Genomic DNA, 70,476 nt, shown 5'->3' with positions numbered 1-70,476 from the left:
TGTGAGATGTTTGCTTTACGTGTATAAAACAAGCTGATGCTGGCTCTCGCCATTACTGTTATCTTGCCTTTTCCAGCACCTAGTTCTCCTCAATAAAATCCTAGCTTTGTAACTAAGTATGGGATCCGTTTGAAGTTCTTGAGTTCTGACAATTTGTGAGTTTCCTGCATTGTGCAGGGGGTTGGACTAGATGACCCTAAAGGTCCCTTCCAACTCTATGGGCGTTTTCGCACTGACCTTCAAGTGGCGCGACCACCCTCTTCACACCGGAGGATCTGCGCAGATTTCACACAAGAAGCGCCGGAGCACCCAAAAGAGCCGGCGACTTCCGTCGCAAAAGCCGCTCAAACGTTTTCCTGCTTCTTGGCGGTTTCCATTTGAGCGGGTTTCGCGACGGAAGTCGCCGGCTCTTTTGGGTGCTCCGGCGCTTCTTGTGCGAAATCCGCGCAGCTCCTCCAGTGTGAAGAGGGTGGTCGCGCCACTTGAAGGTCAGTGCGAAAACGCCCAGTGATTCTATGAAAGGAGCAGGAGGTCATTTAGGTTAAGTCACACTAGGGGTGGAATTCTAGCAAGAGCTCCTTTGCATATTAGGCCACATACCCCTGATGTAGCCAATCCTCCAAGAGCTTACAAAAAAGAGCCTTGTCAGCTCTTGGAGGATTGGCTACATCAAGGTGTGTGGCCTAATATGCAAAGGAGCTCCTGCTAGAATTCCACCTTGAGTCACACACACTTGTCAGTGAGCAGTAAAATCCTAAAATTTTACCCCAGGAAGTCCGAGAAAGGTGTATGCTAATCTATGGGCTAACAAGGCACATGGAATCCTTAATTCACTTTGCCATTTGGTCAAGCTGTCACAAAGGACTAAGTCTTAACGCATTCCTTGAATAGGAATGCTGAGGGTCTAGTGCAAGAGTACAGCAAGCAAACAAGCAATGCATTTTTAAAATTCTTTTATTAGAATTTATCCCTCTAACTCTTTGTCTATTCATTTACCAAATCACCAATTATCTGTGCTTTCTATGTTTTATGCGTATATTCTTTTGTATTGCTTAGGGGCTAAGGCCAATATACTCTTAAGTTAAGAATACATAGAATATAAAAGTTAGCACAGAAACAACAATCAAAACAGATCAAAATAAAATTAATTGGGCCATTCGTGCAAGCTGCAAAGTAACCTTGTACTGTAATGTGCGAGCCACTGCCTTCAGCACGGGTTCCAAAGCTAAAAGGAAGCGGCCAGTGGAAGGTGAACGAAACACAGAACTGAACCTGGGACCTGTGTAGCCGCCGCACCTGCCAGACTTCGGCCTGCTACCCAGAGGAGGAATCCTATACAAGCGTGGTGCTGTCTGCGTCTTTCAAGCAAAGGAGAACGGAGACAGTGGACTGTAAAGAACTGGTACCTTACAAGAGTGATGTGAAATAACATTCTGATTTTGAAAGTGCTACCTTACAAGAGTGGTGTGAAATAACTTTTTTGATTTTTCTGTGGGCATTTAATGAATCTTGGTTTGTGATGATGATCATATAATTGCATCATTAAGAAAGAAATTGCTTAGGCATTTATTTGCAACATAAAAATGCAGTGGTTTATTTCTAGTGTTTTCTAATCCCCAGGTGGGGGCAGGGGATCCCCCGGTTTGGAGGCCCTCCCCCCCGCTTCAGGGTCATCAGAAAGCGGGGGGAGGCGAGGAAAATGTCTTCTGGGAACTCAGTATTCCCTATGGAGACTTATTCCCATAGGAAATAATGGAGAATAGATCCGCGAGTATCTGGGGCTTGGAGGGAGCTGTTTTTTGAGGTAGAGGCACCATATTTTCAGCATGGCGTCCAGTGCCTCTCCCCAAAATACCGCCCCCCCCCAAGTTGCAAAACGATTGGGCCAGGGGGACCAATTCTATGAGCACCAAACGAAGGTGCCTCTATCCTTCATTATTTCCTATGGAAGGACAGGCGTTTAAAAGGTGTGCAGTCCCTTTAAATGTGATGGTCAGAACTCCCTTTGGAGTTCAATGATGCTTGTCACATCCTTGCTCCTGGCTCCACCCCCAAAGTTCCCAGATATTTCTTGAATTGGACTTGGCAACCTTGTTGGAGGTTCTAGCCGGGGAACTCAGCTATCGTGGACCCATGACCAAAGAACGGTACACTCCTTCTATCTGGGATGGCCGTCCTCTTCCATTCAGCAGGCAGCTTTGGGAGGGGCCCACACGGAGCGGTGCGGGAGGGAGGGGGGGGGACACCCACCTAGCCATTCAGAACAGCCGAATCAATCCTGGCAATTGATGGGGTGTTGAAAGATGGCACGATCAAATCACCTTCAAATGTGGGTTAACATCAGCTAGAAGAAAAGGAGTATTTTCTGCCACAGAACCTGGATCATGGCTGGCTCAGGTGGCCCCAGGAAAAGTTGGATCCAGATTCCAGACAGAGAAGGCAGGATGAAAGATAGTGAGGCAAGTCCTACAATTATAGGGCTTCCACAGGGACATGGGCATTTCATTTAATTTTAATGATTAGATTTATATCCTGCCATATCCCACAAGCGGGCTCATATGAACCTATGAAGCTGCCTTCTACTGAATCAGACCCTTGGTCCATCAATGTCAGTATTGTCTACTCAGACTAGCAGCGGCTCTTCAGGGTCTCCAGCGGAGGTTTTTCACACCTACTTGCCTGGACCCTTTTGAGTTGGAGATGCCGGGGATTGAACCTGGGACCTTCTGCTTATCAAGCAGATGCTCTTCCACTGAGCCACCGTCCCTCCCTAGAACATATGAAGCTGCCTTGTACTGAATCAGACCCTGGGCCCATCAAAGTCAGTACTGTCTACTCAGACTGGCAGTGGCTCTCCAGGGTCTCAGCTGAGGTTCTTCACATTTACTTGCCTGGACCCTTTTGAGTTGGAGATGCCGTGGATTGAACCTGGGACCTCCTGCTTACCAAGCAGATGCTCTACCACTAAGCCACAGCCCCATTCATGGCTCTCCAGGGTCTCAAGCTGAGGTTTTTCATGCCATCTTGCCTGGACCCTTTTGAGTTGGAGATGCCGGGGATTGAACCTGGGACCTTCTGCTTACCAAGCAGATGCTCTACCACTGAGCCACCATCCCTCCCTAGAACATATGAAGCTGCCTTCTACTGAATCAGACCCTTGGTCCATCAAAGTCAGTACTGTCTACTCAGACTGGCAGTGGCTCTCCAGGGTCTCAAGCTGAGGTTTTTCACACCTACTTGCCTGGACCCTTTTTAGTTGGAGATGCCGGGGACTGAACCTGGGACCTTCTGTTTACCAAGCAGATGCTCTACCACTGAGCCCCCGTCCCTCCCCTATGCTCATTTTGAGCAATCCAAATCTTGTATAAATTTGTAGCTGGAAACAGGGTCACAAGGTTAAGAGCCCCGTGGCGCAAAGTGGTAAATCTGCAGTACTGCAGTTGGAGCCCTCTGCTCACGACCTGAGTTCGATCCCGGCGAAAGCTGGTTCAGGTAGCCGGCTCCAGGTTGACTCAGCCTTCCATCCTTCCGAGGAGAAAATATATGCTTCGGAGGATATTGTACAATACTCTGTGGCATTGTACCCTGATAGTAAGGTGCCTCCCCTCCCCTAATGCTACCCTCGAGGGTTGCCGATCTTCAGCCGGTAGCTGGAGAGATTCCGCTATCACCAGGCAACAGAGATCAGTTCCCCTGGAGAAAATGGTGGCTTTGGAAGGGGGACTCTTCCCCTCATTGAAGTCCCTCCCCTCCCCAAGCCCCGCCCTCCTCACGCTCCGCCTCCAAAAACATCCGGGTCTTTCGCAACCCAGAGCTGGCAACTCTAGCCAGAAACCCAGTCAGGTGATCTCAGGGAGAAAACATGGGCTGTAGCAGTTCAGCCTGAGGAGCAGCGGAGCTGGGTCTGCACAGGGAGGAATTCTGGTTGGAGCACCTTGCAGTTCTTGATGACCACGTGATATCCACGAGTGTGCGAACCAGCCTTGGAGGAGGAAACTAGTTGGTTTTATCCCCCGCACTTCACTACCCAAATGAGTCTCAGAGCAACTTGCAATTACCTTCCCTTCCTCTCCCCCCCGCCGACACCCTGTGAGGTGGGTGGGGCAGAGAGAGCTCTGAAAGAACCGTGACTGGCCCAAGGTCACCCAGCTGACTGCATGTGAAGGACATGGAAGGACAAATAATGGAAGTTTAGGGCAGAGAGCTTGTCCCATCCATCTTTTATTCTGTTCCAGGGAAAAGTGGGCCCAAAAGGAGGAGAAGGTCCGAAGAACCGTCAAGCAAGTCCTGAAGTGCGACGTGACCCAGCCCAACCCTCTGGCCCCGCTCTCTCTCCCTCCAGCCGACTGCCTGCTCTCCACCTTCTGCCTAGATGTGGCTTGCAAAGACCTGCCCACCTTCCGCAACGCCCTGAAGAACATCAGCTCCCTTGTGAAACCTGGAGGGCATCTCATCTTTTTGGTCAGCCTGGAAGGAACGTTCTACATGGTTGGCCAGCGCCAGTTCTCCCGCCTTTACCTGGACCAGGAATCCGTAGAAGAAGCTGTGAAGGAGGCTGGCTTTGATATTGAGTGGCTGGAAGCGACCAAGTTAAGCCTCCCAGGGGCATTAACTGATGCCAAGGGGGCCTGTTTTCTGGTGGCAAGGAAACACTGAAGGGCATCTGATTAGTGGCATCTGGTTAATGGCACAGGGCCTTAGCCAGGATTCTCCATGTAGTGGGGCACACATAGCCGTGCAGAAATTAGGTATTATTATCCCACCCTCCCTCCAAACCCAGTCACCAGCCAGTTAAACCATGCTTAAAAATGTGAGCCTCTAAAGAGCCCAGCTGGGGGGGGGTGGATTTGCTCCCCACAGATCTAGTCAGTCGTGTGCTCTTTGGGAAGATGCTCAAGAGGTTCTGTTGTCTCTTCCGCCTGGTCTGCAGCACAGCCAAGACTGGGGGGGGGGGGGGGGGAGAGCAGAGCTGCCAATTCTTTCTAAGGATGAGGGAGGGAGAAAAGGAAACCCCCTCAATCAGACCAATGACCCATCCAGTCCAACACTCTGTGTCACACAGTGGCAAAAAAAAACCCCAAGTGCCATCAGGAGGTCCATCAGTGAGACCAGGACACTAGAAGCCCTCCCACTGTGCCCCCCTCCCAAGCACCAAGAATACAGAACATCACTGCCTCAGACAGAGAGTTCCAACAATATGCTGTGCCTAATAGCCACTGATGGACTTCTGCTCCATATTTTTATCCAATCCCCTCTTGAAGCTGGCTATGCTTGTAGCTGCCACCCCCTCCTGTGGCAGTGAATGCCACATGTTAATCACCCTTTGGGTGAAGAAGGACTTCCTTTGATCCGTTCCAACCCGACTGCTCAGCAATTTCATTGAGTGCCCACGAGTTTTTGTATTGTGAGAAAGGGCGAAAAGGACTTCTTTCTCTATCTTCTCTATCCCATGCATAATTTTGCAAACTTCTATCAAGTCACCGCGCAGTTGACGTTTCTCCAAGCTAAAGAGCTTTCTTCTTCTTCTCCCCGCCCCTCCTCTGGCCCACTCCTGTTCCTCTTTCTACACAGCACAGTTAGTGTCCCAGCATTGGGGTCACATTGCACACAACCTTTTTGGGGTCCAAGCAGTGCAGCCGGGACCCTGGGTGTATCAATAGATTCTAGGTGACCTAGACTGGTTTTTTAATGTCTTAATGTTTTAATGTTAATTCAATGTTTTATTACTGTACTGTTTATTTTGAATGCTGTTAGCCGCCCTGAGTCTGCCGTGGCGGGGGAGGGCGGGATACAAATAAAATTTTACTTTACTTTACTTACTTCCATATTTGTACATTGAACAAGACATATCTTCAATATCGGTATTAGTAAAACTGCCCATATATTGTGCATTTGGATAATTATAACAAAGCTTATTTAATACATGTTGCTCCATTTCCCCCATACCCCTTTTTCCCTTCTGTACCCCTATCGAAAATTTAAAATAAAAATCTAGTAGACAAAGAACGGACTAGAAGCTCTGTGGGGAGTAAGCCTGCCCTGCCGCCAATCCAGGCTCTTTGTAGTAGTTCCCAACCTTTTTGGCACCAAGGACTGGTTTTGTGGAAGGCAATGTTTTGACAGACCAGTGGGGGTGGGAGTGCTGGGGGTTTTGCTGCCTAGTCTGCCCTCCTGCCCACACCCCATAGCTGCCCCCCATGGGGGTCTTTAAATGAGTAGGTGAAGGTCTCTGCCTAACTCTGCGGCCCGGTTGCTAACAGGCCATGGACTGGTACTGGGTTGGGGACCCCAGCTTTAGAGGCTGGCAGCAATTTCTTTCCCAAACATTTTTAAGCATGGGTTAACTGGCTGGTGGCTGGGTTTGGAAGGAGGGGGATTTAATAATTCCTAATTTCTGCATGGCTACGTGCTCCACTAAATAAAAAAAATCCTGGCTACAGCCCGGTTTCCCAGACATTTACCAGATGCCCTTCAATGTTTCCGTGCCACCAGAACACAGGCCCCCTTAACATCAGACAAAGCCCATGTGAAGCTTAACCTGATCACTTCCAGCCACTCAATATCGAAGCCAGCTGCTTTCACAGCTTCTTCTACGGTTTCCTGATCCAGGTAAAGGCGGGAGAACTTGCGTTGGCCAACCATGTAGAATGTTGTTTCCAGGGTGAGAAATAAGACTAAATGCCCTCCAGGTTTCACAAGGGAGCTGATGTTCTTCAGAGCAGAACAGTAGGTGGGCAGGTCTTTGCAAGCCGTTTCTAGGCACAAGGTGGAGAGCAGACAGTCGGCTGGAGGGAGAGAGAGCGGGGCCAAAGGGTTGGGCTGGGTCACATCGCACTTCAGGAATTGCTTGACGGTTCTTCGGACCTTCTCCTCTTTTTCGGCCCACTTTTCCCTGGAACCAAATAAAAGATGAATGAGACAAACTCTCCACCCTAAATATCCATTAGATGTACTTCCATGTCCTTGACTTTCATTAGAGGTCCTTGAGAGCCAGTGTAGTGTAGTGGCTAAGAGCGGAAGATTCTATTCTGGAGAACTGGGTTTGATTCCCACCCCCCTCCTCCTCCACATGCAGCCAGCTGGGTGACCTTGGATCAGTCACAAGTTCTCTCAGAGCTCTCTCAGCCCCACCTACCTCACAAGGTGACTGTTGTGGAGAGAGCAAGGGAAGGAGACTGTCAACAGCTCTGAGACTCCAAGCGAAGGGCAGGGTACAAGTCCAATGTATTTATTTATTTTATTGGACTTTATTGGTTCCTCCTATTCCTTCTCTCCTCCTCCTCTAGGGCAAGCTCACACAGCCATGGATATCACATGATCAACAAGAACGGCAAGATCCTCCAACCAGAACTCCTCTCTGTGCCGTGTGGTAGGTGGGGATGAGAGCTCTGACAGAAATGGCTCTTTCCTAGGGTTGCCAAGTCTAACTCAGATAATATCTGGGGACTTTGGGGCTGGGGCTGGGAGACTTTCCCTAAAGTAAATAAAATACAGCAGTGCAGTTCCTCTGAATACAGTCTTCATTTCCTCACCCAAGCAGCTGCAAGTCATCTCTCGCTCTCTCTCTCTCTCTCTCACACACACACACAGCAGCAAAAATAAAACAGTTTGCACTCCCACACTTGTGTGGTCTCACTATGGCAATTTACTCATGAGTTGCTAAACTCATAATAACAAAGGGAAACCAAAGGTTCAAGTTTACCTTTACTATGCAAATGACCTCTGAAAAGATTGTGCAACAAACAGAAGGTCTGGGCTGCTTTCACAGCCACTGGGAGCAGCCATGTTGTTCTGACTGCTCACCCCACCCCCATTTAGCCTGGGTCCTACATATTTAAAGACACAGGCACACCATCCAAAAAGGAAGCCTTTCCAAGTAGAATCTAAAGCCTCTCAAAGTGGAAGGCACATGGGGGCTGTGGGGGCGGGGCTTCCCGCCACTGGCCAGCTGACTGGGAGTGAGAAGGAGCCTGTGAAAGCAAGAGAACCCCTGCTGGGACCTGGGGATTGGCAAGCCTACTCTTTCCAGAGTTAAAGTGCTAAGTCTCTACCATTGCACAGATTCCCAAAATAGTAGTAAACATCAATTTCTATTACAGACAAAGCTTATGGAGGACAAACATCATTTACACAATTACAAAATCAATTACAATCGTTGCAATCATTGCCCAGTTTTTGTTTATGTTTCCATTATTACAGGATTCCCCAAATTTTTTGACCACACAAGTGTGGGAGTGCAAACTGTTTTATTTTTGCTGCTGATATCCTCCCTTTCTGCCCTCTTAAGGGACAGCAAGCCAACTAGGAAAAGATGCATGATAAAACCAGATTTTTAAACCATTAGAATCAACCCCACATATATCATTAAAGCAAAGTAAAAACAGAGTTAAAAACACCGAACGCCACTTAAATATTCCTCAGGAAGGGGAGATCACTGAGGCAACAGCAAACGCAACAAAGATAGTCTCTCTGCCAGCAGATGACACCAAAAGAAGGGGACAGATTAATCTGCCTGGGGAGAAGAGAGTGGCAGAGCTTTGGGGCCACGAGGGTGGAGGCCCTGAGTACTGCCAGCACTATCATTTGGCCAACTAGACAGCCGCCTGGAGCGCAGAGAGGCTTGCTGGAATCCCATTTTATCGTTTCCACTGTCACAGCCTCACTTTGGTCATCCAGTCTCAGCTGTAGCAAGCTGGTTTTGATCATGCAATTCTCCGCCTCCCCCCTTTTTAATAGTTTGTGTTCTGTATGGTGGACCCATTTTAGATAACTTGAACCCCCGGAAAAGGACTGAGACAAGGAAAGGAAAGGAAAGGAAAGGAAAGGAAAGGAAAGGAAAGGAAAGGAAAGGAAAGGAAAGGAAAGGAAAGGAAAGGAAAGGAAAGGAAAGGAAAGGAAAGGAAAGGAAAGGTCCCCTGTGCAAGCACCAGTCATTTCCAACTCTGGGGTGATGTTGCTTTCACAACACAGAGTGTTGGACTGGATGGGCCATTGGCCTGATCCAACATGGCTTCTCTTGTGTTCTTATGTCCATTTGGGGGTGGAGCCTGGGGTGTGTGGCATTTGGGGAGGAGAGGGACTTAACAGGGAATAATGCCATACAGTCTACCTTGCAAAGCAGCCAGCTTTCTCTAGGACGATTGATTTCTATAATCTGGAGATCAATTTCAATTCTGAGGGTTGCAGCCCTAAAGCCCCACCTACGTACCTGTCCCCTTCCAGCTCGCAAACATATTTCACCAGTGGGCTCCAGTCAAAAGCTCCCGGCTCCTTCCTCAGCCACCGCAGCATCTCCTCCCGGTTCTGGTTGGTATAATCTGTGGCGATGATCTCTCGGAAGGACTCGCAGGCGGAGAGGAGCTGGTAGATGGTGGCCCCACTTCCGATATCAATCAGGGTGTCTCCTTTAAGGCCACCTGCATTAAATCACTAATGTCAGATTTGTGTCCATACCAAACGATCCATTGTATACAGCCAGGCTCTACGCTACAGCTGCATTTGCTCCAGTCCCGCTGACAAAGATTCTCACCTGGGGGATCAACAACAAACCTTTTTGGAACGAAAGTACCCACCTGATGAAGTCAGGACACAGATTAACAAAGCCAGAATGATACCCAGAGAAAACCTGTTACAAGACAGACCCAAAAGAGTTAACAGAACACCACTTGTGGTCAACCACAACTCTCAGCGTAAAACAGTTCAACGTATCATCAGCAACTTACAACCTCTATTGGACAGTGACAGCTCTCTTTCAAAAGTACTGGGGGTAAGCCTTTTCTTGCACACAGACAGCCCACTAATTTCAAACAACTCCTCACCCACAACAATATAGCATCTCATCTGAGCATGGATACCAGTACCAGAGCTTGCAATAAACCCAAGTGCCAACTTTGCTGCCACATACACCCAGACAACACAACACTGGCCCTAACAGCATTAACTACACGATCTCAGGCTCATTCACTTGTTCATCTTCCAACATTATATATGCCATTAAATGCCAACAATGCCTTTCAGTTCTCTACATAGGGCAAACAGGACAAACCCTACACCAAAGGAGAAATGGACACAAATCTGACATCAGGAATCACAGAACTGAGAAATCTGTGGGAGAACACTTTAACCTTCCAAAGCATTCAATGGGTGACTTCAAGGTAGCTGTTTTACTGCAAGGGAACTTCAAGAACAGAATGGAGAGAGAAATTGCTGAATTACAAATTATTATGAAACTTGGAACAAACACCTCTCCAGGACTGAACAGGGACATTGGTTTTTTTATCGCACTCCCTGTAAGCCGCCCTGAGCCTGCCCCGTGGGGAGGGCGGGATATAAATAAAATTTTATTATTATTATTATTATTATTATTATTATTATTATTATTATTATTATTACATATGCTAAACCCACTCTCACTCACAATACTTGATCCCCTCATCTGATGAAGTGTGCTTAAGAGAGTGCACAAAAGCTTACGTTCTGAATAAAAATTGGTTGGTCTTAAAGGTGAAACTTGACTCCTGCTTTGTTCTACTGCTTTCAGACCAACACGGCTGCCCACTTGGATCTTTTACCTTTATGATATTTACCCTTCATGCCAGGAAAAGCTTCACTTGCCCACTTCCAGACACAGCAAAGGGGCAGAACGCTCGCCTCGACATTAGCAGGGCGCCATGTCTGGGATGCAGAAGATCACCTGGCTCTAAATGGCCCAGGGTCCGAGGTCAGCAATGAATTTGCAAACGCCATGCATCATGAACTGGAGCAGTCCAACGAATTGGGAGATTTGTTTCCCAGGTTGCCAGCTGCACCAGGGCTCTAAGAGAAACAAAAGTTCTCAAAACTTACCTGAGTGAAAAACCTTGTGGAGAGTGTTCACACCAAACGCAAACATGGGACTTTTGTATCCACTCTCGGGATCAAAGGAATGGTACATTTCCAGGTGCTCTTTTGGGACAAAATGCTGAGCATAATAGTCTTTCTCAGTGAAGGCTACTTCCATAATACCTGTCTGCCTGCAAAATCCTTCGCGGTCAGGATTCTGTGCTTTTCTCTCTCCTGCCTCAGCAGATCTCATCATCAAACCAAAGGCTTTTCTCTCCTCAAGTTGTGCTCTCGTTGTCACCCCTAAAGTCCCACCTTCTCAATTTTTAACTACATTTAATTCTAAAAGAACAGGGAAGACAGCCCTGTCTCTATAAAGCTGGATAGCTCCAGCACTCTCCTATAGATGCAAGAGCTGTGTCAGAGGGGGCGGTTCACTGACACTGTGTCAGAGGGGGCGGTTCAGGTTGCTGGGGCCCTGGAATCCCATTTTATCGTTTCCACTGTCATAGCCTCACTTTGGTCATCCAGTCTCAGCTGTAGCAAGCTGTTTTTGATCATGCAATTCTCCGCCCCCCCCCTTTTTTAATAGTTTGTGTTCTGTATGGTGGACCCATTTTAGATAACTTGAACCCCCGGAAAAGGACTGAGACAAGGAAAGGAAAGGTCCCCTGTGCAAGCACCAGTCGTTTCCCAACGTTTTCACGGCAGACTTTTTACGGGGTGGTTTGCCATTGCTTCCCCCAGTCTTTTACACTTTCCCCCCAGCAAGCTGGGTCCTCATTTGACCGACCTCGGAAGGATGGAAGGCTGAGTCAACCTCGGGCCGGCTACCTGAACCAGCTTTTGCTGGGATAGAATTCAGGTCGTGAGCAGAGAGTTCAGATCACAGTACTGCGGTACTGCTGCTTTACCACTCTGCACCACGGGGACTGAGACAAATGATGCAATAATTACATAAATGTCCAGCCCAAGGGAGACTCACAGGAACTCGTGTGGTCAAGAAGCCATAAATGTAAAAACCAAGGGGCGGATGCCGACTGATGCTTCATAACTCTCTGTTCAGCTCATAGATATATTTCACCACCACGGTCCAATAAAAAGTTCCCAGTTCCTTCTTCAGCCACCGCTATATTTCCTCCCAGCTCTGGTTGCTATAATCTGTGGAAGTGATTTCTTGGAAGAACTCACAGGCAGAGGGGGGTCCAGTTTCAGTTCTGCATCACATATTTGATCACACAAACTGACACACACACAAACACACACCCCTGAGCTTATGGTCTTTGTGTGTCTCTCTATGGATACCTAGATTAATCTCAAGGTTTTCAGTGTTGCCATCTCAGTATGTTGTGGGCCTGTTAACTGAGCATTCTTTTGGAATTAAAAAGAAACGTGGGGATAAATTGATCCTACTTTTCCAAATAGTGTGTCCTTTTCCCCCAAGAAGTGATGCACATTTTTAAGGGAGCTAGAAAAGAGCAGAAAAAAAGGGAAACAGAAAAGGTACATGCATGCATGTACATGATTCCAAACAACCTGGGCGATTTCTCAGAAAATCACTGGGAGTTTTGCTGCCTACGTCAGAGAGTGGGGTAGCTTCTACATGTAGGGAGTGATTCCCTGTTGTGTACATTAGCTCTGCTCATGACAAGGCCTTCAGAATGGGAAAAAAACACATCCAAAACACAATCAAAAGAGTTTCTAGTTCAATAGTAAGAAGAACTTCCTGACCGTGAGAGCGGTTCCTCAGTGGAACAGGCTTCATCCTCGGGAGATGGTGGGCTGTCCTTTCTTGGAGGTTTCCAAAACAGAAGCCAGATGGCCATCTGACAGCAATGAGGGTCCTGTGGATTTTGCGGGGAGGCATTTGTGGGTTTCCTGCATTGTGCAGGGGGTTGGACTAGAAGACCCTGGAGGTCCCTTCCAACTCTATGATTCTAGGGGGATTCTCCAGTTTTCACTCTCTATTACCTTCTCCTGCCATCCCCCCTCTTCCCAGTCGTTTGAAGCAAAATTGGCAGTAGCTCTATTGCTCTTGCCCTGGTTTGGATACACCAGGCTAGTTGGATCTTGTCAGATGTCGGAAGCTAAACAGGGTCAGCCCTGGTCAGTCTTTGGATGGGAGACCTCCCAGGAAGCCCAGGGTGGCTACGCAGAGGCAGGCAACGGCAACCCACCTCTGTTCTTGCTCTGGAAACCCTTTGGGGTCACCATGTTAGGTGCGACTGGACGACCCTTCCCACCACCCCCATTTCTTGCTGTAAGCGTGTGCTTGCACACAAGTCTAGCTGTTCTATGGCAGACCAAGATGGCCACTTCACAAGCAGGAAAGGCCAAGGAGGGAAGGGCCTGGCCTTTCTGGGGACAAGGGGCTTTGTCACACACACAGAGAAAGGTCTGTTCTGGCACAGGCAAGAGGGAGCTCAAAAAAGTTTACCTTCCCAGACTAGGCTTCCCAAATCCCTCGCCTGGGCGGGGGACCCCCGATTTGGAGCCTCCTCCCCCTGCTTGACAAAAATCCAGAAAGCGGGGGGAATGGCGGCCCTTCCCACACAGCCTAGATCACAGCAGCTTCTCCTCTCCTCTTCCTGATCCCTGATGCTTCTCCTCCTCCCTTCCCTTCCCTTCTCACCTTGGATCGCAGCAGCTTCTCCTTGCCCCTCCCCTTCCCACCCAGCTCCATCACAGCATCCGGAGCTTTCCCAGGCTGCTTCCTGCCCCGCCCCAAAGGACCATGTGCCTTTGCACCTCCGGAGGTGGTGAAAGGCTTCAACTTTCTGTGTCTGTGTCTTTGTTGCTGTGAAGAAGCTGGCTGGTGAGTAGAGAGGCCAATCCCCTACATCAGATTTGCGAGAGGGGGGGGGGGGTGTGGAGGAGAGGGAAACGTCTTCATTATTCCCTATGTGAAATATTTCTCATAGGGTATAATGGGAAATTGATCTGGAGGTTTTGGGGGCTCTGGGGAAGCTATTTTTTGAGGTAGAGGCACCAAATTTTCAGTATAGTATCTAGTGCCTCTCCACAAAATACCCTCCAAGTTTCAAAACGATTGGACCAGGGGGTCCAGTTCTATGAGCCCCAAAAGAAGGTGCCCCTATCCTTCATTATTTTCTATGGAAGAAAGACATTTAAAAAGGTGTGCTGTCTCTTTAAATGTGATGACCAGAACTCCCTTGGAGTTCAATTATGCTTGTCACACCCTTGTTCCTGGCTCCGCCCCAATGTCTCCTGGCTCCACCCCCAAAGTCTCCTGGCTCCACCCCCAAATTCCCCAGATATTTCTTGAATTGGACTTGGCAACCCTATCCCAGACGGTGGCAGCTCTAACCAAGATATGCACTGAGGAATATTCTCTTTAGGGTTGCCAATCCCCAGGTGGAGGCAGGGGATCCCCCAGTTTGGAGGCCCTCCCCCCGCTTCAGGCTCGTCAGAAAGCTGGGGGAGGGGAGGGAAATGTCTGCTGGGAACTCTGTTATTCCCTATGGAGATTTATTCCCATAGAAAAACATGGATCTGCGGGTATCTGGGGCTCTGGGGGGGGGGCTGTGTTTTGGGGTAGAGGCACCAAATTTTCAGCATAGCATCTAGTGCCTCTCCCCAAAATACCCCCCAAGTTTCAAAAAGATTGGACCAGGGGGTCCAATTCTATGAGCCCCAAAAGAAGGTGCCCCTATCCTTCATTATTTCCTATGGAAGGAAGGAATTGAAAAGGTGTGCCGTCCCTTTAAATGTGATGGCCAGAACTCCCCCTTGGAGTTCAATTATGCTTGTCACAGTCTTGATATTGGCTCCACCCCTAATGTCTCTTGGCTCCACCCCCAAAGTCCCCAGATATTTCTTGAATTGGACTTGGCGACCCTAATTCTCTTGCAGGTACGTTTGGGTAGGCTGAGACATTACAACAGCCCTGGAAAAACAGCACCAGTGGTTCCTTCATCTCCTCTTCCCCACCTACCTTGTCCATTGAATCATAGGTGCAGCTGCATAACAATCCCTGGATTAGGAGAGCAGGCAGCCAGCCAGCCACCAGGAGATTTACCACGCTCCCAGCAGCCCTCATTAACTCCCTGGAGAAGCCCACGCCACCCTTTCTCTACTTCTGATGTGATTTTGGGCAGCAGATGGCTTGTTGGCCTTTTGATTGGGGGGGGGGGTGGCCAAGGAGAGCCCCAGGTGAGCGAGGCCTCACTTGCCTGGGGCGCTCCTTTCTTGCATCAGGTTGCTTTTGGCTGGTGTGGGGTGGGCAGTATATGCTAATGAGTTCTGTTAATGAGCTCCACTGCCTTTTTTTCTACAAAACGACCCCTGCCGACATCAATAATATAATCGTCCACAGTTCTGTGTGGCCCTCCCACATACGGATATTCTTTCCGAGACCATAGACCGCTCCGTCCTTCGTCAGAGGCTCTTGCAGATCACCACAGTCCTAATTTAAGCAAGCCTTCTGATTTCTGTAGCACACCTGTCCATGTTTTGTTCTGCTGCTTCTGTGTCTATAAAAAAACTTAATTCTTGAGAGAGAGAGAGAGAGAGAGAGAGAGAGAGAGATCTGTGATGTTCTTTAGTGCTGCCCATTATTACTCTCAGTTTCATATCCTCGCCTTTAGCAAACCCAAAATTGTTATAACTGTTCCAAGTCTCCTCTCCAGCAAGGTGAACAAAATGGGGGGGGCGGGGATTTCCACCCTACCGCTCAGCAGAGGCCAAACCTTGCTCTCGTTTTTCCTTAGTTATCTGCAATGTCCCCTGATAACCCAATGTCCCACTCAGCCTGGAGGAAGTCGACAGAATCCTCTCTGCTGCTCGCCCAACAAAATGTGATCTGGACCCCTGCCCCTCTTGGCTGATTAAATCTTGCCAGAGGGAGCTTAGATGTCCTTTACGGGACATCATAAATAGATCCCTCTTAGAGGGACATTTTCCAACACCTCTGAAAGAGGCTTTGGTCCTCCCTCTCTTGAAAAAATGTACATCAGACCCGGCCGAATTGGCAAATTATCGTCCGGTGTCTAATTTACCGTTTCTAGGTAAAATTATTGAGAGGGCCTTGGCGTTACAGCTACAAAGGTTTCTGGATGATGCTTCCGTCCTAGACCCAGTCTGGCTTCCGGCCGGGCCATGGGACGGAGACGGTGTTGGTTGGATGACCTCCAGCGGCAACTGGATCGAGGCGGCGTTGCGGTGCTGATGTTGCTAGACCTGTTGCTAGACCTGTCGGCAGCATTTGATTCGGCCGGGTCTGATGTACATTTTTTCGACCATCAGCTACTGACACGCCACCTCGCCGACATTGGGGTCGGGGGGTCGGCCTTGCAATGGCTTTCCTCCTTCCTCCTAGGTCAGGGACAGAGGGTGGCTATTGGGAGTGAGCGGTCCCAGAGGCGCACGCTGGATTGTGGAGTGCCTCAGGGAGCAGTTCTCTCCCCAATGTTGTTCAACATCTATATGCGCCCCCTTGCCCAGATTGCCTGGAGGTTTGGGCTGGGTTGTCATCAATATGCAGATGACACCCAGCTCTATCCACTAATGGACGGCTGGCCCGGCTCCGCCCCAGGGAATCTCGACCGGGCTTTACAGGCTGTTGCGACGTGGCTTAGGCTGAGTGGGCTGAAGTTGAACCCAGCGAAGACAGAGGTCCTTTGTGTGGGTCGCAGCGCTCTGGGAGGGGAAATAGCTCTCCTGGCCTTCGACAGCGCGCCATTGAAAGCAGCGCGCCAGGTAAAGAGCCTGGGTGTTTTACTGGAGCCTTCATTATCGATGGAGGCCCAGATAGCAGCCACTGCCAAGTCAGCATTCTTCCATCTGAGGCGGGCAAGGCAGTTGGCCCCTTTCCTTGAGCGCCGGGACTTCGCAACAGTGATCCACGCAACGGTCACCTCAAGATTGGACTACTGTAATGCCCTCTACTTGGGGCTACCTTTGTGCCGGACCTGGAAGCTGCAGCTAGTGCAGAATGCGGCGGCCAGGCTGTTGTTGGGACTCCCGAAGTGGGAGCATATACGGCCGGGGCTACGTAGACTGCACTGGCTGCCGATTACATACCGGGTCCAGTACAAAGTGTTGGTCATTACCTTTAAAGCCCTATATGGCCGAGGACCCGCCTACCTGAGGGACCGTCTTTCCCCATATGAACCCCAGAGAGCACTGAGGTCAGCCGGGAAAAATATAATGACTATCCCTGGGCCGAAAGAGATCAAACTTCAGAACACCCGAGCACGGGCCTTTTCAATCGCGGCCCCTGCCCTATGGAATCATCTCCCTGAGGAGGTTCGGGCCCTGCAGAACCTTGATCAGTTCCGCAGGGCCTGCAAGACCACCCTCTTCAAGCTTGCATATACGGACTGCTGAATAAGGCTGTTAACTAAGGATCTGCCAATGCAGTCCTAATCAAAGACTTATACCGCTGTGTAAACTGTATAAACTGTATAAACTGACAGAACTAGCATCAAATACCATCGTCGCTGTCAGACTAAGCTATAAATTTTAACTATAATGACTGGTTTTTAATGATGTTAAATTTAAAGTTTTATATTGTTAAATTTAAAGTTTATATTTATTATTGTATGTTTTATGAAATGCTGTTAGCTGCCCTGAGCCACCTAGGTGGGAAGGGCGGGATACAAATAAAAATTATTATTATTATTATTATTATTATTATTACTGGAGGCTTCGTGGTGGGTGGTGAAACATCTCCCTGAGGTTCCTGCTACTCGCTTACTTGCTTTGGGTGTGGCTTTCACACCTCCATGCTCTTCTGATAGGCTTGCCAGTCTCCAGGCCCCACTGAAGGATCCCCTGCTTTTGCAGGCTCTTCCCTACCACCAGCCAGCTGGCCAGTGGTGGGAAAGCCCCACCCTAACAGCTACCACGTGCCTTTAAACCTTAGCAGGCTTAGAAGATGCTTCTTAGCAGGCTTAGAAGATGTTTGCGTTTTGGAAGGGTGTGTGTGTGCCTTTACATCTCAGCAGCAGGAAAGCAGACAGAGCCACCAGTGTGTGAAACTGCAAGAAAGGCAGAGAGCGGAGTCCCTCTGTTTGTTTTGCATTCCCTTCAGAAATCATTTCTGTAGTAAAATGGATAGGAAGAGTTAACTTAGCTGGAACCTGATTATAGGATGGAGGAAAACTCTACCCCCTAGGCTGCTCTCCTCTCCTGTTCCCATCTGAAGAAGCTAGTTGAAATACAGCAGATGGTTACATTTAGCAGCTCCTGTGAGTAAATTGCCCCAGTGAGATCACAAAAAGGTGTGCTCGCACACTTTTTTTTTTTATTGTGGTTGCTTTGTGCATGTGTGTCTCTTAAAAAGCCATACTTGGAAATGCTTCCAAAGCCTGTGAGGGTATGACAAATTTCAGTTTCATTTAGTGGAAGTGCAGCTGCCAGGGCAGGCAAAAAAAGAGAAAGAGGAAATGAAGACTGTGTTCAAGGGAACCGCTCTGCTGTATTTTTATTTATTTATGTATTTGGATTGGAAAAGTCTCCTGGTTCCACCCCCAAAGTCCCCAGATATCTTCTGAGTCAGATCTGACAATCCTGTATTCTGAACCCAGCGGTACCGCAAGGGAATGGGCTTCTGGTTAATTTAGCACACTCATCGTCTTCTGCTATTGACACCACGTGATATTTCTGGGTTTGCAGATGAAGATTGCTACAAAAGATATTGGCTAACTGTCAGACAATGGAACTTCAAAATAAGAGGCCTCGCATTTGTTACAATGTTAAGACTTTATTTGATAGTTCATAGTTCCTGAGCATGGATACATTGGAACTGATACTTGTTCCTAGAAGCATATACATTTTAACCCAAGTAATCCACTCGGCTGAGCTCATTCGGGAAGGTGTTCCCCCAGTGGGTCACGTAGCTGTTGCACTGGATGGTGAAGTACTCTACTTCCTCCGGGTCACCATCAAACGTGATATCCAGACCCCGGCCCCTGCCTCCACCCCAGGGCATGGGAAGTTGTGGGCCGAGCGGCATTATCGGCCATGCAGGTGGAGGTGCTGGGATCAGTGCTGGGACTGATGGGGCGGCGGGGCCCAGGATCACTGGTGGTCCCGCCGGTGCCGGCGGCTCGGCTGGCTCCTCTAGCGGGGGAGCTGGCTGGTCTAGCTGTGGCTCCGGGCAATCTGGTTGTGGCTCTGGTGGTTCAGGCTGGAGCGCTGGTGGGCCAGCTGGGGGTTGCATTTGCTCCCGCATCTGGTCCAGCTGCTGCTGTACTTCACGGGCGATGTGCACCGTGTTCACCTGGATCTCGTTTTGAATTTCCTTGATCCAGTTCCTCATCTCGTCTCTCAACAGTTCAACGCTCTCGTCCCCTCTCGGGGCTCGACCCTTGTCTCGGACCGGGCCGCCTCTCCGCCCGTCCCCGGCTTCTTCTCCCGCCGGGACGCCGTCTCCCCCGGTCTCCAATCTGGTGAACATGCTCCCGTACCGTCCCACTGCTTCATCCATGAGTGCGGTGGAGGTGCGGGGCTTCCACCTCTGCGGGATGATGAGCAGCGTCTGAAAATGTAGAGGAGACCCCCCTTTCCGTCAGTCCACTGTGACTCCCGGTGGGGTCTTTGGCTCTTCTGCCGGTTCGGTGGGTTCTCCGTTATCCGGAAATTTGGCAGCCATTCGGCTAAAAAGTTGCCAGTTCAGATAAACCTATACTGGATCAGTTCCAAAATGTCACACAATGGAACTTCAAAGTAAGAGGCCTTGCATTTGTTACAATGTTAAGACTTTATTTGATGGTTCTTAGTTCCTAAGCATGGATACATTGGAACTGATACTTGTTCCTAGAAGCATATACATTTTAACCAAAGGCACATCAAAGGTTTTCTAAACAAATCTACATTCCCATAATAGAGTGATACATTTCACACGTTTGCTTTCTCTTAACTCATGGTTCCCCTTCTCACAGGAACAGCTCTGCTAGCTTCCCTGAGGCATTTTATCTTCAAAGTACTATTGTCTTTGTTAGCACAAAGGACAGGAATTCACAGTAGGGTTAGTAACAGTTTCACTTCTACTTTGATATGCATGGCCTCTGTTTGATGTTAGTAGCAAATGCTAGAAAATGGAGTTAGTTAGGCTAAGCAGTACATTACAATCTGAACACATAACTTTATTAAATCATAACAGTTTTCCAGTGTCTGACACTTACAGCCAGGGACCATTTTGTAGAAAAAGAGGTGCTGGAGCTCATTAGCACAACTCATTTGCATATGCCACACGCCCATGACATCTCCAGAAGGTGTACTAAATGATATCAGCTCAGCATCTACCTTAAAATGCTTCTTGAATTAGAATTGTTATAATAAAACAATTATACTCCCATCATACTTTTAAATTACTTTCTCTTCTGTGGCCAAAGCGGCAAGATGATATTTCCATCTGTCTGCTTTATATGTTTTGGTTATGTTCCCATTTTTTGGTAGGGAAAAATATTAGAAACTTTGTCAAATCTTAAAGTGCAGCAACGTTATCACAGGGGGTTTGAACAATGGAGCCCAGAAGCAAGCATTGCGGGGGGGGGGGGGGGGGTTAGAAAGAAAGAGCACAATACAATTTAGAGGTTCTGGAGCTCTGCTCTTTTGAGCTGCTGCCCCCAAATGAGGAATGCTTACAGCTGTTTATGTATATATTTGAAATGGGAAAGCCTCCTGGCTCCACCCTCAAAGTTCCCAGATATCTCCTGAGTCGTACCTGGCAACCCTGTCTTCTGAACCCAGCTGCACAGCAAGGGAATGGGCTTCTGCTATTGACACCATCATGTCATATTTCTGGGTTTGCAAATAAGACTGCTACAAAGGAAAGTATATAAATTATTATTGAAATGGTCTACAGAAGAAGAAGTAGTAAAATCTCAAATGATTAAATGGGCAATTAATGTGAACAGAGAAATACAAATGGATGCATGGGAGTATCTTTGGAAGAACTCGATGAAAATATCAACATGTCAGAGTATTAAAGAGAACTGTTTTAAGATGATGTACAAGTGGTATATGACTCCGAAAAAACTGGCAAGGATGAGTAAAAAGATGTAGGATAGATGTTGGAAATGTAAAAATCATGAAGGTTCTTTTTTTCATATGTGGTGGACTTGTGAAAAAGTGAAAAAGTTTTAGCAGATGATACAACAAGAAATATCTAAAATTTTGGGATACGACTTTAAGAAAGTTGCAGAGACTTTTCTGTTGGGATTACAAATGGAAAAATTTCCAAAAGAAGATAGAACTCTAATTTGGTACTTGCTCTCATCTGCTAGGACATTGTATGCGCAGTTGTGGAAGCAAGAAAAAAATACCAGAGAAATGGGATTGGATTGTGAAAGTTTTATCATGGAGTGAGATGGACAAATTAACAAGAACTTTAAGAGACTATGATTTGGATGTGTTCAAAAAGGAGTGGAAGAAATTTAGAGGATATATAGAGAAAGAGTGGAATGTAAAAAGACATTGGACAATTTTTTAACATGAGTATGAGAAAAGAAAGATATTGAACTTTGATTGGTTAAGGGTACCTTTATAACTGAACTCAAGTATATAACCTCGGCGGGAGTCCAGTAATGGAGGGAGGGGGGACTGGAAAATATCATATGGGTAAGGGATAGTAATGATATAATTAGACATTGTTACCATATGTTATCAATAAAATTGTTTAAACACCAAGACTGCTACAAAGGATGTTTATTGACTTACAGCTATGCAAGCACCAGTCGTTTCCAACTCTGGGATGACGTTGCTTTCATAACGTTTTCACGGCAGACTTTTTACAGGGTGGTTTGCTATTGCCTTCCCCAGTCATCTACACTTTCCCCCCAGCAAGCTTGGTACTCATTTTACCAAGCTCGGAAGGATGAAAGGCTGAGTCAACCTGGAGCTGGCTAGCTGAACCAGCTTCCAGTGGGATCGAACTCAGGTCATGAGCAGAGGGCTCTGACTGCAGTAATGCAGTTTTACCACTCTGTGCCACGGGGCAGAGTGGTAAATGTTACTGTACTATATGTTACCGTACTATAAATAGTAATGAAAAAATATTTTTTCAGAAGTCTGGGGCAGTTTCAAGCTAGTATGGAAACTAGAATGATTAAAGGGTTGCAACACTTTCCCTATGAAGAAAGGTTAAAATGCTTGGGGCTCTTTAGCTTGGAGAAACGTCAACTGTGGGGTGATATGATAGAGGTTTACAAGATTATGCATGGGATAAAGAAGGTAGAGGAAAGAAGTACTTGTCTCCTTTTCTCACAATACAAGAACTGTGGGCACTCAATGAAATTGCTGAGCAGTTGGGTTAGAATGGATAACAGGAAGTACTTCTTCACCCAAAGGGTGATTAACATGTGGAATTCACTGCCACAGGAGGTGGTGGCAGCTACAAGCATAGACAGCTTCAAGAAGGGAATGGATAAGCATATGGAGCAGTGGTCCATCAGTGGCTATTAGCCACAGTGTATTGTTGGAACTCTCTGTTTGGGGCAGTGATGCTCTGTATCCTTGTGCTTGGAGGGGCTCAGTGGGAGGACTTCTAGTCCCACTGGTGGACCTCCTGATGACACTTGGGGGTTCTTTGGCCACTGTGTGACACAGAGTGTCAGACTGGATGGGCCACTGGCCTGGTCCAACATGGCTTCTCTTATGTTTTTTATGATAGAGGGGCTGTGTGCTTTCTGTATTTCTAGTGCAGATGACCCATGACATTAGGCTTCCCTATGGCACCTCGCCCCACAGTTTCCATCCCGCAGTCCCCCAACAGTGTCATTTCCCTTCCCAGGATCACTGGAGCTTTCCCAAGGTTTGTTGTTAATGGACAACTGAATACTCCTGTATCAGGATGGCACTGGAAGAATGTGTATAACAAGTTCTCTAAATTCTCAGGTTTCATTTTTTAAGAAAAGTAAGTCTTTTCTGGAGCTATGTCTTCATAAAGCAGGGGCTAGAAGGGAAAACTGGGTTCAGAGAACCTGGAAGCCCTGTTATTACAACCATTTGTCAAGGTAGTCATATTGTGGTGCCATTTTTTTAAAAAAATTGTCAGGCAGCCGTTCCAGAGAATGAGAGAAACCCTGCAGGAGGCTGTGGTGGACTCGATGGCAAAGGAAGGGCACTCTGCAGATTCTCAGAGGCTAGGTTGGCATCGAAAGCAGCAGCACTGGGACCAGGCAACAGTTTTTCTCCAGGTCAGTTTGGCCAGGGATCCTGGAGGGCTTTTGCCATCTTCTGGGCATGGAGCAGATGAAGCCCCCTGTACCTTCTATCTGTATGGCCTAGGGTTGCCAATCCCCAGGTGGGGGCAGGGGATCCCCTAGTTTGGAGGCCCTCCCCCTGCTTCAAGATCATCAGAAAGTGTGGAGGGAGGAGGTAAATGTCTGCTGGGCACTCCATTATGACCTATGGAGGCCAATTCCCATAGGGTATAGTAAAGAATTGATCTGTGGGTATCTGGGGCTTTTGGGGGGACTATTTTTTTAGGTAGAGGCACCAAATTTGCAGCATAGCATCTGGTGCCTCTCCTCAAAAGACCCTCCCAAGTTTCAAAAAGATTGGACCATGGGATCCAATGCTATGCGCCCCCAAAGAAGGTGCCCCTATCTTTCATTATGTCCAATGAAGGGAAGAAATTTAAAAGGTGTGCGGTCCCTTTAAATGTGATGGCCAGAACTCCCTTTGGCGTTCAATGATGCTTGTCACAACCTTGCTCCTGGCTCCACCCCCAAAGTCTCCTGGCTCCACCCCCAAAGTCTCCAGATATTTCTTGAATTGGACTTGGCAACCCTACCAGGCGAAGGGGGGGGGGTTAGCTTGTGCCAAGAGCCCAGGGCTGCCAAATCAGGTGCCCCTCCCCACAACAAATCCTGCTGTGGGCCCCACCAAACACGAAGTCCTGAGCAGGTGTCACTGAGGTGTGTGTGGGGGGGTATTTGTGCAGGGGGTTGAACTAGATGACCCTGGAGGTCCCTTCCAACTCTAGGATTTGATAGTAGGGGTTCATGCTGAACTCTTGCCAATTAAATAATAATAATAATAATAACTTTTTATTTGTATCCCGCCCTCCCCGCACAAGCAGGCTCAGGGCGGCTCACAACTCAGAAATGCAATAAGGTAAAGGAAAGGTCCTCTGTGCAAGCACCAGTCGTTTCCGAATCTGGGGTGACCTTGCTTTCACAACGTTTTCACAGCAGACTTTTTAAGGGGTGGTTTGCCATTGCCTTCCCCAGTCCCCCCAGCAAGCTGGGTCCTCATTTGACCGACCTTGGAAGGCTGAGTCAATCTGGAGTCAGCTACCTGAACCAGCTTCCACTGGTATCGAACTCAGGTCGTGAGCAGAGGGCTCCGACAGTACTGCAGCTTTACCACTCTGTGCCACGGGGCACTGTTGCCAATTACAGCCTGGAAAATTCCAGGACAGTGCCTGTGGAGGAGGAATTGGGGAAGAGATTTCACCTGAAATCGATGTTCTCCCCGATAGAGTCTGCCCTCCGAAGGCTGCAGGCAACCTTCCTTGCAGAGCACAAGGGATCAGCCTTGCTGTTTCCAGCTGAGGCCCCCATGCTGTGCGGGGGAAGCCGCCCTGGCACGAGCCTCCCCATCTGCTTCTCCTTAGCTGTACCTGGCAGAGCTCAGCGGAATCCGTTTAACGAGCTGCGAGTGGGAGGGTGCTGGTCTTCATTACCGAAAGGAAGAGAACGGGCAGGCTGTAAGGCCTGGCTTCCCCCGGCTCTGCACCCCCCTCCCCCCGGTCAAGGTTCCAGGAAGGAGCACTTCAGGGCACAGCAAAGAAAAAACTGGCAGGACAAAGTGTTTGCAGAACCCGAGCCCTGAGCTAGTCGCGAGGCCAATGGGAAGGCCACACGCAAAGGCGTTAGGAAGTAGCAGAACCCTTGCAGGCTCACTGAGAGCCTCTTTCCTACACACTGTCTTTACTACAGTGCCAACTTCTGGTTTCATTGCTTTATGTGTAGCCAGCGACACTTCGGGACAACGCCAGTCTACAAAAATGAAAATACCGCCCCCCCCTTCTCGTGTGTGATTGCGTGCCTCCCCCCAGGCAGGCCAGCCTTGCAACCACTTCTTCTTTGGGGTCACCCAAAGGGCTGACCAGTTAGCCACAAGCAGGACATTCAGTTCTGCACAAAAGTTTGCGAGTGGTGGGCGGAGGGAGGGAGGGGAAGGGCACCAACTCTGCTGCCAGCGGCCTCCTGTGCCTTGGACCAGAGTCTGGGGTGGGGGGCAGGGCAGCAATTGAAGCTGTTGCTGAGATGGACAAAAAAAAATTAACATGATCTGTTGCTAGGGTGGCCAGACCGTCCCGGTCTCCCGGGACTTTCCCGGTTCTGGCCACCAATTCCCGCCTCCCGGGCTGCCTATACCAGGACCATTAAAGGTCCCGGTTTAGCCAGCCCCGGAGGCGGTGGGCCGCAGGTGCCGGCGGGGAAGGCGGCGAGTGAGGGAGGGAGCGTCCCTGCGCGTGCGCAGGGCCCCTGCGCACGCGCAGGGACGCTCCCTCCCTCACTCGCCGCCTTCCCCGCCCACGCGCGGGGCCCAGCGGCGGTGGCGGAGGCCCTCCAGAGACTCTGGAGGGCCTCCAGCGACCAGCGGAGGTCGCGGAGAGGCCGCGGAGCGGCCGGCGCTGGTCCCGGGAGGCCCTCCAGAGACTCTGGAGGGCCTCCAGCGACCAGCGCCGAACAGCTGAGGCCTTTCCACGGCCTCCGCTGGTCCCTGGAGGCTCTCCAGAGACTCTGGGTGGCCTCCAGCGACCAGCGGAGGCCGCAGAGAGGCTGCGGAGAGGCCGCGGAGCGGCCGGCGCTGGTCCCGGGAGGCCCTCCAGAGACTCTGGAGGGCCTCCAGCGACCAGCGCCGACCAGCGGAGGCTTCTCCGCGGCCTCCACTGGTCGCTGGAGGCCCTCCAGAGACTCTGGGGGGCCTCCAGCGACCAGCGGAGGCCGCGGAGAGGCCGCGGAGCAACCAGCGCCAAACAGCTGAGGCCTTTCCGTGGCCTCCGCTGGTCCCTGGAGGCCCTCCAGAGACTCTGGAGGGCCTCCAGCGACCAGCGGAGGCCGCGGAGAGGCCGCGGAGCGACCAGCGCCGAACAGCTGAGGCCTTTCCGCGGCCTCCGCTGGTCCCTGGAGGCCCTCCAGAGACTCTGGAGGGCCTCCAGCGACTAGCGCCGGCCAGCCGAGGCCGCGGAGAGGCCGGCGCTGGTCCCTGGAGGCCCTCCAGAGACCAGCACAGGCCCTCCCCGGCCTCCGCAGCCGCCGCCAGCCTCGCCAGCAGCACCAGCCGCCGGGAGGAGAGGCCGCCACCTGCCCCCCTGGAAGAAGGTAAGCTGGGAAAGTGGGGGCCAAAAGCGGGGGGGGGCTGGCGGGAGGGGGCGGCCTTCCTTCCTTCCCTTCCTCCCTTCCCTCCCTCCTCCCTTCCCTCCTTTCTTCCTTCCCTCCCTCCCTCCTCCCTTCCTTCCTTTCTTCCTTCCTTCCCTTCCTTCCCTCCCTCCCTCCTCCCTTCCTTCCCTCCTCCCTTCCTTCCTTCCTTCCCTTCCCTCCGTTCCCTCCCTCCCTCCTTCCTTCCTTCCTTCCTTCCTTCCTTCCTTCCTTCCTTCCTTCCTTCCTTCCCTCCCTCCCTCCCTTCCCCCCTTCCCTCCTTATGTTCTTATGTGACACAGAGTGTTGGACTGAATGGGCCACTGGCCTGATCCAACAGGGCTTCTCTTATGTTCTTATGTGACACAGTGTGTTGGACTGGATGGGCCGCTGGCCTGATCCAACAGGGCTTCTCTTATGTTCTTATGTGACGCAGAGTGTTGCACTGGATGGGCCACTGGCCTGATCCAGCAGGGCTTCTCTTATGTTCTTATGTGACGCAGAGTGTTGGACTGGATGGGCCACTGGCCTGATCCAACAGGGCTTCTCTTATGTTCTTATGTGACAATACTGACTTTGGTGGACCCAAGCACTGATTCAGTGTAAGGGAGCTTTGTGTTTGTGACTGGAGTAGACAATACTGACTTTGGTGGACCCAAGCACTGATTCAGTGTAAGGGGGCTTTGTGTTTGTGACTGGAGTGGGCAATACTGACTTTGGTGGACCCAAGCACTGATTCAGTGTAAGGGAGCTTTGTGTTTGTGACTGGAGTGGACAATACTGACTTTGGTGGACCCAAGCACTGATTCAGTGTAAGGGAGCTTTGTGTTTGTGTCTTCTGGTGCAATTTTGTTCTCAGATCCTGTATTTACTTCATCAGTATATGGGATAAGGCACTTTCTCAACTGTGCTGCATAACGCAGCCTATTTATTTTGTCCTGTTTGCTCTGTTGGCTCTATCTGCGCCACCTTCATCACTTTCGGGGTGTGGATCCCCCAGTGGGGTGGTCTCGCGACTCCCTCCGCCGGCTGTTTCTGATAGCCCTGCGCCCCCTCTTTCATTTGATATGTGTCCCGTGCGGGTGCCACCCTCCCGCCGGGAGATGCCGCAAAATGAGCCCCCTTGAGGCTTATGGCGGCAGGGCTCGGGGGAAGCGAGCTAGACTGCTGTTCTTTTGAGGGGTTATAGAGTGTTTCGAGCCCGTCCCTGTGGCATCGGTCCCATCGTTGTGGGGCCCAGGGGGCCGGCGCAGCGGCACGCTGAAGCAGCCTGTCGGTCACTTCCGGGTTCCTGTCCTGCATCTCGACCTGTGTTATTAGTGACAGATCGAGTGCCTGTAATAATTTATTTATACACTAAGGGGAACACGGCCTCATTATTTTTTATTATTTTAAAATGTGCAGTGTGCGCTGAAAAGGTTGTGTAACCTTATACTGCAGTGGATACTTCTTTGGTTTCTGCAATTTCAGAATGTGGTGTCTGGAATCCACCCGTCCTCTTCTGTCCCAAGCTATTCCCCCATCCATTTCCCCTACCCTGGTCTTCAAGGTGTCCTTGGACCCTCACTTGGTTCTGCTGCTTCAGACCAACACAGTGACCAGCCTGGATCTGCTCTTCTCTAAAAGAAACTTTAATAACTTCCACCGTCCTATAGAGGAATTATTAAATGGGAGGAGAAGGTCCAGAGCCCTCTAACCCCACCCCGCATCACTGCCACTGTCCATCTCTTGAGCCCCTACAGTCACCTATTCAGCAGGCTGTCAGCCCAAGATTAGAAGATGGTACATGAAGATGGTGGGCAGGGGAAAGCAGGTAGGACAGGAAGGAAGAGTAAAAGAGAAGGGGAGGGGGTGGCAGACAGAAGGAGAAGAGCCAGCTTTCTGGCAAACACAACCCAAATGTGCTGATGACTGAAAGACTCCAGCTGGCATCTGGAGCTGTTGGCCCCAACTTAGTTCTCTTGGTTGCACAGCTGGATCAGGGAGGGGGAAACTCTGAGTTTACCCTGGAGACAGTTTGCCAGAATGAGCCCCTCCCGGGTCACCAAAAACACCATCTCTCTATCTGCTACCCTGAACTTGAAGATAAACTTCCAGCTGCTGGCCTGCCATTGTAGCACTTTCACTGAAACAGGTCCAGGAGAGATAGCTAGATACTGCATGCATGGATGGATGGGATTTATCTCAAAATGGCTAGCATACCATTTGGGGAGGGGGCCTTTCCAAGGTTCTGGCTGTCCGGGCAAGTGACTTCAAACAGGGTAACCAAAAATAGATGGGGCGGGGGGGGGGGGTTGCCTTGTTGGTCTGAAGCAGCGGAGAAAATTTGGAGTCCAGGAATGGCACCCTGAAGACCCGCCGTAAAGGTCCGTTTTGTTGCTTCCGCATGCTCATGCTCCTCAGATCAAAGGTTTGCTCAATTTGTTAATTTTACCATTCTGTCATTGTACCGTTTTAGATTCTAAACCACTGCCTGCCAGATAGTTTTGCTTCACTGCCATTGGTTCTTAAATCTGTACCACGTTGCATTCTGGGCCACTGCCTACCAGCTCTGTATGGCTCTGCTCAGCTCTGTATGGCTTTGCTCACTGCGCTGGATTCCTCGTCTGATGAAGTGTGCTTAAGAGCACACGAAAGCTGACGTTCTAAATAAAAACTGGTTGGTCTTAAAGGTGCCACTTGACTCCTGCTTTGTTTTACTTGCAAGTAGTAAGCTTTCCTGGGATCCGACTGCAAGGAAGCTTCCCTCCCCCCCCCCCCACCCCAGCCTGTTGCAAATCTGAAACCTCTCCCTCTTCTATCTGGCAATTCAGAAGCAAGGCCTCCTCACCGCAAGAGCTTTTCCTCCCCCTTGCTTGGCCTCTCCAGCCACGCTGCTCACCCCCTTTGACCCTTTCTGTGCTGCACAGAAACCAGAAAAGCTCCTGTCCTATCCAGGAGGGAAAGTGCCTCAGATTCCAACTTCAACCAGGCTGCAGGGACTACTTGTAAGTAACTCTGCCAGGGGAATCCATTATACCCTATGGAGACTAGTTCCCATGGGGTATCATGGAGAATCAATCTGTGGGTATCTGGAACTAATGGGGGGGGGGCGCTGTTTTTTGATGCCGAGGCATCGAATTTTAAGCCTAGCAATCTGGCGCCTCTTCTCAACCCCCCCTCCCCAAGTTTCAAAAAGATGGGACCACTCCTTTAAAGTTCTTTAGAAGCTTTTTATATCAAATACAATTCCAATAAACATTCCTAAATGGCAAAAGTACACATAAGTTCCTATAGAGATACACGGGAGAAGCCCAGTGAGGAACAGACAAACCAGCCCATCAATCCAACAGGTAAAGCAATCACTCTTCTCTTATTTCTGACGGACATCTTCTGTTCTCACCACAGTAGGAAAGACACTTCACAAGGACAGCTTGATCATAACATGCAGCTAAACAAGCATCTCTGGAATATTAGGAACTCATTTTCTCTGTAAGCTTCATCTGAGCATTAAATTCAGATGGAAACATCTCGTTAGTCAGCAACTTTCAACCCTGCAATCTCCCTGAATGGTTTCAAGCTTTCCGAGCTTTCTTTAACGAGGCAGCTGCCCAACCACAAGCTTACTGCACTGTGGGCTCCGCCTCCCCACCTCCCAAGCAGGTTAGAATTTTTTTTAAAGCTCTTTGTAAAAAAAGAAGAAGAAGTAGTGATGCCTAAATAACCGAAAGCAAATATTTTCAGCTCGGCTTATAATCCTGGGAACAGGGTAACACACGACAGCTGTGTGACAAGTTGGCTTTATTGCGGTACAAAGCATGACACTCTGATAGCACACGACAGGCGACAAGAGTATTTTTAAAAAGGCAAAGCAATTAATCTCTTGATACAAAACATCGGCAGTCCCTGCACCCACCAGAGGTGGCAGGCAGCTCTTGTCATGGATGCTTGGAAGCGGTCCTCTTGTGGAGGGGTGGGATGCCCTGGGCACACTTGCCAGCAGATACTCGGCCTGCCCATGAGGACCAGTGTGGTGTGACTTTCTGGGGGCCTAGGCCAGAGCCCTAGGGTCTCTTACTCAGGACGACCACGTATATCACAATGATAAAGATGATGCAAATGACTCCGAGGACAATCCCGACGATGTTCAGCGTGCGAGCCGTGCGAGAAGAGCTGGTGGCCCGATTCATATCTCCAACGCTAGTGGCATTCTCCACCTGTGCAGGGGAAAGAAGCCAGAGAGTTAGGATGGGGAGAGCTAATGGTGCAAATGAGGCCTACCCTGGCGGGTGGCCATGTAGGTGCAGAACGTAGAGTTGCTGTGAAGAAATGCCGTTTTGGTCCTGGGAGGTTTGAAACAAGCAAAACCTCCACTCTGAGTTTTGAGAGTTTTCTCCCGCCACCCTCCGCTCTGGGCAGAAAACAGGAAAGGGAGGAGATCAGTTCAATTGCTTTCCAGACTTAGCTCATCTTCATACAAATGCTAATAGGTCTAGCCAGGGGTGGAATTCTAGCAGGAGCTCCTTTGCATATTAGGCCACACACCCCTGATGTAGCCAATGCTCCAAGAGCCTACAAAAAAGAGCTTTCTAAGCTCTTGGAGGATTGACTATATGAGGGGTTTGTGGCCTAATATGCAAAGGAGCTCCTGCTAGAATTTCACCCCTGGGTCTAGCTAGAGACAATAGGAGGATCTAGTCCCCGCCTCCCTTCCAAGCAGTGAACAGAGATTCAGAGGTGTTAAATGCTAGAGAATCTTCAGGAAGTAATACTCTGGAGATGTCAGGAAAAGCTTCCATGACTTAGCCTGAATGGGTCAGTGGGAAGGGAAAGGGAGATGCTCAAAACTCCTTGCTTCAGGAAGGAGGCCCCTTCCCTTGGAGTGCTGAGTGCGGGATCAAACACTGACCTGTAATATTCCCTCCAAGCTGTGAGGGTCTTGTGAGCAAAAATTCCGCTCTGTGAGCTGCCAGCATTAAAGCTGTGAGCTCCTGAACAAATTAGTTTGCTCTGGGGCCGTTTTTCCTGAGCTAAGACAAAAATGGCGGAGGCTAAAAAACTGTGAGGTAGCTCACACAAATTCAGGTTAGAAGGAATGCGACTGGCAAGTACAACACAATATCCATGACCACGGTTGATGACTAACACAAAATAAAACTGAATCCAGCACCTGTAAGCAATACACTATAAATGCGTTACACTAATAAACCTAGAATTAGTTCTGAATCCACGTACAAAAGCTTGATCGATAACCATTCATTCAATATACAATATCAGACCACCCAACATGTCAATGTAAGAAAGATCAATATGCAACTCTCATCCAGTCTCTGTGTTCAATAAAGTTCATACAAAATCCTTCGCAAGAAAATGCTGTGCCAGAAAAAACAATTCTGCGCTGGGCTAGTCCTCTAGCCATTTCAAAAACTCTTTTTCAAGAACTGCTCGTTGTAGGTGAGTGGTTTTAGAGTTGTAAAATATAATCCTTCTCTAGAATAATATACTAAAAGTACAAGGAGCATCATCTGCCATACATATCATTTTAAAAGAGTGGATAACACAAGTATATATAATAAACGCACCACTATCTTTAGTTGAACGCATTCTTAATAGCTGGGCTAGCTCCAGGGTATCTGGCGGCTTAGGTGGGCCCCAGCACCCACTGCCCCGCCCCCTTCCTCCCCCCCACCCTCACCTCCTCAGTGATGGGGAGCGCAGCAGCAGTGGGTTAGAGTTAGGGACCGTATTGCTGGGAGACCACCTTCTCTGTAGAGATCTAGAACTTCTTAAAGCTAAAGGAGGCTGTCCTATTTTAACATCTGATTGAGCACGCATAGCAAAAGGACAGAGGACTTGCATCTTTTCCTGTTTCTTTTAAATCCTTTGCTCACTCTGATGCTGCTTGTGAACATTTTCCTTTTGGTTAATTAAGTAATTCCTTTTAATCTGAATGCTGGGAATGGTTCTCCGTACCACATAGACCCCCACCATCTTGGGCACACTATTTAAAAAGGAGTGCTAGGTGGAGGCAGAGCCGGCACCGTCCATTAGGCAACATTCAGCAGCTGCCTCGGTCACTGGCTCTTGAGGGAGCACTTTGTTTCTGCTCCCTGAGGGGCCAGAAAATTCTTCCAGCCCCTCAGCAAGCAGAAACAATGCGAGACTTAACTTTCAGTCCTGGGCACTCTTGAGCACCCAGGACTGAAAGCGCCGCCTTGTTTCTGCTTGCTGAGGGCTTGGAGAAATCTTCCGGCCCCTCAGCAAGCAGAAACAAGGGTGTGATGATGTCACTGTGTGATGTCAACATGCTGCACACGCGCAAAGCACGCATGCAATAATTATTGGGGGGGGGGCATGCGTCTGGGTTCTGCCGCCTGAGTGGGCAGCCATGCACCAGCCCTGGGTAGGGGAAGGCAGGCAGTTGCCAATTGGCTATTTCTCCAGGCGTGCACAAGGCAGTGAACTGTCCTCAGTGCGGCCAGGCACTGGGCAGCAGCAGACACAGGCAAGGCCTCAGCACTTGGAAGGGAAGCTGAGAGCCCTGACCCTCCCAGTGGGCAATTCTGTACAAAGGTCAGGTGGCGGTGGTGGTGAACTACCTAGGGTTGCCAAGTCCCTCGCAGCCTCTGATGGGAGACCTTCTATAACTGTTGTACCACAGAGTTTTCCCTCCCAAATGGCTAGAGTGTCTCGAAAAACCATAGTTTCCCCAGAAATGCCTAGAGTGGCCGCCTCTTGACATCGCCGGCGTGATGTCGTCACTTCTGGGTGACGATGAGAATCTCCAGGGTGGGGGAACCCCCACTCGAACCGGGGGCTTGGCAGCACTAGAGCTACCTGAGAGTAGAAGAAAAACCTCTCCGGGTGTTGAAAAAAATTTAGGAGGGCAGGGCAGAAGAGGGGCTGCAGGCCAGAGCAGACATGTTCTGTCACTGCTGCCAACTCCAAGTTGAATATAAGAACATAAGAGAAGCCCTGTTGGATCAGGCCAGTGGCCCATCCAGTCCAATACTCTGTGTCACAGAAGAACATAAGAGAAGCCACATTGGATCAGGCCAGTGGCCCATCCAGTCCAACACTCTGTGTCACAGAAGAACATAAGAGAAGCCTTGTTGGATCAGGCCAGTGGCCCATCCAGTCCAACACTCTGTGTCACAGAAGAATATAAGAGAAGCCATGTTGGATCAGGCCAATGGCCCCTCCAGTCCAACACTCTGTGTCACGGAATAATATAAGAGAAGCCACGTTGGATCAGGCCAGTGGCCCATCCAGTCCAACACTCTGTGTCACAGAAGAATATAAGAGAAGCCACGTTGGATCAGGCCAGTGGCCCATCCAGTCCAACACTCTGTGTCACGGAAGAACATAAGAGAAGCCCTGTTGGATCAGGTCAATAGCCCATCCAGTCCAACACTCTGTGTCACATAAGAACATAAGAGAAGCCCTGTTGGATCAGGTCAATAGCCCATCCAGTCCAACACTCTGTGTCGCATAAGAACATAAGAGAAGCCATGATGGATCAGGCCAATGGCCCATCCAGTCCAACACTCTGTGTCACACAGTGGCCAAAAAAGCCAAGTACCGTCAGGAGGTCCACCAGTTGGGCTAGAAGCCCTCCTACTGTGCCCCCCCCCCCGAGCACCAAGAATACAGAGCATCACTGCCTCAGACATAAGAATATAAGAGAAGCCATGTTGGATCAGGCCAATGGCCCATCCAGTTCAACACTCTGTGTCACACAGTGGCCAAAAAACCCAGGTGCCATCAGGAGGTCCACCAGTGTGGCCAGTACACTAGAAGCCCTCCCACTGTTGCACCCCCCAAGCACCAAGAATACAGAGCATCACTCGCCTCAGACAGAGTTTGAATTATAAGCTGTGGCTAATAACCACTGATGGACCTCTGCTCCATATGCTTATCCAACATGAGAAGCCACATTGGATCAGGCCAACGGCCCATCCAGTCCAACTCTCTATGTCACACAGTGGCCAAAAAAACAGGCACCATCAGGAGGTCCATCAGTGGGGCCAGGACATTAGAAGCCCTCACACTGTGCACCCCCTCTCCAAGCACCAAGAATACAAAGCATCACTTCCCCAGACAAAGAGTTCCAATAATAAGCTGTGGCTGATAGCCACTGATGGACCTCTGCTCCATATGCTGAGAAGATCCTGGAAAGCTGGGAAGTGGATCCTGGAGAGGGCAGGCTTTGAGGAGCAGAAGGACTCTAGCAGGGTCTAATGCCACAGCGTCCACCCTCCCCAGGTGCTGTTTTCTCCCGGAAAACTGATCCCTGAAGTCTGGAAACCCAGTAGTCTGGAGCTCCAGCCCCTGGAGCTCCTGGAGACTGGCAACCCAAGCAGAAACGGGGGCCTGGAGGCTACCACCAAGGAGGCCACAGGAAACTGGACAACCGCTTTGCAGAGTGCAGGCTGAGCAGGGCGGGTGCTGGGCTTTCTGGCACCCTAGGCAAGTCATCCACTAGCGCCCCCCCCCCCCATTATTATAAAAAATAGGGGAAATGAAGAGCGCCAAACTTGAAACTTTTCACATTTTTAATTTACTGATTTTTAATTTTTTCAAAAAAAATGTGATAAGTTATAAAAGAAATTGTGAGAATACGTGCTCACCAGCCATGCCAGGATGGAGGGTGGTGGGACAGGACAAGACGGGAGGCCAAGTCGCACACTGAGGAGAGGCGGGTGGCTCGGCTTTCTTGAGGGCAGCTTGGTAGCGGGAGAGGACAAGGGGACCGCAGTCAGGAGCCAGGCTCATGCATTGGGGAAGGATCACCCAGTGCTGCCCCCTAGGCCAGGTGGTGCCCTAGGTGAGTGCCTACTCCCACGCACCAGCCCTGAGGCGGAGGCCCTGTATGACCGAAGGGCAAGTGAGAAGCCACAGGGGGGGGGGGTTCCCAAAACTCTCCGAATCCAAATTCCTCTCTTCATTTTTTTAAATGGAAAGCTGTGCATTCAACAATTGGCTGCTGTTTCCTACTTAGGGTTGCGAGGTCCAATTCAAGAAATACCCGGGGATCAATGTTCCCTCTGAACTGTGGAGTCTTGTAAGCAAAAAGTCTGCTTTGTGAGCTCCTGGCATTAAAGTTGGGAGCTCCTGCATCAATTAGTTTGCTTTGGAGTCCAACTTCCTGAGCTAAGACAAAAATGTGTGAGCTGGAGGCTAAAAAACGGTGAGCTAGCTCACACTAACTCAGAGGGAACACTGCTAGGGACCAGTGTTCCTGCTAAGCTGAGTGTTACTGTGAGCTAGCTCACCGTTTTTTAGTTTCTGGCTCACAGATTTTTGTCTTAGCTCAGGAAAAATGGCTCCAGAACAAACTAATTGATGCAGCCGCTCACAACTTTAATGTCAGGAGCTCCCAACGGGGAATTTGTGCACACAGGACTCCACAGCTTAGAGGGAGTATTGCTGTGGATGTTGGAGGTGGAGCCAGGAGACCTTCAGAGTGGAGCCAGAAGCAAAGTTGTGACAAGCATCACTGAACTCCGAATTGAGTTCTGGTCATCACACTTAAAGGGACTGCACACCTTTTAAATGCCTTCCCTCTATTGGAAATGATAAAAGATAGAGGCACCTTCTTTGGGGGGTTCAAAGAATTAGACCCCCTGGTCCAATCTTTTTGAAACTTGGAGGGTGTTTTGAGGAGAGGCACCAGATGCTACGCTGAAAATTTGCTGCCTCTACCTCAAAAAAAACACCCTGACAGACCCCAGGTACCCACGGATCAATAATCCATTATACTATGGGAACCGGTCTCCTCTAAACTGGGGGATCTCCTGCCCCCACCGGGGGATTACAAACAAAATGACTGTGGAAAATCACAAAAACACAATGTAATGCTACTGAAATATTTCACCGAAATTCAAAAAAACAGCAGCAATAACAAATTCATAGAAAAATTCTTGTAATCGCTATAAGAAAATACACATTGCACTACTCTCTGCAATATCTAAATAAGCATCACTTATATCTCTACAAAATCTCATTAACAACATCACTTATGATGTTATTAACAGAACAATAAACAGTTTGTGGAAATGTCCTTGAGTACATTGTTTCTCCACTCGACTTCCAAAGTTTCACAAAACAATCCTGCCGCTCCCTTGTGGTGGATTAAAGTGCTCGTGCACTCACCGATCCAGTGGCCAATACCGTCATCAGAAATGAATACATGATTCCATAAGGCATTCAATCCAGCTAAAGTTAAGGCTTCACATCTTCAAGGAATGAGAACAAGTGGGTGTGTGAAAAAACCTCTGACGGTGGATGCGCATTTATCACCGTTTCTGACCCAGTCTTTTATCAAAGAGGCTTCTCCCACTTACCTGACAATACAAAGCCACATGATAATCTACAATGCATTATACACACTATACAATTCAAGCAGAAAGCCCTTTGCTCAATATATCCAATGCAAATTGCTTACCAATTCACCCATACAAAAGCCACACAGCACTATGCACAGGGAAAACTCTCAGTGTTTCTGATGTACACACAACCTTATAAATACTAATACTAAACAGCTGCTCTCTTCTTAAATAAATAACACCTAAGAGGAAACTATGAACATGCCTAAAGCCAATACAGTACAATTAATAACAAATTGTTAATACAACCACAAGTAATATGACAAAAATCTGCAGCAATCACAGAACGTTCAGTAAAGACTACAAGTAGCATGCAAGATCCAAAGCTGCATTTAACCCTGAAGGCTCAAGGGAATTCATTTTGAAAATCCAAAATGCCTCCTCTCGGAGTAAAATCTTCTGAAATTCCTCCAATGTCATGTTATGCAAAACACAGAATCTCATATCATTTCCAGAATGTCGGTTAGATACAAAGTGCTCCGTAAGAGGAGACTCCATATTTTGTTAATGAACTCTAAACTGGTGTTCTAGGATCCTTACCCTTTCTCATCACCTCCTGCCTGGTCCTTTCAACTGGAGATCCAGGGATTGAACCGGGGCCCTCTGCTCTGCCGTTGACCACAGCTGCCCAGCTGTCAACTGAGGTGAGCTTCTCTGAACCCATGACTGCATTGAAGTGGCTTCCTTGCTTCTTGCCTATGAAGCCCTTCGTGATGTGAGATCAGATACCCAAAGGGCCGCATTTCCCATGGACCAGTTACATCCACACAATCAGGTTGTGCATGAGGTAACCCTCCAGAGATCAGGCTCATGGCTATGAGGTGGCCTGTGGGGGCACAGCCCCCTGACTGCTAGGCAGGGCCCCCTAACTAGCCTCCAGTGCCTCAGCTGCATCCTTCTCCATTCTGCCATCATCAACACTTAAAGGACTGATTATACACAGTTGCTTCTGCTTGCTTAGGGGCCAGAGTAATTCTCTGACCCCACAGCAAGCAGAAACAACTAGGCACTTTCAGGGCCCAGGACTGAAAGCTAAGATCAAAGTTGCTTCTGCTTGCTTAGGGACTGGAAGAAATCTGTGACCCCTCAGCAAACAGAAACAACAGGGAACTTTCAGAGCCCAGGACTGAAAGTTAAGCTCACTGTTGCTTCTGCTTGCTTAGGGGCTGGAAGATATCTCTAACCCCACACCAAGCAGAAACAGTTGGGAACTTTGAGTGCCTAGGACTGAAGCTTAAGCTCCCTGTTGCTTCTGCTTGCTTAGGGGTTGGAAGAACTTTCTGAGCCCTCAGCAAGCAGAAACAAGGGGGCACTTTGGAGCCCAGGACTGAAAGTTAAGCTCCCTGATGCTTCTGCTTCCTTAGGGGCTGGAACAAATCTCTGACCCCTCAGCAAGCAGAAACAACAGGGCACTTTGAGTGCCCAGGACTGAAAGCTAAGATCAAAGTTGCTTCTGCTTGCTTAGGGACTGGAAGAAATCTGTGACCCCTCAGCAAACAGAAACAACAGGGAACTTTCAGAGCCCAGGACTGAAAGTTAAGCTCACTGTTGCTTCTGCTTGCTTAGGGGCTGGAAGATATCTCTGACCCCACACCAAGCAGAAACAATTGGGAACTTTGAGTGCCTAGGACTGAAGCTTAAGCTCCCTGTTGCTTCTGCTTGCTTAGGGGCTGGAAGAAATCTCTGACCCCTCAGCAAACAGAAAGAATGGAAAGTGCCCAGGACTGAAAGTTAAGCTCCAGCTCCCTGTTGCTTCTGCTTGCTTAGGGGCTGGAAGGAATCTCTGACTCACCCCCCCCCCCCAGCAAGCAGAAACAACGGGGCACTTTCAGCACCCAGGACTGAAATTTAAGCTCCATGTTGGGCTGACGTTGGGCTAGAGGACACCTGCAAGAAGAGACCATTCTGGCCCTCAAGTGGGGGGAGGAGGTAGGTGGCGGATGGCTCCATTGCAGACAGGGCAGGGTAGGCTGGCTGGCACACACAAGTGGCTGTAGTCCGGGGCTGGGGAACAATGGAGAGGTGATGTTCGCCTGCAGGGATTTTCTGGCCTGGTCCCGCTGGCCACCCAAGCGAGAATGGGAGCTGTGCTTGGGCAGCCTCGGCTCACATCCCGACAGGAAGAAATCGGAATTGGAGGTCTTGTAGCCCCAGAAGTCAGTTGTGACTTGGTGGCGCCTTCCACACACACACACCCTTGTCTCACCAGACTTGCCTAGCTGGATCATGCTACAGGTAAGGGCAGGAGACCGTGCGGCACATATCTAAACCTCTGAGTGGCTCCCCACCAGAGCTTCTGGAAGAGGGGTGGAAAGGGATCACCTTGGGGCAGCTGTGGGGAGGCTGTATGGCAGTGAGCTGGCAGCTTTCCTCCTCAGCAGTGGTAGGAGAGAAGGCCATGGAGGTTGGGGCCACTATGTGCCCCCCTGAAAAAAATCAGGGCCCCCCAATTCTTCAAATCCTGGCTACGGGACTGCCAGAGGTCCTCCCATTTGTTCTTGGGCATTTGCAGCATTCAGGGATACAGAACAATATGCAAATGAGTTCCTGTTGGGCTTTCTCTACAAAAAACCCCATGTGTGAAATAATGGTAATGTTGGGGTGTGACCTAATATGCAAATGAGTTCTTGCTGGGCTTTTTCTATTAAAAAAAAGCCCTGTTCCTTGGTGGGATGCTCAGTCTGGGCCTCATGATGTGCAATTCGTCACATGATCTCCTAGAATTACCATTAATCTCCAGACAACATAGATCAATTTTCCTGAAGAAAACAGCAGCTTCAGACTGAAGATTCCATCATACCCCATTGAGGTCCTTTCCCTCCCAAGCATCTGCCCCCCCCCCGCAACCTCTGGAGAGCCAGTCTGGTGTAGTGGTTAAGTGTATGGACTCTTATCTGGGAGAACCAGGTTTGATTCCCCACTCCTCCACTTGCAGCTGCTGGAATGGCCTTGGGTCAGCCATAAATCTCGTAGGAGTTGTCCTTGAAAGGCCAACTGCTGTGAGAGTCCTCTCAGCCCCACCCACCTTGCAGGGTGTCTGTTGTGGGGGAGGAAGGAAAAGGAGATTGTAGGCCGCTTGGAGACTCTGTCCTTGAAAGGGCAGCTTCTGGGAGAGTTCTCTCAGCCCCACCTGCCTCATAGGGTGTCTGTTGTGGGGGAGGAAGAGAAAGGAGGTTGAAGGCCGCTCTGAGACACTGTCCTTGAAAGGGCAGCTGCTATGAGAGCCCTCTCAGCCCCACCCACATCACAGGATGTCTGTTGTGGGGGAGGAAGGAAAAGGAGATTGTAGGCCACTCAGACTCTGTCCTTGAAAGGGCAGCTTCTGAGAGACCTCTCTCAGCCCCACCTACCTCATAGGGTGTCTGTTGTGGGGGAGAAAGGAAAAGGATATTGTAGGCCACTCGGAGACTCTGTCCTTGAAAGGGCAGCTGCTGTGAGAGCCCTCTCAGCCCCACCCTCCTCACAGGGTGTCTGTTGTGGGGGAGAAGATATAGGAGATTGTAAGCCACTCTGAGTCTCTGATTCAGAGGGAAGGGCGGGCTATAAATCTGCAGTCGTCTTCTCCAGGAATTTCCCACCCAGAAGTAAGAAATGAGGGAAGAGACAGAGAGCTCTCTCCTAAACTCAGCCTCTCTAGAGTGCATGAAATGAAAACATATACTCAGTGCCAGTGAAGGGATGGACACTGATAACCTTGCCTAGAGGCCATGGGAAAAACCGGGAAAGGAAGCTGCCGGGAAGCCTGTCTCTTGACACGCCTCATCTGAGATCCTTCCCAAAGCTTTCCAACTGGCCGCTGGCCGAGCACCTCCCTTCCCTGCTTCCTGCCCTTAGATTTCTGTGCCACTTCCTCAGTGGCCTTTTGGGCCCAGGCGACGCCACTCTGGGGTAAGCTGGGTCTTTCCACCTCTGCGCTGGCAGTGGACATGGTTTTGTTTTGGACAATGATAGGGGAGACGGTTGTGTTGAAGTCTGACTAGGGCTGCCAAGTCCAATTCAAGAAATATCTGGGGACTTTGGGGGTGGAGCCAGGAGACACTGGGGGCAGAGCCAGGAACAAGGCCGTGACAAGCATAATTGAACTCCAAGGGAGTTCTGGCCATCACATTTAAAGGGACGGCACACCTTTTTAAATGTCTTCCTTCCATAGGAAATCATGAAGGATAGGGGCACCTTCTTTTGGGGCTCATAGAATTGGACCCCCTGGTCCAATCATTTTGAAACTTGGGGGGTACTTTGGGGAGAGGCACTAGATATTATACTGAAAATCTGGTGCCTCTACCTCAAAGAACAGCTCCCCCAGAGCCCCCAAAACGTCCAGATCAATTCCCCCTTATACCCTATGAGAATCCATCTCTACATAGGGAATAATGAAGTGCTCAGCAGACGTTCCCGCCGCCCCCCCCCCCCCGCTGTTTCTGGTGTCTCTGAAGCGAGGGGTTGGCATCTCTACTCATGAGTTGCAGCCAACTTCTCCAAAGTAACACAGACACCCCATCCCAAGAGGAAGCCTTTCAATTGGAGACTGAAGCCTCCAGAGGGGGAAAGTCACATGGTGGCTGTGGGGGCGGGGCTTCCCACGGTCGGCCAGCTGACTGGGGGCGGGAAGGAGCCTGGGAAAGCGGAAGAACCCCTGCTGGGACCTGGGGATTGGCAAGCCTAAGCCCGACTCTGCCAAGAAGCCCTCCAGTTGGTCTTGGGTCAGTTATTCTCTGCCAGCCTCCTACCTTGCAGACCTGAAATACTCGGAAGAAGGAAAGCAGGGCTTTTTTTGTGTGGCAGGCGCTCCTTTGCACATTAGGCCACACCCCCCCTGATGTAGCCAATCCTCCAAGAGCTTCCAGGGCTCTTAGTACAAGGCCTACTGCGAGCCCCAGGAGGATTGGCCACATCAGGGGGTGTGGCCTAATATGCAAAGGAGTCCCTGCTGCAAAAAAAGCCCTGAAGGGAAGGATGCAACCGTGAAAGATAACCCCATGTCCACCCTGCTTGCCTGCTATGTACAGCAGGGGTGGAATTCTAGCAGGAGCTCCTTTGCATATTAGGCCACACACCCCTGATGTAGCCAATCCTCCAAGAGCTTACAAAAAAGAGCCTTGGGCCACACACCCAAGAGCTTACAAAAAAGAGCCTTGTAAGCTCTTGGAGGATTGGCTACAGCAGGGGTGTGCGGCCTAATATGCAAAGGAGCTCCTGCTAGAATTCCCTGACAAAGAGTCTACCCTGGCATCATTCTAGGTTTGCCAATGCCAGATGTAGAAATTCCTGAAGGTTTTGGGATGGAGCCAAGAGAGGAGGAGTTGGGGAGAGGAAGAACCTCAGAAGAGTACAATACTAAAGAGGCCACCTTCCAAAGCAGCCGTTTTCTCCAGGGGAACAGATCACTATAGTATGGAGATGAGTTGCAATTCTGGGTGGTCTCCAGACCCCACCTGGAAGTTGGCAACCCTACACCATTTCCTTATGTCTGGGCATGGATGCTGGCATGCACACACGCTTTTGTGTTGCTTACAATAGTGTAAGTAAAAATAACCCTAATTAATTTTTGAACAAAGGAAGGAAAAGCAGTCTCACATAATAAGCAACTCTGATCTGCCAACAAACATACATACAAGTAAGTAGGGCGGCCAACTCTAGCTTGGGCGATTCCTGGAGATTTGCGGGTGAGTCAAATGAGGGGGGGAGCTTGGGAATGTCAGAGAGGTGTCCTCCCACATGAACCTCCTCCCCTCCCCTCGGAAGTAGCCATTTTCTTCAGGGGACCTGATCTATTTAATGTGGCAATCAGCGGTAATTCCAGGGGATCTCCAGTCCCCGCCTGGAGTTTGGCAGCCTTACAGGAAAGGCAGTTGAGCCCAAGGTCCGGATTAATCCAATGGTTTCGATTCAAGCTGCACTGATTGTTTATTAGATGAATGAGGACACTCCGTAAGTGAGGGGACACAACAGAAATCACCATGTGCTTTGCTTCTGACCCTGGAGGTGCTCTAATCTGATCTGATAGTCCCAGATCACTGATATGCTATTGGAGTCAGCAGGGCAGACAATCCAAATGATTCATTATTTGAATGTAGGGATGGAAGTGCGCTCACTGCAGTCTGGGCAAACGAAACATTTTTTTTCCAAGCGTACAACTCTAAGAAGAGCCCTGCTGGATCAGACCAGGGAGGGTCCAACTAGTCCAGCATGCTCTCTCACACAGTGGCCAACCAGTTCCTTTGGAAGGCCAGCAATAGGGCAGAGAGGCCCCTGAGAAGAACATCAGAAGAGCCCTGCTGGATCAAACCAGTGAGGATCCATCTAGTCCAGCATCCTCTCACACAGTGGCCAGCCAGTTCCTCTGGAGGGCCAACAACAGGGCAGAGAGGCTGAGGCCTTCCCCTGAGAGGAACATCAGAAGAGCCCTGCTGGATCAAACCAGTGAGGGTCCATCTAGTCCAGCATCCTCTCACACAGTGGCCAGCCAGTTCCTCTGGAGGGCCAACAACAGGGCAGAGAGGCTGAGGCCTTCCCCTGAGAGGAACATCAGAAGAGCCCTGCTGGATCAAACCAGTGAGGGTCCATCTAGTCCAGCATCCTCTCACACAGTGGCCAGCCAGTTCCTCTGGAGGGCCAACAACAGGGCAGAGAGGCCGAGCCCTTCCCCTGAGGAGAACATCAGAAGAGCCCTGCTGGGTCAGACCAGGGAGGGTCCATCTAGTCCAGCATCCTCTCTCACACAGTGGCCAGCCACTTTCTCTGGAGGTCCAACGAAGAGGGTACACTAGTCAAGGGCATTCCCTGGTGTTGTCTCCTGGCACTGGAATCCAGAGGCTGACTGCCTCTGAACGTGGAAGTTCCCTTTAGTCGTCATGGCTAGAAGCTACCGCCTGGACCTCTCCTCCATGAGTCTGTCTAATCCCCTTTAAAAGCCATTCATGACCCTGGCCATCACTTCCTCCTCTGGCAGCGAATTCCACATTTTAAGCACTCATCATGTAAAAAGAAACATTTCCTTTAGTCCATCCTGAATCTACAGCCCATCATCTTCATTGGCTGCCCTCAACTTCTAGCATTGTGGCAGAGGGAGAAAAGCCCACCATCCACTCTCCCTACCCCCCGCATAAGTTTATGCCATGTCCGTCATCTCATTTCTAAACTGAAAAGTCCCACACTCTTCAGCCTTTCCTCAGTTTTCTGAGTTTGCAGCAAAAGCCACCTGTGCACAGTGCTGATTGTCTAGTGCCTATACCATCATGAACCAAGACATCCTCCACTGGCTTTTAGTGTGGGATTTTTGAGAGGTTTTTAAAAAGACTATCAGTAAACATTTGATTGCATAACTATATAATCGGTACTTTAGATAATAAAAATAGAAAGATATCCTGCTTCCTCCTGGTTTTGAAATCAGTTGCCACATATCATGTGTTTTGAACTCAGTTGCTACTTATCATGGGTACAGTAGAAAGAAGGACTCCTAGGAGATACCAAATCATTGCATGCTCTGCCAGATGCAAAACTTTGACCGATTTCCCACTCACCTTACACAGCACACGCTCCTCTTCGCTTAAGCTTTTCTGCCTGGCAAATAGAAACCTCTAAAAACCAGTTTCTGTTTGCCACATGAAAAAGCCTAAGCTAGTTGCAGCCCCAGGGCAGATAGTGTGTAATTGGACGGACGCCCCACTGAGAAAAGAAGCATGAGAGAGGTGTAAGGCGAGTGAAAAATTGGTCTTTCTTTACAAATGCTTTCCAGGAAGGGATTTAAGATGTTTAAAAAGCATTTGCAAAATTATCTGGATTTCAAATCTGCACACAGCTCCCTTAAAATGCACTGAAATGCAGTGCCCTGCACAAAGTGTCCTGCAAATGGATATGAGACTACTTGGCAGGCTTGCACTGTTTCCTGTCTCCCTCATTTGCTAGGAAATCTAGGACCGCTTCCTGTTTTTTGACAGAGGGTCGAAGGAGGCTACCTCTTGAGCAGCTGGGCAGAAGGACCGATTATCTCAACCACAGTAGCCAAACAAGCTGAATCTTCAGCTCTCTCCCCTTTGCCTATGTGGTTAATGCAAACAGCACAGCTCAGATTGGGAGGGGGGGGGGTTACATGCCTTGACCAAATCCTGCATGGTGCTCTCTCTCTCTCTCACTCAGGAAAGGAAAGGAAAGGAAAGGTCCCCTGTGCAAGCACCAGTCGTTTTCGACTTTCACAACGTTTTCATGGCAGACCTTTTTACGGGGTGGTTTGCCATTGCCTTCCCCGGTCATTACACTTCCCCCCCAGCAAGCTGAGTACTCCTTTGACTGACCTCAGAAGGATGGAAGGCTGAGTCAACCTGCAGCCAGCTACCTGAACCAGCTTCTACTGGAATTGAACTCAGGTCGTGAGCAGAGGGCTCCGACAGCAGTACTGCAGCTTTACCACTGCGCCACGGGGCTCTCGGGGGGGGGGGGGGTTCTACTTGCCACATTCCACTTAGCTAGAGTTGCCAACCTCCAGGCAAGGGCTCGCGATCTCCTCGAATCAAAACTGATGTCCAGACTACATCAGAAGATTTGTTTGTTCCACTTCTGAAGAAAATGGCTGCTTTGGAAGGGGGGCTGTATGCACTATACCGTACCAAGGTCCCTCCCTTCATTGAGCTACACTTCTTCAGGTCCCACTCTCAAATCTCTAGTACATATGAATATATGAAGCTGCCTTCTACTGAATCAGACCCTCGGTCCATCAAAGTCAGTACTGTCTACTCAGACTGGCAGCAGCTCTCCAGGATCTCAAGCTGAGATTGTCATGCCTACTTGCCTGGACCCTTTTGAGTTGGAGATGCCAGGGATTGAACCTGGGGCCTTCTGCTTACCAAGCAGATGCTCTACCACTGAGCCTCCCCGTATTTCTGAACCCGGAGTTGGCAGCCTTATATTTAGCACTTCACCAGTTATGGTTGTTTTCATTTAGGGCAGTTTTGCACCGGCAGCTTAATTTACCTTTTGATCCTCTCTTGGACTGCTTGTAATGCAATGCCTAATGTCATATTCCACCCCCCAAATCTTGTTGCAAATTTAGCTTTCAATCTCCTTGGAAAGCTGTAATTCTTTATTTATACACTAAGGGGAGCTCAACCTCATGTCTTTTTTCATTTTAAAAATGTGTTGTGCAATCTGAAAGAGTTGTATAACCTCACACTGAAGTCGAGACTTCCTTGTTTTTTGCAGTTTCCAAATGCACATTCCAGCGGTGTCTGGAACCCATCCATTCCCTTCTTTCTCAAGCCCTTTACCCTATCCACTCTCGCTGCCTGGTCCTCAAGGGGCCCGTGGACTCCAGCTTTCTCCTGCTGCTTCGGATCAACACTGGATCTGCCCTTATCTGAAAGTGTCTTGGATCCCTCTCCCTTTGCTGATCCATCAACCCCCCCACCCCCCAAGATGCGGCTTGTCTGCCCACCAATTTGCATGACATGGGGAGGGGGAGGTCCAGGGGCAAGAGGGAAAGAGGCTGGAGAGGCATCGGTGGGCAAGGAAAGACGGGATCTTGTTTCTTGGCTCTTCTCTGCCTCTGTGTGTGTGCTTTTATCCTGCTTCCCTTCCCGCCCCCCCCATCGCACCCAAACAGAAGCAGTACCGTTTAAAGCAATGCAAAGGAGAGGGGAAGAGAACCTGGGGCTGGGGGCTGGCGGGGGGGGGGGGGCAGCGGCAAGGGGCCGGCAGGCTGAGAGAAGCTGTCCGAGCGCGAGGGGGGGGGTGCATTCTCAGTCCTTGCCCAGCATTGCAGCGATCTCTGACTGATGGGATGCAGAAAGGCAGAGACCACACTGGAGGGGGGAAGTCAGCCCACGCCCTTCTGCACTTCCCTCCCCTAGAGTTGCCAGGTCTCTCCCAGTCGCCAGCGGGAGATGCTGAGGGAGGATTGCCAGCTCCAGGTCAGGAGACTCCTGGAGATTTGGAGATGGAGCCTGGGGGGGGGGGGACAGGGACGTCAGTGGGGTGCGATGCTTTGAAGCCCACCCTCCAAAGCCTCCCTTTCCCCCAGGAAAACTCATCTCTGTTGTCTGGAGATGAGCTGCGATTCTAGCAGATCCCCAGGTCCTACCTGGAGGCTGGCATCCCTCGCCTTGCCACTTTCTTGACATGCCAGCATCAAATAGGGGAGAGCCGGCATGATATTCATGTGTTTGGTTTTGTTATTTTTTTAAAAAAGTTTTTATGTCCCTTCGAGGAACAATCAAGAGAGAAACTTTTAAGTGTAGGAGAGAAAGCTCTTAGACCTCACCACCCTCCCCCCCCCCAATCACAGCCACTGTTTCTCTGTTGCGCCCATCCCGCAGGTTGCCAGCCCAAGATTGCAGGTGCCCTCCCCCAATGCATAATTTAATTTAATTTTTCAATTTATACTCTGCCCTATCCCGCAAGCGGGCTCAGGGCGGCTTACAATAAAGATAGCAAGTGGGATGGTGACAAACAGTATGGAGTGTCTGCCAAAGTCTCGAGGCAGCAGGAGGAAGGTGGCGGGCCTAACTTGCCTGGGAAATTATAGATGTTTGCATACAAATGCTAGAAGTGTTCAAAGTAAAATTCGTGAGTTGGAATGTTTAGTGTTGGGAGGAAAACATAGACACTGTGGGAATTTCAGAAATGAAGAGAATCAATTTTGGGATATGACTTTAAGAAAGTTGCAGAGACTTTTCTGTTGGGATTACAAATGGAAAAATTTCCAAAAGAAGATAGAACTCTAATTTGGTACTTGCTCTCAGCTGCTAGGACATTGTATGCGCATTTGTGGAAGCAAGAAAAAATACCAGAGAAATGGGATTGGATTGTGAAAGTTTTATCGTGGAGTGAGATGGACAAATTAACAAGAACTTTAAGAGATTATGATTTGGATGTGTTTAAAAAGGAGTGGAAGAAATTTAGAGGATATATAGAGAAAGAGTGGAATATAAAAAGACATTGGACAATTTTTTAACATGAATATGAGAAAAGAAAGATATTGAACTTTGATTGGTTTAGGGTACCTTTATAACTGAATTTAAGGATATAACTTCGGCGGGAGTCTAGTAACGGAGGGAGGGGGGATTGGAAAATATCATATGGGTTAGAGATAGTAATGATATAATTGGATATTGTTACCATATGCTATCAATAAAATTGTTTAAACAAGAAATGAAGAGAATCAGTGGGACACGGTGATTCCTGGATATAAGTTATATTGGAAGAATAGGGAGAGGAGGTTTGGAGGTGGGGTGGCTCTGTATGTCAGAGAGGGTATACAGTCCAGTAAGACTGAGGTCAGAGAATTAGATTCCCTTCTAGAAATGCTTTGGGTCGAAATAGAGGGCCCAAAAGGAAATTTAACTATGGGAGTTTGTTATCGCCCACCAAATCAAAAGATAGAGGATGATTATAATATGATGGAAGGATTAAAGATAGTGGCTAAACATAAAAACTATGTCGTAATGGGTGATTTTAACTACCTGCAAATTGATGAGGTCAATATGTGTTCAGGTTGAGAGAAAGAGATTGAGTTTCGAGATGCTCTCAATGACTGCGCTATGGAGCAGATGGTCACAGAACCTATCAGGGGTGGGACGATCCTGGATTTGGTCCTAAGTAATGCCCAAGACTTGGTGAGAGATGTAAAAGTGATCGCACCGCTTGGGAGCAGTGACCATAACGTTATTGATTTCACCATTTGTATAAATAGGGAGTTGCCCCAAAAGACCAGCACAACCACGTCTAACTTTAAAAGGGGTAAATTCTCTGAGATGAGGAGGCATGTGAGGAGGAAACTGAAAGGAAAGGTAAATACAGTCAAAACCCTTGGGGAAGCTTGGAGGCTATTTAAAACTACAATCCCAGAAGCTCAGATAAAATATATACCACAAGTTAGGATATAAACAGGTATAAGAAAAGTATTGGTTAACAAAAAAAGTAATGGAAGCTGTAAAAGGTAAGAAGGTCTCCTTTAAGCGGTGGAAAGCAAGTGAGATTAATAAAAGGGAACACAGGCTGTGGCAAATCAAATGCAAGACTGTGAGCAGGCAGGCAAAAAGGGACTATGAGGAGCATATTGCAAAAAACATAAAGATCAACAATAAAGATTTCCTCAAATATATTAGAAGCAGGAAGCAGTGGGGCCAGGGAGGCAGTGGGGCCCTTGGATAACCAAGGAGTAAAATGATTACTGAAGAAGGATAGGGAAATGGCTGAGAAGCTGAAAGCATTTTTTGCCTCTGTCTTCACTGTGGAAGATGAGAAGTGTTTGCCCACTCCAGAACCACTAATTTTGGAAGGGGTGTTGAAAGATCTGAGTCAAATTGAGGTGCCAAGAGAGAAGGTCCTACGGCTGACTGACGAATTAAAAACTAATAAGTCACCAGGTCTGGATGGCATACATCCAAGAGTTCTGAAAGAACTCAAAGTTGAACCTGTAGATCTCCTGACAAAAATATGTAATCTTTCATTGAAATCTGCTTCCGTTCCTGAGGACTGGAAGGTAGCAAATGTCACCCTTATCTTTAAAAAGGGTTCCAGAGGATATCTGGGAAATTACAGGCCAGTCAGTCTGACTTCAATACCAGGAAAGTTGGTAGAAACCATTATCAAGGACAGAATGAGTAGGCACATTGATGAACACAAATTATTGAGGAAGACTCAGCATGGGTTTTGTAAGGGAAGATCTTGCCTCACAAACCTGTTACAGTTCTTTGAGGGGGTGAACAAACATGTGGACAAAGGGGACCCAAAAGATGTTGTTTACCTTGACTTCCAGAAAGCTTTTGATAAAGTTCCTCATCAAAGGCTCCTTAGTAAGCGTGAGAGTCATGGAGTAAAAGGACAGGTCCTCTTGTGGATCAAAAACTGGCTAATTAATTGGAAGCAGAGGGTGAGTATAAATGGGCAGTCTTTGCCGTAGAGGACGGTAAGCAGTGGGGTGCCGCAGGGCTCAGTACTGGGTCCCATGCTCTTTAACTTGTTCATTAATGAGTTGGAGTTGGGAGTAAGCAGTGAAGTGACCAAATTTGCAGATGACACTAAATTGTTCAGGGTGGTGAGAACCAGAGAGGATTGTGAGGTACTCCTAAGGGATCTGTTGAGGCTGGGTGAGTGGGCGTCAACGTGGCAGATGAGGTTCAGTGTGGCCAAGTGCAAAGTAATGCACATTGGGGCTAAGAATCCCAGCTACAAATACAAGTTGATGGGTTGTGAACTGGCAAAGACTGACCAAGAGAGAGATCTTGGGGTCGTGGTAGATAACTCACTGAAAATGTCAAGATAGTGTGCGATTGCAATAAAGAAGGCCAACGCCATGCTGGGAATTATTAGGAAGGGAATTGAAAACAAATCAGCCAGTATCATAATGCCCCTGTATAAATCGATGGTGCGGTCTCATTTGGAGTACTGTGTGCAATTCTGGTCACCACACCTCAAAAAGGGTTTTATAGCTTTGGAAAAAGTCCAAAAAAGAGTAACTAGAATGATTAAAGGTTTGGAACACTTTCCCTATGAAGAAAGGTTAAAACGCTTGGGGCTCTTTAGCTTGGAGAAACGTCGACTGCGGGGTGACATGATAAGAGGTTTACAAGATTATGCATGAGATGGAGAAAGTAGAGAAAGAAGTACTTTTCTCCCTTTCTCACAATACAAGAACTCGTGGGCATTCAATGAAATTGTTGACCAATCGGGTTAGAATGGATAAAAGGAAGTAATTTTTCACCCAAAGGGTGGAATTAACATGTGGAATTCACTGCCACAGGAGGTGGTGGCAGCTACAAGCATAGCCAGCTTCAAGAGGGGATTGGATAAAAATATGGAGCAGAAGTCCATCAGTGGCTCTTAGCCGGAGTATATATAAAACTCTGCAGGGGTTTTCCAGACAGAAAAATGAGAAGAAAAAGAGAGGCAATGGTGGTGGGTGGGTGGGGAAATCTTAAAGTTGATCAATGTCTTTTACAGGCTACCTCTTGCCTCCAAATCACTGCCTGGCTTCTCCCAAAACTTCTGCTAAGAACCAGCGTTCCCTCGAAGCTAAGTAGCATGAGCTAGCTCCCAGATTTTTAGCCTCCAGCTGACACAATTTTTTGTCTCAGCTCAGGAAAAAGAACAGCCCCAGCGCACACTAATTGATGCAGGAGCTCACCACTTGAATGCGGGTAGCTCACAACTTTAGTAGCAGCGCTCGGCAAGTAGGATTTTTGCTCACAAGACTCTGCAGCTGAGTGCGAACATCGCTGAGAACCAGGGTTTCCTTGAAGTGGAGTGAGTGCGAGCTCGCTCACAGTATTTTAGCCTCCCGCTCACACATTGTTGTCTCAGCTCAGGAAAAAGAATGGCCCAGAGCAAACTCATGGGTGCAGTCGCTCCCAAACTTTTAATGCCAGTGGTTCTGCTCAGCTCTGTAGGGCTTGGCTCCGTTTGCTGGATTCCTCATCTGATGAAGTGTGCTTAGAAAGCACACGAAAGCTGACGTTTTCAATAAGAATGGGTTGGTCTTAAAGGTGCAACTTGACTCCTGCTTTGTTCACAAAGTAGAAGTTTTGCTCACGAGGGAGTCCATAGCTTAGAGGGAACACACACCACACACACACAAACATGCACGCACAGGGAGGACAGACCCGCCCCGCTCCTCTTGCAGAGGTGCCCTCTCCCCCCTTCTGGCCGCCCCCAGATAGGGTTGCCAAGTCCAATTCAAGAAATATCTGGGGACTTTGGGGCTGGAGCCAGGAGATATTGGGAGAAGAGCCAGAAACAAGGGTGTGACAAGCATAATTGAACTCCAAGAGAGTTCTGGCCATCACATTTAAAGGGATGGCAAAACTTTTCAATTCCTTCCTTCCATAGGAAATCATGAAGGATAGGGGCACCTTTTTTGGGGGCTCATAGAATTTGACCCCCTGGTCCAATCTTTTTGAAACCTGGGGGGTATTTTGGGGAGAGGCACTAGATGCTATACTGAAAATGTGGTGCCTCTACCCCAAAAAACAGGACCCCCCCCCGAACCCCAAATACCCGCGCATCAATTCTCCGCGATTTTCTATGGGAATAAATCTCCTTAGAGAATAACAGAGTTCCCAGCAGACATTTCCCTCCCCTCCCCCCGCTTTCTGATGACCCTGAAGCGGGGGGGAGGGCCTCCAAACCGGGGGATCCCCTGCCCCCACCTGGGGATTGGCAACCCTACCCCCAGAGCCGCTCACAAAGACCCCCTTTCAGAGAAGTTCCTCCAAAGCGCCCCACCCCAAGGCGCGCCTCTTCGCAGCAGGCGAGCGGTGGGAGCCCCCCAGCCAGCCGCTCCCGCCCCCCGGCGCCCCCCGGCCGGCCAGACTCACGCGCAGCGAGTAGATGAGGGCTGCGATGCCCAGCGGGAGGCAGCAGCAGAGTAAGTTGAAGATGGAGAGGGCCAGGTAGGAGGGGACGCTTCTCTGGGACGGCTCCATCCTGCGCTCCGCTGCTGCTGGCTCCGCGACGGCTCTGGGGCTCGGCTGGGAGACCGACTGCACGCAGGCTGGGGGGCAGCCCCAGCACACTCCAGGGGGAGGGACCCGGACGACGCCCTGCTTTCCCCTGCCCAGCCCACCCTGGGGCCGGCCTTGCACGCTGAGTTTGGGCAGGGCAGGGCAGGGGAGCAGCCCACCCGACTGCTGCAGAGCAGACCGCGCTTCTGGCTTCGGCATTCCTCGCCTTCTTTGGCTCACGTCGGATCAGGCGACCCCTGGCAAGGGAAGAGAAGCAAACAGGCCTGGGAAACGGGGGGGGGGGGGCTGGAGGGGCCGGGAGGCTTCCAGCTCTGGGCGGGGACCTCAGTGGGGTGCAGGAGGCCGGACAGAGGCCACTCTTCACAGCAGGGGTGGCCAAATTGCGGCTCGGGAGCCACAAGTGGCTCTTTCACGCACACGGTGTGGCTTTCAAAGGCCCCACTGCCGCAGTGGGGTCTTTGAAAGCCACACCGTGTGCTGCCTGTCGGCTGGCTTGGCATTTCTCTCTGTAAATCGCTGCTTCAAGCCAAGCCAGCTGGCAGCTTGGAGAATGCATAAAGTTGCTTTCTTTCCCCCTCCACTTCCCTCCCCCATCTATTTTCCTTCCCTCCCTCCCTCCCTCCCTCCCTCCCTCCTTCCTTCCTTCCTTCCTTCCTTCCTTCCTTCCTTCCTTCCTTCCTTCCTTCCTTCCTTCCTTCCTTCCTTCCTTCCCTCCCTTCCTCCTTCCTTCCTTCCTTCCTTCCTTCCTTCCTTCCTTCCTTCCTTCCTTCCTCCCTCCCTCCCTCCCTCCTCTCTTCCACTGACATTCACATCTTACATTCGGCAAGTTTGGCCACCGCTGCTCCAGAGCATCCATTTTTCTCTGGGCGAGCTGAGAAGCAGCAGTCTGGAGATGAGCTGTAATTGTTGCGGGGGGGGGGGGAATCCCTCGGTCCCTCCTGGAGGCTGGCATCTCTGCCAGGACACCCGTGCCACCCGCTTCCTAGTCCCTCTCCTTTCTCTGGTGCCCTCAGCTGCTAGAGACAGGCTGGCAGAGGGCACAGTTGTTGTGGAGTGCCCGTCATTACCCCAGCAGTTGTGTGCCATGCAGTTCTCCTGATTCTTATGGGTCTGCTCACAGCTGTTTTCATTTTCTTTTCTCTGCATGTGGCTCCTAACACTTCAGGACCACCCCAGCTCTCCACTGGATTTGTCATGATTCTGATTATTTTTAAATGGGTATCGTTGAAAACAATCTAATGCCCCGTTTTCCACCCAATCAGGAGCACATACAAAATGTGGCAACGTTGAAGCAATTAGAACCATTTCACATTCTAAAATAATTCCATAAAAGAACATAAAAAAACACTGCAAGCTGGTGGGAGGGCCAGTAACCAATGTTCCCTCTAAGCTTCAGAGTCTTGTGAGCAAAAATTCTTCTTTGTGAGCTACTGGCATGAAAGTTGTGAGCGACTGGCAATAAAGTTGTGAGCTACTGCATAAATTAGTGTGTTCTGGGGCCATCCTTCCTGAGCTAAGACAAAAATGTGTAAGCTGCAGGATAAAAATCTGTGAGCCAGGTCACACTAACTCAGCTTAGAGCCAGTTTGGTGTAGTGGTTAAGTGTGTGGACTCTTATCTGGGAGAACCGGGTTTGATTCCCCACTCCTCCACTTGCAGCTGCTGGAATGGCCTTGGGTTAGCCATAGCTCTTGCAGGAGTTGTCCTTGAAAGGGCAGCTTCTGTGAGAGCTCTCTCAGCCCCAACCACCTCACAGGATGTCTGTTGTGAGGGGAGAAGATATAGGAGATTGTAGGCCGCTCTGAGTCTCTGATTCACGGAGAAGGGCGGGGTATAAATCTGCAATTCTTCTGCTTCTTCTTTGAGGGAACACTGCCAGTAACCACTGTTACCAAAGGAAACAAAAAAGGCCACAAAGCAGAGAGAGAGAGAGAGAGAGCAAAATCTCCCTGGGAAGGGAGTTCCAAAGTCTTGGTGCCACGCTTAAGAAAGCCCTTTCGTGCGTTGCCACCAGTCTAGTCTCAGATGGCAGGGACAACTGAAGCAAGGCCTCTGTATATGACCAGAGTGAAGGTTCTTATGGGGGAAGGCAGTCCTTAAGGTATGTGAAGAAGTGTGCTTGCACATGAAAGCTTAGACCTTGAATAACATTTTGTTGGTCTTACAGATGTCCCTGGACTCAAGCTTTGTTCACTCTAGAACATGGAAGTGACGTGGGCAATAGAAGAAGAATTGCAGATTTATACCCCACCCTTCTCTCTGAATCAGAGACTCAGAGTGACTTACAATCTCCTATATCTTCCCCGCCCCTACAACAGACACCCTGTGAAGCGGGTGGGGCTGAGAGGGCTCTCCCAGCAGCTGCCCTTTCAAGGACAACTCCTGCCAGAGCTCTGGCTGACCCAAGGCCATTCCAGCAGATGCAAGTGGAGGAGTGGGGGATCAAACCCGGTTCTCCCAGATAAGAGTCCGCACACTTAACCACTACACCAGACTGCCTCTCTACTGGATTCCATGTGGCATTAGAAATGTTCCCAGTCTCTATGATCTGTACCATCAAGATTCAGCAAAATCCTAGAGTGTCAGTGACATCCCTTCCAGGTTTCATGCAAACATGACTCTGCTGCATCAGTAACATCTTTGTTCTTATCCCCCCTAGAAGAAGAACTTCGCTTCAGCCAGCTTTCCCAGCTCTTTGTTTCTTCTCCTCCTCTCACCCGCACGCAAACACACACACACACACACATATACTGATCATGAGGGACAAATAATCCAGAGTCTCTCTCTCAGAAGTGAGGAACAAATGGGGGGGAAAGGTTATTTCTTTCATTCCAAACACACACAAATAAGCCAATGGAAAAATCTAAGTGGTAAAAAATAGAAGGCAGAATATGAAAACAAAGCCCAGTTTCTTGCTATATAAAAAGCATCCATGACATCAGATACTCCCCCAAAGAAAGGGTCACTGTTCCCACAGCAGGCATCTGGAAGAGAAAAGGCCAAAGAAAGGCCGAAGCTGCCTTCTGGCTAGCCCAGACTTCAAGGAGCTTCTGTTTAGCCAGCCGGAAAACAAGGGGCTGCTCATTTACCCCTTCTTCCAAAGGAAAACCTATTCAACAGATGATTCCCTCCAAGATAAGGAGGTTCTTTGCACCCAGCGCTTGCAGAAGAAGAAAACATTGTTTTGTTTTCTAATCAGAGGACAGAAGATGATGATATTGCAGGGGTGGCCAACGGTAGCTCTCCAGATGTTTTTGCCTACAACTCCCATCAGCCCTAGCCAGCATGGCTGATGGCTGGGGCTGATGGGAGTTGTAGGCAAAAAACATCTGGAGAGCTACCGTTGGCCACCCTTGTGACATTGGGTTTATATCCTGCCCTATACTCTGCATTTCAGAGTCACAGAGCAGTCACAATCTCCTTTGCCTCTCCCCCCCCACAACAGAAACCCTGTGAGGCAGGTGGGCCTGAGAGAGCTCTCCCAGGAGCTGCCCTTTCAAGGACAACTCCTAGGAGAGCTATGGCTAACCCAAGGCCATTCCAGCAGCTGCAAATGGAGGAGCGGGGAATCGAACCCGGTTCTCCCAGATAAGGGTTCATATCCTTGGACTTAACTTTCCCTATGAAGAAAGATTAAAATGCTTGGGGCTCTTTAGCTTGGAGAAACGTTGACTGCAGGGTGACATGATAAAGGTTTACAAGATTATGCATGGGATGGAGAAAGCAGAGAAAGAAGTACTTTTCTCCCTTTCTCACAATACAAGAACTCGTGGGCACTCAATGAAATTGCTGAGCAGTAGGGTTAGAATGGATAAAAGGAAGTACTTCTTCACCCAAAGGGTGATTAACATGTGGAATTCACTGCCACAGAAGGTGGTGGTGACTACAAGCATAGCCAGCTTCAAGAGGGAATTGGATAAGCATATGGAGCAGAGGTCCATCAGTGGCTATTATCCACAGCATATTGTTGGAACTCTCTGTCTGGGGCAGTATGCTCTGTATTCTTGGTGCTTGGGGTGGGGGGCAAAGTGGAAGGGTTTCTAGCCCCACTTGTGAACCTCCTTTTTTTTTGGCCACTGTGTGACACAGAGTGTTGGACTGGATGGGCCACTGGCCTGATCCAACAGGGCTTCTCTTATGTTCTTATGTGTGACACAGAGTGTTGGACTGGATGGGCCATTGGCCTGATCCAACAGGGCTTCTCTTATGTTCTTATGTGTGACACAGAGTGTTGGACTGGATGGGCCATTGGCCTGATCCAACATGGCTTCTCTTAGGTTCTTATGTGACACAGAGTGTGGGACTGAATGGGCCATTGGCCTGATCCAACATGGCTTCTCTTATGTTCTTAACCACTCCACCAAACTGGCTCTCAGGAGTGAACTACAACACACATTGTGTTATCGCCACTTCTGAGCCAAGATGTGCCTGTCAAAATGGCTGGGACCATGGAAGGGAATGTGGCTCTTTAGCTGCCTGGCCTCTTGAGTGAGTAAAATGCTCTCGATCCCGCTGAAGTTGAGACTTTGAAAGGATGTTTGAAGGCCGGACAAAGGCCCAGGATAGAAGACTCCATCCTGGTGATTTGCAGCCTTCACGGAGTGTTTGTAAACAACCTGTCTCTGGGAAAGGAAGTCCTGGAACAAAGGCAGATAATGGGATGTCCCTTTCCATGTTGTTATCATTTCCCCTCGGCTTGCCAGCTTCTGAAAAGGGTGCTGAGCCCTGGCCAGTTTGTGGAAGCCATGTCGCCTGGGATTCAGAATGGCTTTCAGGCAATCCAGATGTCTATGACTGTCCCTAGATTAGCCTTAGGAGTGGCAACAGATACTCAGTCAATGCATATCAAAACCCATTTAATATAATGAAGGTAACAAAGCCCAGGCATGTACATTGGCAGCTAAAACCCAATTTATTTTAAGGGCACCTACAGTGGGAAGCAGCGCGGCTTTTTTTGGAGCAGAAACTCCTTTGCATATTAGGCCACATGCCCCTGAAGAAGAAGAAGATATTGGATTTATATCCCGCCCTCCACTCCGAAGAGTCTCAGAGCGGCTCACAATCTCCTTTCCCTTCCTCCCCCACAACAGACACCCTGTGAGGTAGATGAAGATATTGGATTTATATCCCACCCTCCACTCCAAAGAGTCTCAGAGAGACTCACAATCTCCTTCCCTTCCTCCCTTACAACAGACACCCTGTGAGGTAGATGAAGATATTGGATTCATATCCCGCCTTCCACTCCCAAGAGTCTCAGAGCGGCACACAATCTCCTTTACCTTCCTCCCTCACAACAGACACCCTGTGAGGTGGGTGGGACTGAGAGGGCTCTCCCAGAAGCTGCCCTTTCAAGGACAGAGACTCAGAGCGGCTCACAATCTCCTTCACCTTCCTCCCCCACAACAGATACCCTGTGAGGTAGATGAAGATATTGGATTTATATCCCGCCCTCCACTCCGAAGAGTCTCAGAGCAGCTCACAATCTCCTTTACCTTCCTCCCCCACAACAGACACCCTGTGAGGTAGATGGGGCTGAGAGTGCTCTCACAGCAGCTGCTCTTTCAAGGACAACCTCTGCCTGAGCTATGGCTGACCCAAGGCCATGTTAGCAGGTGCAAGTAGAGGAGTGGGGAATCAAATCCGGTTCTCCCAGATAAGAGTCCGCACACTTAACCACTACACCAAACTGGCTCTCTGTAAGAAGAGCCCTGTAAGCTCTTGGAGGATTGGCTACACCAGGGGGTGTGGCCTATTATGCAAAAGAGTTCCTGCTACACACACACAGACACAAAAGCCCTGGGAAGTAAAATTCCCTGACCTGATGCCCATGGGCACCACACTGGGGAACAGGGCTACCAAGTTCCTGCCAGGGGCGGGGAATCCCCCATTTTTGCAGACCCCAACCCACTGGCAGGGAGAAGGCCACTGGGGGGATCCCTACCTCTGAAAGAGTCCTGGTGCCATGGGATGTGTGCGGTGCCAGAAGTGACATATCGCACAGGACACATCACGTGGGGACTCTGTAGGAATTGTGGGAAACGCTATGGTTTTATGCAGGGAAGCTCTAGCAATTTTTTGGGGGAAAACTCTATGGTACCATAGTGTTCCCCCCAAAGTGCTAGAGAGTCCTACATGAAACTATAGAATTTCCTGCAAATTCCTAGAGCCCCCCCACAAGCGTTGTGCCTGGCGTGAGACGTAACTTCCTAGGGATTTGGAAACCCTGTTGGGGAACCCAGTTTCAGACTGTAGGTCCTTCCTGGTATTCACCAAGTGTTTTAGAAAGTGTGCAGGGTCAGATGGGGCTTTTGCCCAGAAAGGCTTCTGATTGGCCAAAGGAGATCTGAATGCAGATTTTGAATTAAATTTTAATTTAATTTGCAATTTATACCCCACCCTATCCCGCAACTTACAACATTAAAAACCATTACATTAACAATAAGTGAGGCATATCAAAGTAAACATATCAAAATTAAGCTATTCCATAAATATAATGCATAGAAATTAAATCAAAAAGACCATAAGCCTGAGACCAGAATTCGAACAGTTGGTACAGCTTCAGCTAATTGGCACAGCTTTGGCACAGCTTCAAATAATCGGCACTGCCTAGGAGTATCATTCAAACACTTGGCACAGTCGAAGCACATAGATAGTCAAGTGCTGGGGAAGTGAAGATTTCAGAGGACGCCTGTTAGATCAATTAAAAGCCTGGCGGAAGAGCTCTGCCTTACAGGAAACTTAGATAAGTCCCGCAGGGCCCGGATCTCCAGAGGGAGCTCATTCCACCAGGTAGGGGCCCAGACTGAAAAGGCCCTTCCCCTCGTTGAGGCCAATTGGTTGAAGTTGCTTCAGCATCAGCTGCAGCCACCGCAGCACAAGGGTCATCACTGGGTGATGGAATGGAAGCTGCGCATGCAGAAGAAAACATTTCTGAACAGCATACTCATTTTTCAAAAGCTTCTGATAAGCAGAGCTTCTGCCTGAAATGTCAAGGAGTTCATACCAGGGTCACAGGGCTATAACCAGAAAATTTCAGGTGAGGGGGTCCAGGGAATAAAATTTTTGGTGGAGGGGCTCCCCACTCTGGCGGCCCCACTCTCTCCGCCGCCGCTGCTTTGACGGCCCCGCAATCTCCTCACCGCTCTGTCCGCCCCGCCCTCTTCTGCGGTGCCTCCCCCTCTGTCACGTTCTCAGGGTGCAGGCAGGCAGGAGTCCAAAGCCAGTCCAAGGTCAAAGTCCAGGAAGTCAAGCAGGAGCCAAGTCACCAATGCAGAATCACAAACTGGAATCATAAGTCAATGTCCAGAAGCCAAAAGGTCAGGGTGCCAAGGAAATCAAGCAGGTCAGAATCAGGAAGGAGCATGGATGCAAGCCAGAGAATAGACTTGTTGCTTCCACAAGGTTACCAGGTCCTGGTTGGGAGCTATATGGGAGTCTCAATCAGCCTGCTCCCTGGGTGGCAGCGACTCTGCTAGAACTCAGGGCTGAGAGATCTGAAGCATCGGTGTGCCTCATGTCTTTGCTCTGAAAGTTCTTTCCGGGGCCTGCTTTGAACTCTTAAGATGGGAGGGGGAGAGCTTGGAGGAGATTGATTGTCAACAGCTGACACTGGTGCCTGGAGAGTGATTGATGGGCCGGCTGCTGTTTGTTCAGCTGAGGAACTGGCTGGCAACTCTTCCAGGTCTGTTAACCCTTCCAGCTCCTCCGCGTCAGGGCTCATGACACCCTCCGTCCCTCCCACCCATTTGGTAAAGCGCAGGCTCCCAGGGCTCTTTCAAGGAGGCCCCCTCCACGCTGATCAGTGGGAAAAGCGCACTGAGGCCGGCAGCTCCTCTGCTGGCTTTCTGGAACTCTCCGCACATTCAGCGCTGGGGCACCAGCGTTTGGGAGGACCAGTCGATAATAAAGAGCAGATGTTGCACTACCATCTTCATCGCCGCTATAATATAGTGGGATCTGTGCAATGATGAGGCAAGGCGGTAGTGCAACATCAGCTCTTTATTGATTTCAGCATAATCAAGGCTAAGCATAAGAATGACTAACTGGGCCAATGGGGCCAACTATATACACATCCGTGTTCCCGCACAAGCATTGGATTGGCCCATTCAAACCAGTAGGGGGCCCGTGATTGGAGCAGGGCATCGGGGTTTAGGATTGTTCCCAAGTCCCCAAGCTCTGGTCATCTGGCTCCAACTCAAAGTTGAACTTGTGGATCTTCTAACAAAAATCTGTACTCTTTCATTGAAATCTGCCTCCGTTCCTGAGGGCTGGAAGGTAGCAAATGTCACCCCCATCTTTAAAAAAGGTTCCAGAGGAGATCCGGGAAATTACAGGCCAGTCAGTCTGACTTCAATACCGGGAAAGTTGGTAGAAACCATTATCAAGGACAGAATGAGTAGGCACATTGATGAACACGGGTTATTGAGGAAGACTCAGCATGGGTTCTGCAAGGGAAGATCTTGCCTCACTAACCTGTTACATTTCTTTGAGGGGGTGAACAAACATGTGGACAAAAGAGACCCGATAGATGTTGTTTACCTTGACTTCCAGAAAGCTTTTGATAAAGTTCCTCATCAAAGGCTCCTTAGAAAACTTGAGAGTCATGGAGTAAAAGGACAGGTCCTCTTGTGGATCAAAAACTGGCTTAGTAATAGGAAGCAGAGAGTCAGTATAAATGGGCAGTCTTCGCAGTGGAGGACGGTAAGCAGTGGGGTGCCGCAGGGCTCGGTACTGGGTCCCATGCTCTTTAACTTGTTCATAAATGATTTAGAGTTGGGAGTGAGCAGTGAAGTGGCCAAGTTTGCGGATGACACTAAATTGTTCAGGGTGGTGAGAACCAGAGAGGATTGTGAGGAACTCCAAAGGGATCTGTTGAGGCTGGGTGAGTGGGCGTCAACATGGCAGATGCGGTTCAATGTGGCCAAGTGCAAAGTAATGCACATTGGGGCCAAGAATCCCAGCTACAAATACAAGTTGATGGGGTGTGAACTGGCAGAGAGTGACCAAGAGAGAGATCTTGGGGTCGTGGTAGATAACTCACTGAAAATGTCAAGACAGTGTGCGTCTGCAATAAAAAAGGCCAACGCCATGCTGGGAATTATTAGGAAGGGGATTGAAAACAAATCAGCCAGTATCATAATGCCCCTGTATAAATCGATGGTGCGGTCTCATTTGGAGTACTGTGTGCAGTTCTGGTCGCCGCACCTCAAAAAGGATATTATAGCATTGGAGAAAGTCCAGAGAAGGGCAACTAGAATGATTAAAGGGCTGGAGCACTTTCCCTATGAAGAAAGGTTGAAACGCTTGGGACTCTTTAGCTTGGAGAAACGTCGACTGCGGGGTGACATGATAGAGGTTTACAAGATAATGCATGGGATGGAGAAAGTAGAGAAAGAAGTACTTTTCTCCCTTTCTCACAATACAAGAACTCGTGGGCATTCGATGAAATTGCTGAGCAGAAAGGTTAAAACGGATAAAAGGAAGTACTTCTTCACCCAAAGGGTGATTAACATGTGGAATTCACTGCCACAGGAGGTGGTGATGGCCACAAGTATAGCCACCTTCAAGAGGGGTTTAGATAAAAATATGGAGCACAGGTCCATCAGTGGCTATTAGCCACAGTGTATGTGTGTATATAAAAAATTTTTTGCCACTGTGTGACACAGAGTGTTGGACTTGATGGGCCGTTGGCCTGATCCAACATGGCTTCTCTTATGTTCTTAATGAGCACCCAACTCAATGAATAATGGAACAAATGGACTAAATGTTCATTATTCATTCTCACTTGAGTCCACATACATAACAATTTCCAAGGAAGAGTTGCCATTTCTCAAACATTTAGTCCATTTGTTCCATTATTCATTGTCTTCTTAATGGTTCTATTTATTATAAAATGCCTCATAAGTGGGATGGAAGTAAAGGATCAAGCCATTGCTATGAACACAAAGGGTGTTTTCGCACTCACCTTCAGCCGGCGCCGCGACCCTCTTGACGACGGAGGATCTGTGCTGATTTCCCACACGAAGCGCTGGAGCAACCAGAAGAGCCGCCAATTTCCGGCGCGAAGCCCGCTCAAACGTAAATCGCCAAGAAGCAGGAAAACGCTTGAGCGGGCTTCGCGCCGGAAATTGGCGGCTCTTCTGGTTGCTCCAGCGCTTCGTGTGGGAAATCAGCACAGATCCTCCGTCGTCAAGAGGGTCGCGGCGCCGGCTGAAGGTGAGTGCGAAAACACCCAAAATCTGAATTACTGTTTCTGGTTTGAACCATAAATACACACAACGGTGATCTCTGGACCATGCAGATAATCTCTGATGATCATTAACAATTAGCTGTCCGGATAATAGCCATGCCCTGAACCTCACCACTGTTATATACAACAAAGACTGTCCTAAACCTCATCTGATACAAGAATCTCTCTACCATTTTCTGGACATGTGTTTCCTGTTAGAAGGCATAATCGGATTTTCGTTTCTTAATAGGATCAGGGTTGAACAGGAAAAAAAAATTCTTAAATTTAGTTTTCGCCATTATCACTGTAGCAGAACAGGCGTGCTCTGGCCTGAAGGCCTTTTCTATCCTGCCCTCCAGGCTTTTCCTGGCTTTTAAAAATCTGTCTCCAATAACTTACCACCACCACCGGATCTTCGTAGGAACTGCCCACTGGGAGGCTTAGCAGGGCTCACAGCTTCCCTTCCAAGTTCTGATGCTTTGCCTTTTTTTTCTCCCACTGCCCAGCACCTGGTCAACACGGGGACAGTTTACTGCCTTGGATACCCCTGGAGGAATAGCCAGTTGCCAGCTGTCTGCCTTCCCCGGGCACCCCACTTAAAATAGTATGTCTGAGATGGTAGAGGTCTGTGTGGGACAGAGAAACACTACCAGCATCAAATGTTATAAAATATGTATTAAAAATGTTCATGAACATACTTTTAGCACAGTGCCAGATTGAGCAATGGGTTCAAAAGAAATGGGTAAAATGCAAATCCTCTGTCCCTCTCTCTAAACATGCCCTATCAAATGTTAAAATATAAAACAGGCTTTTAAGCAGGGGTGGCCAAATTTGCTTAATGTAAGAGCCACAACACATGAACATCACATGTTTGAAAGTCACAAGATGGATGGATGAATGGATGGATAAGAACATAAGAGAAGCCATGTTGGATCAGGCCAGTGGTCCCTCCAGTCCAACACTCTGTGTCATATAAGAACATAAGAGAAGCCATGTTGGATCAGGCCAGTGGTCCCTCCAGTCCAACACTCTGTGTCATATAAGAACATAAGAGAAGCCATGTTGGATCAGGCCAATGGCCCTTCCAGTCCAACATTCTGTGTCACAGAAGAAAATAAGAGAAGCCATCTTGGATCAGGCCAATGGCCCATCCAGTCCAACACTCTGTGTCACAGAAGAACATAAGAGAAGCCATGTTGGATCAGGCCAATGGCCCATCCAGTCCAACACTCTGTGTCACATAAGAACATAAGAGAAGCCATGTTGGATCAGGCCAATGGCCCCTCCAGTCCAACATTCTGTGTCACAGAAGAAAATAAGAGAAGCCATCTTGGATCAGGCCAACGGCCCCTCCAGTCCAACATTCTGTGTCACAGAAGAACATAAGAGAAGCCATGTTGGATCAGGCCAATGGCCCATCCAGTCCAACACTCTGTGTCACATAAGAACATAAGAGAAGCCATGTTGGATCAGGCCAATGGCCCCTCCAGTCCAACATTCTGTGTCACAGAAGAAAATAAGAGAAGCCATCTTGGATCAGGCCAATGGCCCCTCCAGTCCAACATTCTGTGTCACAGAAGAACATAAGAGAAGCCATGTTGGATCAGGCCAGTGGTCCCTCCAGTCCAACACTCTGTGTCACATAAGAACATAAGAGAAGCCATGTTGGATCAGGCCAATGGCCCCTCCAGTCCAACATTCTGTGTCACAGAAGAAAATAAGAGAAGCCATGTTGGATCAGGCCAATGGCCCCTCCAGTCCAACACTCTGTGTCACAGAAGAACATAAGAGAAGCCATGTTGGATCAGGCCAATGGCCCATCCAGTCCAACACTCTGTGTCACAGAAGAAAATAAGAGAAGCCATGTTGGATCAGGCCAATGGCCCCTCCAGTCCAACATTCTGTGTGACAGAAGAACATAAGAGAAGCCATGTTGGATCAGGCCAATGGCCCATCCAGTCCAACACTCTGTTTCACACAGTGGCCAAAAATGTGTGTGTGTATATATATATATATATATATATATATATATATATATATATATATATATATATATATATATATATATATATATATACACACACACACACACACACACACACACTGTGGCTAATAGCCACTGATGGACCTCTGCTCCATATTTTTATCTAACCCCCTCATTCATACAGAGAGCTCTTCAGCAAACCCTCTGAGGCAATATCGCAATTTCTCTTCTTCTCTCCACAGTCGCTCTTTCCCGCTTTCCTTCATTAAGCAAGATCTTTTTTTGAAAAGAGGATTTCTTCCCCCTTTCACCCCCCCCTCGTATAAGGAAGGAAAGGAAGGAAGGAAGGAGAAGAAGGACGAAGAGGTAGAAAGAAAGCAACTTTAAATGCATTCTCCAAGCTGTTGGCTAGCTTGGAGAAGTGATTTAAAGAGACAAATGCCTTCTTCAAGTGGGCTGACGGGGGTGGGAACTTCAAGAGCCACACAATATGTGTGAAAGAGCCACATGTGGCTCCTGAACCTCAGTTTGGCCACCCCTGCTTTTAAGCTTATGAGTCACAAATTTCTACAGAGTCTCCAGTACCTTGAAGCTTTCTCCCAGCTGTTCAGGTAAGAACATCATCAAAATGGCCACCGCCTCTGTTAAGAGTTCTAGCCATTCTCATGGACTCTACACCAGTAAAAAAAAAAAAAAACAACCCTTCCTCTCCTGATATTTATCAGCTTTCTAGTTCTCACCCACTGACCAGATCGGGCCAGGTCACAGAAGCATTTCTTTCTGCTTCTTCCTGGAAATTATTCCTGGAGTTTTTCTACTCTCAAATCCTCCCACTCTCTGCTGATCTCTCTTGCTGGATCTATTCACATTTGTATGTAAAAACATAAGAAAAGCCACATTGGATCAGGCCAACGGCCCATCCAGTCCAACATTCTGTGTCACAGAAGAAAATAAGAGAAGCCATCTTGGATCAGGCCAATGGCCCCTCCAGTCCAACTTTCTGTGTCACAGAAGAACATAAGAGAAGCCATGTTGGATCAGGCCAGTGGTCCCTCCAGTCCAACACTCTGTGTCACATAAGAACATAAGAGAAGCCATGTTGGATCAGGCCAATGGCCCCTCCAGTCCAACATTCTGTGTCACAGAAGAAAATAAGAGAAGCCATGTTGGATCAGGCCAATGGCCCCTCCAGTCCAACACTCTGTGTCACAGAAGAACATAAGAGAAGCCATGTTGGATCAGGCCAATGGCCCATCCAGTCCAACACTCTGTGTCACAGAAGAAAATAAGAGAAGCCATGTTGGATCAGGCCAATGGCCCCTCCAGTCCAACATTCTGTGTCACAGAAGAAAATAAGAGAAGCCATCTTGGATCAGGCCAATGGCCCCTCCAGTCCAACATTCTGTGTCACAGAAGAACATAAGAGAAGCCATGTTGGATCAGGCCAATGGCCCATCCAGTCCAACACTCTGTTTCACACAGTGGCCAAAAATGTGTATGTATATATATATATATATATATATACACACACACACACACTGTGGCTAATAGCCACTGATGGACCTCTGCTCCATATTTTTATCTAACCCCCTCATTCATACAGAGAGCTCTTCAGCAAACCCTCTGAGGCAATATCGCAATTTCTCTTCTTCTCTCCACAGTCGCTCTTTCCCGCTTTCCTTCATTAAGCAAGATCTTTTTTTGAAAAGAGGATTTCTTTCCCCTTTCACCCCCCCCCTCGTATAAGGAAGGAAAGGAAGGAAGGAAGGAGAAGAAGGACGAAGAGGTAGAAAGAAAGCAACTTTAAATGCATTCTCCAAGCTGTTGGCTAGCTTGGAGAAGTGATTTAAAGAGACAAATGCCTTCTTCAAGTGGGCTGACGGGGGTGGGAGCTTCAAGAGCCACACAATATGTGTGAAAGAGCCACATGTGGCTCCTGAGCCTCAGTTTGGCCACCCCTGCTTTTAAGCTTATGAGTCACAAATTTCTACAGAGTCTCCAGTACCTTGAAGCTTTCTCCCAGCTGTTCAGGTAAGAACATCATCAAAATGGCCACCGCCTCTGTTAAGAGTTCTAGCCATTCTCATGGACTCTACACCAGTAAAAAAAAAAACAACCCTTCCTCTCCTGATATTTATCAGCTTTCTAGTTCTCACCCACTGACCAGATCGGGCCAGGTCACAGAAGCATTTCTTGCTGCTTCTTCCTGGAAATTATTCCTGGAGTTTTTCTACTCTCAAATCCTCCCACTCTCTGCTGATCTCTCTTGCTGGATCTATTCACATTTGTATGTAAAAACATAAGAAAAGCCACATTGGATCAGGCCAATATATATACACACACACACACATATATATATACACACTGTGGCTAATAGCCACTGATGGACCTCTGCTCCATATTCTTATCTAACCCCGTCTTGAAGCTGGGTATGCTTGTAGCCGCCACCACCTCCTGTGGCAGTGAATTCCACATGTTAATCACCCTTTGGGTGAAGAAGGACTTCCTTTCATCTGTTCTAACTTGACTGCTCAGCAATTTCATTGAATGCCCACGAGTTCTTGTATTGTGAGAAAGGGAGAAAAGTACTTCTTTCTCTACCTTCTTCATCCCATGCATAATCTTGTAAACCTCTATCTTGTCACCCCGCAGTCAACGTTTCTCCAAGCTAAAGAGCCCCAAGCGTTTTAACCTTTCTTCATAGGGAAAGTGTTCCAAACCATTAATCATTCTAGTTGCCCTTTTCTGCACTTTTTCCAATACTATAATACCCTTTTTGAGGTGCGGTGACCAGAATTGCACACAGTATTCCAAATGAGGCCGCACCATCGATTTATACAGGGGCATTATGATACTGGCTGATTTGTTTTCAATTCCCTTCCTAATAATTCCCAGCATGGCGTTGTAGATACACCTTGGCAAACAGGAGGGGAAGACATGGAAGTAGTGACAAACTTCACATTTCTGGGATCCAAGATCACTGCAGATGCTGACTGTAGCCATGAAATTAAAAGACATTTGCTCCTTAGGACAGCTACAGGCAGAATAATAAAAAGAACATACGAGAAGTCATGCTGGATCAGGCCAATGGCCCATCCAGTCCAACACTCTGTGTCACACAGTGGCCAAAAAACCCCAAACCCAAGTGCCATCCAGAGGTTCACAAGTGGGGCTAGAAGCTTTGCCCCCCCCCCCAAGCACCAAGAAGTAGAGACATCACCCTGCCAAGAAAAGTCTGTATAGTTGAAGCAATGGCATTCCCGGTAGTAATGTATGGCTGTGAGAGCTGGACCATAAAGAAGGCCGAGTGCAGAAGAATAGATGCTTTTGAGATGCGGTGTTGGAGAAGACCCTTGAGAGTCCCTTGGACTGCAAGATCAACTCAGTCAGTCCTAAGGGAAATCAACCCAGACTGTTCCCTGGAAGGTCAGATGCTGAAGCTGAAGCTGAAATACTTTGGCCACCGAATGAGAAGGGAGCACTCACTGGAGAAGATCCTGATGCTAGGAAAGACAGAAGGCAAAAGAAGAAGGGGATGGCAAAAGATGAGATGGCTGGACAGCGTTACTGATGTAACTAACATGAATTTGAGCGGACTTCAGAGGGTGGTGGAAGACAGGAAGGCCTGGCGTGACTTTGTCAGGGGGTCGCAAAGAATCGGACTCAGACTGTGCGACTGAACAACATTCCCCACCCACCCACCAACCAGGTCAGGACAAGTCACAGAAGCATTTCCTGCAGCTTCTTCCTGGAGCTTTTCTAATCTCAAATCCTCCCACACTCTCTGCTGATCTCTCTTGCTGGATCTATTCACATTTGTATGTAGATAAACTGGAAAGCGCTCACACTGGTTCCCCCCCTTCCAGCCTGCTCTCTGCTGGGGTGGAAATGAGGGTGGGAGCTTTAAAAGTGGTTTTGCTCCTATCAAACCTTCAGTGGGGAAAAAGGCATTTCTTCACAATCACCCAAATAAAAAGAGCTCCAAGAAAGAAAGAAAAAAGGCAAGCCACCTTTTCATACCTGCAGTGTTTCATATTCTGTATATCGAAATGAGCCTAATTCAGGCCTGTGGCAGGCATTTGTAATACTGTAAAGAAACTGTTGTGATTCTTCAGTGCTGTGAAAGGTTAAGACATTTAACTTGGAAGAATATCCCCACCGACTTAGGAAAAGGAAAGGTCCCCTGTGGAAGCACCAGTCGTTTCCGACACTGGGGTGACGTTGCTTTCACGTTTTCATGGCAGACTTTTTACGGGGTGGCTTGCCATTGCCTTCCCCAGTCTTTTACACTCTCCCCCCCCCCCCCCAGCTGTAGGCAAACCCTTGGTGGAAGAGTTTCCTGAAGTCTGGGTCACAGACAAAGTAGAATGTGGGACCGTTAAAGGTGCCTGTGTTCTCATTGAAGGGAAAGACCCACCCCCTCAAAAGCAGTATAGGTATCCTAAAGAAGCAGAAATAGGGATAGGGAAAACTATTGAAGGTCTTTTGCAATGGGATGTAATTACACCCATGCAATCCCATCTGCAACGCGCCCCTATGGCCAGTCCTCAAGGCAGACGGAGTAACCTGGAGACTAACTGTGGATTTTCGAGCTCTTAACGCAGTCACACCTCCCATGGCTCCAGTGGGTGGCTAAATACAATAAAATCCTGACAGCCATTGCTGCAGGGGCCAAATACTACAGTGTTTTGGACCTGACCAACACCTTTCACTCTATTAAACGACACGAATCCTGCTGGTATAAATTTGCCTTCACATTCCGAGGTCAGCAGTATGCCTTCAAAAGGATTCCCCAGGGTTTCCACTCTAGCCCCAGCATTTGCCATGCACACGTGGTTCAAATAGATTTAAGGGCAGCTTCTATCCAAGTGCTGTGGTTAGGCTAAATGCAGGGTTATGAATGGTTACTTGTTTTAGATGTAGGCTAAATGTAGGGTCATGAATAGTTATTTGTTTTAGATGTATTTAAATGGTTTATGTATATGTCTTTTTCTTTAGTGTTGATTGTTTTGGTATGTTTGTGGAAGAGCACCTAATTTCGTTGCTCTCATTTTCCTTTTTTGAGAACAATGACAATAAATTTATCATATCATATCATATCAAATGTGGGACAAACTGAGCCCTGCATCTCACCCCCATGTTGTTTCGTACGTTGACGATATTCTCGTGTATTCTGACATGGAAGAGAGAACATGTGAAATCACAAGGGAGGTCTTAAACCTCATTAGAGAGACAGGCTTCAAGGTAAACCGAGAGAAAGCCCAATTGGTCAAAACTGAAGTGAAATACCTTGGCCTCTCCCTAGGAACTGATGGATGCACCCCAGACTCTCAGAGGGTAGAAGTTGTTTCTAAACTCCCAGGCCCCACTGACCCCCCTACTCTGAGAGCACTTCTGGGAACATTCAACTTCTCTAGGGATTTCATTGAATCATTTGCAGACAAGGCACGTCCCTTATATGCACTCTTAAAGAAAGGAGTTCGCTGGAACTGGGGACCTGAGCAACAGAAAGCCTTTGCAGAGCTCAAACGTAGTTTGATTCAAGCCCCAGCGCTTGAACACCCAGACATTACTAAGCCTTTCTACATACAGCTAGCCACTTCAGACGAAAGCATAGGAGCCACTCTCTTGCAGCAGCAAACAGGCTCTCTATGCCTCTAGGAACCTCACCCCTGTAGAAGCCAGATTCAGCCCCTGTGAGAAGAATTGCCTAGCCCTAGTTTGGAACCTCACACACTGGGAATTCATTACAGGAAGTGCAAAAGTCATAGCTCAAACTACACACACACCTCTCAAATACATCCTTTCAGGGAAAGTGCAAGATGGTCAGGTCTCCAATGCAAGGATTGCTAAATGGACACTAAAACTGGTAGGCAGAGGAGTGGACTACAAGAAAGAACAAACTGAATCCCCTGCCCCTTATGGCCTCATAGTTTCAGGGGAACAGCATGAATACCCCCTCCCCCAGATGGATCACACTCAGTGGCCAGTGACATGGGGAGAGTCTCTAGCAGAAGCACAGCAGCAAGGTTTGTGTGCTGGTTCTGAGCCCGCCTTCTGGTGGGGGAGGGCGGGATATAAAAATAAAATTTGCTTTGCTTTGCTTTGGTTCTGCGATGGCTCCTCCTTCCATGTAAATGGTTCCCCCAAGACAGGCTGTGCCTCAATCAGAGTACATGATTCTCATGTTCTAAAAGGCATAGCGCGTCCACATTCCAGCCAGGCAGCAGAGGTAGCAGCCCTCCATGCCATCCTTGAATTCGAACCCTCAGATTGCCCC

General features: G+C 48.9%; 3 protein-coding genes across 3 annotated transcripts in view; 1 reads left to right on the top strand and 2 right to left on the bottom strand.

Moving 5' to 3' along the window:
• The window catches only part of LOC132579944 (nicotinamide N-methyltransferase-like), a 20,211-nt gene extending 15,555 nt beyond the window's left edge, over positions 1–4,656 (top strand). The window contains exon 3 of the mRNA XM_060250526.1: positions 4,236–4,656. Within this exon, the coding sequence (XP_060106509.1) occupies positions 4,236–4,656 (421 nt within the window). The remainder of the gene's footprint in view (positions 1–4,235) is intronic.
• A 1,815-nt stretch (positions 4,657–6,471) lies between these two features.
• On the bottom strand, positions 6,472–11,015 carry LOC132579945 (nicotinamide N-methyltransferase-like). The gene is made up of 3 exons (XM_060250527.1): positions 10,846–11,015; positions 9,209–9,416; positions 6,472–6,892 (listed from the first exon to the last, which is right to left on the bottom strand). Exons 1-3 carry the CDS (start codon positions 10,997–10,999, stop codon positions 6,472–6,474), a joined length of 783 nt encoding a protein of 260 aa, XP_060106510.1. The 5' UTR covers positions 11,000–11,015.
• Positions 11,016–29,360: 18,345 nt separating this feature from the next.
• On the bottom strand, positions 29,361–52,276 carry LOC132580517 (synapse differentiation-inducing gene protein 1-like). The gene is made up of 2 exons (XM_060251362.1): positions 51,838–52,276; positions 29,361–30,358 (listed from the first exon to the last, which is right to left on the bottom strand). The coding sequence occupies exons 1-2, from the start codon at positions 52,180–52,182 to the stop codon at positions 30,206–30,208; spliced, it is 498 nt and encodes a 165-aa protein (XP_060107345.1). The 5' UTR covers positions 52,183–52,276; the 3' UTR covers positions 29,361–30,205.
• Positions 52,277–70,476: the final 18,200 nt, after the last annotated feature.

This window comes from Heteronotia binoei, chromosome 12 (assembly GCF_032191835.1).
Source record: "Heteronotia binoei isolate CCM8104 ecotype False Entrance Well chromosome 12, APGP_CSIRO_Hbin_v1, whole genome shotgun sequence".
In the NCBI taxonomy this organism is placed as follows: domain Eukaryota; kingdom Metazoa; phylum Chordata; class Lepidosauria; order Squamata; family Gekkonidae; genus Heteronotia; species Heteronotia binoei.
This window is presented reverse-complemented; position numbering and strand designations above follow the sequence as displayed.

Bases quoted from the DNA above. Each gene is read 5' to 3' on its own strand.
- LOC132579945 (XM_060250527.1), bottom strand. From the start codon at position 10,999: ATGGAAGTAGCCTTCACTGAGAAAGACTATTATGCTCAGCATTTTGTC. The intron at 9,417-10,845 runs GTAAGTTTTGAG...GATTTAATGCAG, and splicing joins CCACAAGGTTTTTCACTCAG to GTGGCCTTAAAGGAGACACC. The intron at 6,893-9,208 runs GTACGTAGGTGG...ATTTGGTTCCAG, and splicing joins TGCGAGCTGGAAGGGGACAG to GGAAAAGTGGGCCGAAAAAG.
- LOC132580517 (XM_060251362.1), bottom strand. From the start codon at position 52,182: ATGCCGAAGCCAGAAGCGCGGTCTGCTCTGCAGCAGTCGGGTGGGCTG. The intron at 30,359-51,837 runs GTGAGTCTGGCC...TCCCCTGCACAG, and splicing joins CCCTCATCTACTCGCTGCGC to GTGGAGAATGCCACTAGCGT.